Source organism: Cololabis saira, chromosome 2, assembly GCF_033807715.1.
Source record: "Cololabis saira isolate AMF1-May2022 chromosome 2, fColSai1.1, whole genome shotgun sequence".
In the NCBI taxonomy this organism is placed as follows: Eukaryota; Metazoa; Chordata; class Actinopteri; order Beloniformes; family Belonidae; genus Cololabis; species Cololabis saira.
Genome location: NC_084588.1, coordinates 7,992,008 through 8,043,504, shown reverse-complemented (window position 1 = coordinate 8,043,504; position 51,497 = coordinate 7,992,008). Strand labels below are relative to the sequence as shown.

Here is a 51,497-nt window from a genome sequence, read left to right as displayed (position 1 = left end):
ATATATATATATATATATATATATATATATATATATATATATATATATATGTATATATGTATATATATATATATATATATATATATATATATATATATATATATATATATATATATATATATATATAAAATTTTGAGGGCCCCCCCCGGCCATTTCGCACAGGGCCTCGCAAATCTCCCAGACGGCTCTGATGTGAGTGCCCTCGCCCACTTCTGCTGCATCAACAAGATGCTGCCCACTGAGTCTCCAGTTAAACATCCAATTTGCTTGCTGTTTCACAAGCCCCATCCAGGCTCTCGGGTGCAGATCACAGGGACAGCGTTTTTTAGCGTCAATGCACTCGTACACCCAAAATAGTAAGTGTGCAAGTATGATCTTTGTCTCAAGCTGCAGCTATCTAAACCATAACTCCAGATGTTATTCCTGAAAGCGCCACAAATCATCCCTGCACATGTGGGCGTGACCTTTGATAGTGGGGGAGTAAAAACCGTAAACATATGAGCACATGAGGCTGCGCGAGGTGTGTATTTCTCTAGAAATGCTGCTCCGATTTTGTGTGGGGGACGAGACGCTGACGTCACACACCTACTGCCCGGATCCTGAAAGCATCCAGTTGGACAAGACACTGATGTCGTGCCATTGCTCTCGTGTTTGGTTGATTTTGTTTCATATGTGTCATATGCAGAGGTGGGTAGTAACGAGTTACATTTACTCCGTTACATTTACTTGAGTAAGTTTTGGGAAATTTTTCTACTTTTAGGAGTAGTTTTGAATCACTATACTTTTTACTTTTACTTGAGTAGATTTGTGAAGGAGAAACTGTTCCTCTTACTCTGCTACATTAGGCTACGTTGAGCTGTTACTTTTCTTTTATCCCTTTTATCCACGTACGCGTCAATCTCATGACATCACTGGGTGATTCTTTGGGAAAATTGTTTGTTTTTGCATGTTTTGTCACATTTACACAGACTCAAACACACACACAGTTTCTATGAGTTCATGGGCTTGTTCTAGTTCTGCCTGGTTAAAAAAGAAAAGTACAAAGGCTTGAAATTTTGTGCTACTTGTGCTTAATTTATTTTTTTATTCTGTTATTTTATTTATTTTATTATTTATTAAAGTACTTGAATTTACTTTAAGCTTATTTTAATTTAAGCTAAATTTTTATTTTTTATTAATTTTAATTTATTTTATAATTTTATTGATTTAATTTGCCTGAAGATGATTATTTTGTACTTTTGTCTGTTTGAATGGTTGTGTTAAAAAAATAAATCAGACTTTACTCAACAGTTACTTAGTACTTGAGTAGTTTTTTCACCAAGTACTTTTTTACTTTTACTCAAGTAATTATTTGGATAACTACTTTTTACTTCTACTTGAGTCATATTATTCTGAAGTAACAGTACTTTTACTTGAGTATAACTTTTGGCTACTCTTCCCACCTCTGGTCATATGAATAGTCTTTCTGTAGAAGTCTTATTCTTTCATTTTCTCCTTCTCTTTTTCTCCCCAAGAACAAATAACGAGCCACTCTCCGTCTCTTTTGCTTTCAGTTGCTCTCTCCTGTCGAAATAACCATGATAAAGAAGCATTCTTCAGATACGGCAACACCTTCCCACATGCAACTCCTCGCTCTCTGTAGAGAAACAGAAAGTGATGTCACATGACCCCTGCAGCCATCTCTGGACGGTCCGGTGAGGAGCTTCCACAGCAAGTTACGCAACAAAATACTGCACAGCTTTTCACTGTTCAGACATGGAAAAGCCACAGAGGAAGTGCTTCTGGGAAGCCAGAACGATTATCTGTGGTTGTTTTCCAGCGTCAACAATCTCACTTCCAGACTGAGGCACATACAAAAAAAAGAAGTTGAAAAGTTGCAGTTCATCGACGGACCACTGGGGGCGGGCGTTAAAGGTTTTTCCGTCTGCACACTAACAGGATTAAGTAGTTGGAATCATTTCACTTTTTCAGTAATAAGCATTGGAAACGTGAAGGTTAATGAAAGTGATGGGGGGACACCTTACCTCAGCAGCTATGACTGGGTTCCCACAGCTTCCTGGTTTGTGGATTTGCACCCAGCAACAGTTTCCAGTGACGACAGTTTTGCACTGCGTAGCCACTGACACCACAAACTAGATCACTTCACTGTGACTTGGTATTTGAGGGGCTTTTCTCCGTCCAGCAGCAGCAGGTCGGGACTGAAGTTGTTGAACTCAATTTGAATGTTTTAGTGTAACTCCTGTCAGAGTCTCCTTCCTGTCGTTTTCTCCTTCTCCACCTCTCCCCAAGAAACGCCTCAGTAGTAAAAATCAAACAAAAAACAAGCTGCGTGCCCCCTCTCTCTCATACGGTCGCTATGGAAACCACCATGGCAACCAGGGGCGTAGCACCAAATTCTGGGCCCTGTCGGTGTGAGTGGGCCCCCATCCATGCTAGTGCACAGGGCGCGGGAGCAAAAACAAATAAGAGAAAAGAAAAAAGGGGGTGTTTATCTTTCTTACAAAAAGGATAAACAGATCAGAGCATTGATGATGGTTCCTTCATTCACCACCTGAATTGATCCCTAGCATCCTAAAGCTAATAAATGACTTTAATGCTCAATCAAAATATTGCTAGTGGGCACTTGAGCCTACATTGATATCGGTAAGCTATTTACATGTTGATATGCAGCAGAAATATTAATAGGTGGATCATTTATTAACCCTTTAAAGCAGCACAATGTAACTTTTCCACCTTAATATAATATTTCCAGAGTCATTGTGATGGTACATCAACTTCCAACAGGTTTAATGAACCTCTGTCATGGTCTGAGGGGTCTGTATCGCCTTCACTGGCACTATGTAACTTTGAGGTGCATGGTAGGAACCCTTCCACACTACTGGTAAAGCACTATCGCTTTTGTCCAAAGGAGCCGCCAAACTCAACAAAAGCTGCAAGCTACATTGCACTGCTTTAAAAAACAGTCCTATTTTCTGAGGCTTTTGAGTCGTGTTTGGAGCATGTAGATATGACTTATATAGCACTGTAGCCCGGGTGCTGATGGGTAATTTGATGTGTCGCATCACTTTATTGTTTCAGACTTAAGCCCCACAGACAGCGGTGTTGATCACCGTCGGCCCCCAACCGGGGGCCTCTCGGGCGCTCAGCGCTGCTGTGTTAGCAGACGATAGCACACACTCTGAACCAAGGGGCTAACTTACTTTCAACTTATGGTAAACAACTGGCATTTAAGCAGCAATTCAATTGTCTGGTCGTGGACTAAATTATCTTGCTCCTCAAAGAGGGGGCTGCCCGAATGTCCAATATGTTGGGAGCACTGTGACATAAAGTTCATTCTCTACAAAGCTAGGCCAGCTACTGTACAGGCGTGGTCAGGTTTAGCTGATACCATAAGGGATTTCCTCAAAAAAAGGGCTCTCTCTTCTCCTACACTTCCCTGTGTCTGATAGCACACAACCTGAAACATTCCAGCTTTGACAGTATGAGCGAACAGGAGTCGTTAGTCAGATATGATACAGTTTGTCTAGGTATCTAACTTTCTTTCTTTCCTAGTCCACTACTGTTTTTTTTTGTTTTTTCTTCGAGAACATGTCCTTTATCTTATTGCTTATTACTGATTACTGACATGATTATTGAAGAATCCACATTGATATCCACGTTGTTATCCAAGTTGTTATCCTGTTTTATCTTTTATTTCTTATTTTTTGTCTCTGGCCTCACTGTTAACGAGCTGCGATGTTGTTGTTATTATTGTTGTCTGAATTGTCTGTTTTTGAAAATAAAAAATCTTGATCACAAAAAAAAGGTCATTCTCTCAGTTGATGTTATCAATATATTTTAAATAAATGATGACACCAATTGATTGGAGGCCCAATTCATTCGTAATAAAAAGATTACCCCCCACCCACTTCACGCCCATGATGGCCTGCCTGCACGATGACATTAAGACATATTGACATCATTAACTCATAAGCCTTTATGGGATCCTGTGGGGGGTAGACAGTTCTCTATGATTTAGAGAACTGACACATTTTCCAGATTTTTATGATAAATAAATAAATGATAATCATCAGTGACACAACATGACACCAACTTTGTTGATTGAGAGGAGAGGTGTCCCTTGTCCAGTAGCAACTATCGAGTTGTACCCATCTGTATTCCCTGAAAAGGAAACAACAAATAAAAAACTTCATGAATTTGGAAATTATGAAATGGGATTTTTATAAATTCCAAAATTAAATATTTTTTCTTTTTTTTTAAACTAGAGGTGGGACAAGCATCAAGGCAAGGTAAGTTTATTTGTATAGCACAATTCAACACAAGGTAATTCAAAGTGCTTTACATAAACATTAAAAGCGGCAAGACACAATTAAACACTAAATAACAAATAAAATGATAAAAAAGATTAAAAAAAATAAATAAATAAAATAAAATAAAATGATAAGAAAAGGGAAAATAAGGGAAAATAATAAAAAGCACAAGTTGTTAAAAAGTAAGGGCAGTAGAGTACAGCAGGTAAGTATTTAAGAAAACAGTAATGTTTTTATCCTGATTTAAAGGATCTACAGTTGGAGCAGACCTCAGGTCTACAGGAAGTTTGTTCCACCGGTGAGGAGCAGAATAACTGAACGCTGCCTCACCTTGCTTGGTTCTGATTTCCCTCTTCCACAAAAGACGCAATTTCTTCCAAGTCTGTGTTTCCTTCTTTGAAATAGGGTCCTTTGCAAAATCGTTCTAAAGTCCTTGTACTGATAATAATTTGATGCTGATATGCCAAAAGATTGAGTATTTCCTTATTTGTGAAACGGTACCAACATATAACTTCACAAGATGCTCAATATTCCTCATTTTAACACAGGGAGAAGACTTTATTCTCATAATATTAGGACTTTATTCTCATAATATTAGGACTTTATTCTCATAATATTACAACTTTATTCTCATAATATTACGACTTTATTCTCGTAATTTTACGACTTTATTCTCATATTATTATGACTTTATTCTCATAAAATTATGACTTTATTCTCATAATATTACGACTTTATTCTCATAATAGAATAGAATAGAATAGAATAGAATAGAATAGAATAGAAAGCCTTTATTATCAGTATAATGGTACAATGACATTAGGCAGCAGCTCCATAAAAGTGCACACATGTAAAGACTATGTAAACAAAGACTATGTAAACAACAGAATAAGAAACAGGAAACATAAATAAATATACAATATATACACTATGAAAATGAATGAATGAGAGAATATTGCACATGAATAAGTGAAAGAATATTGCACTTGAAAGGATGAAAGAAAATTGCACAGTAATATTACGACTTTATTCTCATAATATTACGACTTTATTCTCCCAACATTATGACTTCATTCTCGTAATTTTACGACTTTATTCTCATATTATTATGACTTTATTCTCGTAATTTCCTTTTTTTTTTTTGTCTTAGTTTGGCCCTAATACTCCGTCGTAGCAAATAATCAAATAAAAGATTAAAAAAAAACAGAACCAGCCCCACAATAGGGGGGGGTTCTGTGATCCCGGTTGCCTTGACAGCAGGTGGATGTGTCGGACCCCCCCCACCACACACACACACACACACACACACACACACACACACACACACACACACACACACACACACACACACACACACACACACACACACACACACACACACACACACACACACACACACACACACACACACACTGGTCCGGAGGTCCCGCCTCCAGAGGTTCTGCAGGATCTCCATTTTACGCAGCGCTCAGCGCAGGACCGTCCTCTCCTCCTCTCCTCCGGAGGTTTAAGGGTTTTTTTTTAGGGTTTTTTCAGGGGTTTTAGGGAGGAGATGAACGTGGCCATGGCCGAGGGCTGCTTCCTGTCCGCCCTGCAGCCCAACTCGTCCCGCACCGTCTACGGGCTCCCCGCGGACGGGCCGTGCGCCGACGCGGCGGCGCGAGAGCGCAGGGTCCGGGAGCAGGTCCGGATGCGCCTGGCGGAGAGACGGTCCCCCTCCTCCCTGCCCAGGACCGACCAGCAGCACCTCTGGGGGAACACAGCAGGTGAGTCCCGGCCCGAACCTGGAACCTGAGAAAGTCCATCAGGATTAGACCGAGATATACTTGCAGTCTTGCAAGTATATCTCTGGTCTAATTCTGGGTTTACTTCTACATCACCTGTTTCTGGTCCAGCATGCTCTTATGATCACTGTTCAGCTAAAGTGGTGTAAAGTTGGAGTCATGGATGGCAGCAGCCTATTTATATCTTATTATCTGGCATGACAGCCTGAGGCAAACATCTGCCCTTGGGCTACTGTGTGGGGCAGGAGCAGTATAGTATAGTATAGTATAGTATAGTATAGTATAGTATAGTATAGTATAGTATAGTATAGTATAGTATAGTATAGTATAGTATAGTATAGTATAGTAGTGGTGACTGCAAGGCTAGCGGTGGTCACATCCATTCAAAGAGGTTTTGTTGTTTCTCAGGAAACAATGAGGACGATCAGAAAGATTTTCCTCTTCCACAAAAGACGCACTTTCTTCTAAGTCTGTGTGGTTCCTTCTTCTAAATAGACGCAGTCTTTTGCACAATCGTTTTAAAGTCCTTATACTGATAATGATTCAATGCTGATGTGCCAAAAGATTAAGTATTTCCTTATTTGTGAAACCGATACCAAAATATAACTTCACAAGATGTTCAATATTCCCAATTTAACACAGGGAGAGAATGCTCTTCCTGTTAGAGATCTCATAAATTATTACTTTATTTTCATAATATTACGACTTATTATCTTATTATCTGCTGAGTGCCAGCCTGAAGCAAACATCTGCCCCGGAGCAAGGCAGCAGCAGCTGCTGGGTCTGATCCACCGGGGGCTCGGCCTCAGGGACACGGGGATGACTGGAGAGGAACCAGACCTGGTCCCCGAGCTCGTCTCTGACTCTGTTACAAGCTGGACGTGTTCATACCGTCAAGGACGCCCCATCAGAATCCCTACAGAACAATACATCACTGTCCTGTGGATCCAGGAGAAGTTATCAGCCAGGAACTGATAGTGGGAATTCCCAGAATTCCTCCTTTTGTTTTCAGAAAGTCCTCAGAAGTAGTAAAGTATGGGGGGTGGGGGTGGGGGGTTCAGGGGGAACCTTGCAGGGGCAAAGCCCCGCTCAGACCAAACCGGTCAGCCAGAATATCCTCACCCTCCCTGACGGAGCTTGATTTTATTCCTGATTCCTGGGTTAGTATTTCACGTCCTGATCAAAAACCTCCGGGAGCAGCAGTGGGCTTGAACCCAGAAAACTCCCCAGACCTGGTCGAGCTCCAGCATGGATACGCAGGGATACGCAGGGATACGCAGGCCGCGCCTGCACGACCTGTGTATGTGTTATTTCCTGGCCCTTTCCTGTTTTTTGTCTCTCCGTGGAAACTCGGCTGGTGACGTCACAGCTGTGTGGCCTGAGTGTTCCAGCTGATGGACGTGCACGCGCCCGGCACCGGTACGAGGGTGAGGGGGTCTGTGCACCGGTACGAGGGTGAGGGGTCCGTGCACCGGTACGAGGGTGAGGGGTCCGTGCACCGGTACGAGGGTGAGGGGGTCCGTGCACCGGTACGAGGGTGAGGGGGTCCGTGCACCGGTACGAGGGAGAGGGGTCCGTGCACCGGTACGAGGGTGAGGGGTCCGTGCACCGGTACGAGGGTGAGGGGTCCGTGCACCGGTACGAGGGTGAGGGGGTCCGTGCACCGGTACGAGGGTGAGGGGGTCCGTGCACCGGTACGAGGGTGAGGGGGTCTGTGCACCGGTACGAGGGTGAGGGGTCCGTGCACCGGTACGAGGGTGAGGGGTCCGTGCACCGGTACGAGGGTGAGGGGGTCCGTGCACCGGTACGAGGGTGAGGGGGTCCGTGCACCGGTACGAGGGAGAGGGGTCCGTGCACCGGTACGAGGGTGAGGGGTCCGTGCACCGGTACGAGGGTGAGGGGTCCGTGCACCGGTACGAGGGTGAGGGGGTCCGTGCACCGGTACGAGGGTGAGGGGGTCCGTGCACCGGTACGAGGGAGAGGGGTCCGTGCACCGGTACGAGGGTGAGGGGGTCTGTGCACCGGTACGAGGGTGAGGGGGTCCGTGCACCGGTACGAGGGAGAGGGGTCCGTGCACCGGTACGAGGGTGAGGGGGTCTGTGCACCGGTACGAGGGTGAGGGGGTCTGTGCACCGGTACGAGGGTGAGGGGGTCTGTGCACCGGTACGAGGGAGAGGGGTACGTGCACCGGTACGAGGGTGAGGGGTCCGTGCACCGGTATCAGGGTGAGAGGTCCGTGGGAGGGTCACTGCTGAGACCAGAGAAACCCCTCCCATCAGACGCCGGGGTCTCACCCTGACCCACAGAGGGGCGAGGGGGGTTGCAAGTGGTCGTCTTCCATCACTACCAGTTGTGTTTGTTTTCTTCCGAGGATCGGTGGTGAAAAAGCCCTCACACATGCAGAACAGGGAAGACTTGGCGGCATAACAGAAGCTCATGGGACTTAATCCCCACCAAAAAAGTCATGAGGGACATTTTTTAAAGCAAGATTCACTGGGACTGAAGCCATGCACGCTAAGCGCTGATGGGAAGGAAGAGGAGCTCTCCGTTCCTGTCTGCGGTGTCCCGTCCCCCCCCGGACAAAAACCTGAGCAGTAAACACAGCCTGAGATGGGATTTCTGTCTGATCCTTTTAAAAAGGGTTTGTCTGTCTGTGAGGCTCGTTTGCACGTCCCAAGAAAACTGATTGATTGCTTTGGCAGATCAATCAGCAGATCAATCAGCGGTGAAAGGATGTTTTGTCCTTGAGAGGACGTCCCGTGATCTTCTCATCCATCTCACGGGACGGACTTAATCAGAGGACATTAGGGTGCTTTCAGACCTGTGGCCCGTTTGTTTTGTTCGATTCAGGGGCTAAATCGATACAGTTGTTTCGTTTTTCGTTTGTGGGGTTTGTGTTCACAAGGCAACCGTCTGTAGCGGTTCAAAGCTGTTAACAAATGCCATGAACCAACTCTTCTCTCATTGTTCAGAAATGAACACGGAAGGAGTTTCCTCTTCCGTACCCCGGGAAAAACAACAACTATGGAGCATCGTAAGTGAGTGTGGCTAGTTTGTTATGAGTGAGTTGTGTCGGTTTCTGTGTGGATTCTGTTCTCACTGCAAACGAACCGCTCCAGGTCTGGAATGGCAGCGAGCCGAGACCACCTCTCCTAGGAGATCTCGGCTCGCTTGTTTTGTCCCGCATCCGAGCACGATTGCTGTGTTCACATGTACCAAACTAACCGATCTTTAGGGGGAAACGCTCCCTGTTTCGGAACAACTGCTGCAAACGGGACAGGTGTGAAAGCACCCTAAGAGACTGTTGCCAGATAGGACCGTATCCCTCATCCATCCATCCATCCATCCATCATCCACCCATCCATCTATTCATTCATCCACCCATCCATCCATCCATCCATCCATCCATCCATCCATCCATCCATCCATCCATCCATCCATCCATCCATCCATCCATCCATCATCCATCCATCATCCATCATCCATCCATCCATCCATCCATCATCCATCATCCATCCATCCATCCATCCATCATTCATTCATCCATCCATCCATCCATCCATCCATCCATCATCCATCCATCCATCATCCATCCATCCATCCATCATTCATCCATCCATCCATCCATCCACCCATCCATCCATCCATCCATCATTCATCCATCCATCCATCCATCCATCCATCCATCCACCCACCCACCCATCCATCCATCAGTCCGTCCGTCCGTCCGTCCGTCCGTCCGTCCGTCCGTCCATCCATCCATCCATCCATCCATCCATCCATCCATCCATCTAACCATAAAACTGAAGTCTCTCTGGACCTCCAACACTGCGTCGCTTGTGCTGGTTCCTTGGCAGCTGGCGTAGAAACGCGAGACTGATTTAAAGCCACTGTGATACTGAAAATGGAAAAGTCTCTTAACTCTAACGGAGTTGGCGGGATGTCAGGAGAGTGTGAAGATGGTTTCAGATCAGGACGGACATCAGTAAAGGAAGGAGACAGCATGTGGGGGAGGTGGGAGATGAAGGGATTTAGAGGAGGAGGGTGAACTCCACGCCCAGATGTTTCTGATCTGAGGATGTTGTTTCAGTTGGTTCTGGAGAGTGCAGGTGCCCAGACTCTCTGGCTCAGGCCAGACCATCCTGATGCCTGATTGGGTCTTAGTTTCACCTCGACTCCTTTGGCTGAGCCTTGATTTGATACAGAAAATTTGTATTTATTGTTTGGACACTCTTGAACACTTTTGAATTTGGACGAAACTTTATTCTGATCTTAATATGAGTTTTTGGGTCGACCAAACTGAAAGGACACAAAGAGTCCGGTCCTTGGACCGTAAATGGAAAAATCCCCACTTCCACTGCGTGGCTCGGGAGCCGTCTTGTGGGTGTCACATTCCTTTCCAATCACCTCCTCACAACATGCTGTCAGTGTCTATTTTCAACTGGTCTATCGTGCAGCCTGCAGCGCGCCGTTCTCAGCCTGCCTCCGCCCAAACGGCCCGCTGCTCCTGCAGGATTATCTTTACCTGTTAGATCCATCGCTGCCGCGTCATCGCTGGCACAGGGACTGGTTGATGTCACACACGTTGGTGATTTTCCAGGCTGCTCCAGGAGCATGTTGGATGTTTATTTAGTAAAGTAGCTGTATTAGGTTTAGTCCGCTGGTGTAGTGAGTCACAGCTCTCTCAGGTCACCAGTTATTTACCAGTTACCTCATCCTGGTGACCACGTATGAGAGTCCGTAGGCAGCGCTGCACGTATGAGGACTACTGTTGTTTTTGTCAGCCTTTTTCAATTTTAGTTTTAGTTTTTAATAGTTTTAGTCACGTTCATTCTCCTTTTAGTCGTGCCGAGTTTCAGTCAACTAAAAGTCTGAGCATTTTAGTCTTATTTTAGTCAGAATTGTCCAGGATCATGTTTGAGTCAAAGATTGTATTTAGCCAAATTCAAACAAGGTTATCTTATTATTAGGGCCTGAGCGCTTACAGTGCGAAGGCCCTATTGTATCTGTAGGAATTTCTTTTTTCTCCCCCCTAAACGTGCCCCAAAAGTGGCCAAATTTTGCACGCAAGCCAGGCCTGGCGAAAAATTTGATATTTTTTTTGGGCTCTAGTGGCCCTTTATTGAGATGCAGACTGGAAAGGGGTAGAGAGAGAACGGGGAAGACATGCAGCAAAGGTGCGCGGGCTGGATTCGAACCCGCGACCGCTGCAGGAGGACTGTAGCCTCAGTATATGAGCCGCCGCTTAACCCACTGCGCCACCGAGCGGCCCAAAAAATGTGATATTTAATGGTTTGCATGAATGGGCGTGGCCTAATGGCTCAACAGCGCCCCCTAGAAAACTTTGTGCCTCAAGCCCAACAATACGATTTGACGTACATACACGAAAATCGGTACACACCTGTATCATGTCGCAACTTAAAGAAAAGTCTCTTGGCGCCATGGCCGAAACCGAACAGGAAGTCGGCCATTTTGAAATAATTGTGTAATTTTGGCGCAATTTATGCCATTTCTTCGGCCGTTAATGCGGCCCGAACCGTAACGTGCACCCAGGTGTGTTATACATCAAAATGTGTGTCTAGATCCTGCGACAAACGCGCATTACTTTTCTCAGTCAAAAGCGTTACCATGGCGATGCTAGACGCCAAAAAGCGCGCCCCCCTTCCTCTGATCACTTTTGAATGGTGTGATATAAAGAGTCATGGGTGGTGTCATCTGACTCGGTATTGAGTACTTGACCTTCAATGGTCCATTGTGATGGACTGGTGACCTGTCCAGGGTGTAACCCCTGCCTCTCACCTGAAATGAGCTGGTATAGGCTCCAGCAGACCCCCGTGACCCTGCAAGGGATAAAGCGGGTATAGATAATGGATGGATGGATGGATGGATGTAGGGCTGAAACGATTCCTCGAATAATTCGAGTAATTCGATTACAAAAAATGATCGAGGAATTTTCTCTGCCTCGAGGAATCGTTTAATTTATTTATTTATTTATTTTTTTTCGTTCACCAGCTCAAAGCCTTGTATTACGCCCGGACCACATTTAATGCGACACAACACGCTGACGCTTCTCCGTACATCCATGCGCTGCGCACGTTAAAGGGGGAAGAAAGAGGTTTGGTTTGCCATGCTCAGGCAGTCTGCAATGGCCCAGACGGGAGACTAATGTAGTTCAGTGCTTAACTTTTATTTTTAATCCACGCTATATTCTTCTGGTCCGTTCTCCTATGTTCCCCCTCTAAAGCCAAAATTATTGTTCCGCGTTAAATCGACGCCTACGGCGCTCTCCGGCGAGGGCGGAGAGCGCCGGTCCGGCTGGCGGTGCTGCGCTGACATGCAGGCTCTCCACGGCTACGCCGTAGCATACGGCATGGGTACGCAGCGACGCGCACCATTCTGCGTTGTTGTAACGCGGAACCATAAATCAGCCTTTACCCGGTACATAAACCTCTGTTCCCGCTACAGTTTTAACTAAAAGAAAAGGCAGGAAATGTCAGAAAAATAAAAACGTAATAAAGCTAACTGGGTAGTTTTCATTTCATTTTATCTCTGTAGTCATTCATGGAGAAAACAAGCAGCACTGGTGCCAGCAGGGCTCAGAAGTTTATTTTAAACACTGCCAAAACTCAAAATCTTATACTTTAACTTAAAACTTAACTAGAACTTAAAATTTGCTTGACAAAAATGAAAGTTCAATTGAAACACGTGGGAAAACACCTAACATTTTAAGTTATGTCTGATATCAGGTGTAATGGCATTTTTAGGTTAGAAATAAGAACATTTCTTGGTAAAATCCTTAGTTTTTTGAGTGAAGGCAGTGAATTTGGTCAACTGGTGTAAGTTCAGGGTTTTTAAATGAACAGCCATGAACCTACTGGATTATATAATTTAGTCTTGATGTCAATTAACATCTAACATCTTATGTATATTTATAATGGCTCTTTAACTAAACAAATATATGTTTTATCCGATTACTCGATTAATCGATGGAATTTTCAGTAGAATACTCGATTACTAAAATATTCGATAGCTGCAGCCCTAGATGGATGGTATGACATACAGAGTCGTGGGTGGTGTCATGAGTGCGAGGGCCTGTTCATCGCTGCTTGCAGCTTTAATTATATTATTGTTATCTTATAGACCCAAGAATACATTCATTCCAGATACAGAAGACTCTAATTTGAGTTTACAACATATTTATTTTTCCGCATTTTTCCCCATCTTTTTCTTTTTCGACGACACATTGGGTTTTCTTTTCCACGTCTATGTAGGAAAGTGTATCCAAAGATAGTTCTTCTTCTTCTCCAGCCCCAGAGCAGATCCCCGCGTTTCTCTATGTAACTTTGTTTTTAATGGACGTGAACCTAGAGCTCTGCGTTAACGGCATCAGCCTCTAACTCTGCAGCTGCATCTTCTGGATCTGATTCCTGCTGCAGCGACTGGGATTGAGGACTAACGTCACCCAGCAGAACTAAACCAGAGAAACTACTGGAAACGTGGACATTAAACCAGAGAAACTACTGAAAACATGGACATTAAGTTTTTATTTTGTAATTACATTTTAGTCTCCTTTTTATTCCTCTACAATATTGCATTATATTTTTAATTATCCTCACATGACCAGCATTTTTGTTGCGTCTCGTCTCGTTTTCCTCAGGTGATAAAGGTTCGTTGACGAAAGCAGCTTTAGTTTGGACGCCAGAAACCCCCAGAATCAGGCTGCTTCTGCATCCTCCATCTCCACCCTCCACCCTCTCAGTGAGCGTGGGCGTCCGTCACGTGTTCAGCTCGGTTGTTTAGTCTCCGTTTAGCTTTCCCACTGAAGCTGAGCATTTTTTGGGTCAGGGCTGCGTTGGTCCGGGTTCTGGCGGCGCTGGTGTCGGAGCGCACCTTCCCTGACCCCTGATGTGGTGATGCTAATGTTCAGGCATGCGGCCCAGGGCCCCTCCCAGGAGCATTTCCTCCCTCCTTCCTTCCCCGCTGCCAGACTGCATTGTGTGTGTGTGAGAAGTGAAATAGATGAAGTTGTCTGTCCTGCTCTTGACGCAGCTCCCCCTCACTACCGTTATCTCGCTGCACGTAGAGGCTCTGTGGACGTTAAAGTGTCTGGTCCGTCTGCTGCTCCACCACCCGGACCCCCCAGTGGATCTGAGGCACAAACCCCCCCTCTCTCCTCCACCCCCACCACACCCCGCCCTCTTTCTTTGTTTGAAACCTTCCAAACTTTCAGACAACAAGTCGCAGCGTTACAACAGCCCCGACCTCAGCAATCCTGCTTCCTACAACCAAAGCTGAGAGACTTGGGCTGACAGAGGCTGTAAGTCCACGCGACTGTTGGTGGGACCACGCAAACCGCTTCAACAATACGTGAAAGGTTGTCACAAAAGACATATTTTCAGCTTTTCTTGGTGCCAACGACAGTCAGTCCGGAAAAGGGCGTGGCAGGATGAGACCCCCAGTGAAGGAGACTAGACTAGAGACTAGAGGGCCGATCACTTATCACCAAAATCAGTATCTGCCGATCATCGATCACAGCGTGAAATCCATAAATTCTTCAATATTGTTGTCACATGTACACAACACTGACATCGTTATATGACAGGTATAAAAATTAGAAGATGAGAAAGTATGATGAATTGACAGTTTTATTGCAGGCTGAGGCAATGAGCAGTATTTCCCTCTAGAGACGACTTGGACTCGCTTACAAAGAGTAAGTGTAGTTTATCAGTTTAAGCTTTCCTGTGGTAATAATTATGTGAACAACACAACATGTGCACCAACACAGACAACAGCAGATATTTCACTCTCTTAGAGTTGATACAAGTTATAAACTATAAACCTTAGTTTTCCTGTGGAAAAAGGAATAAATCTTAAAATGAAAAATGTATTATGTATTATTAAGCTTTGTGAAAGCTTTAGCGGTAGCAGCCGCCACGTGTGAGGAAACTCTTGTGAGTGAAGCAAAACTCTTCACACTAGAGCTCCAAATGTCACCCGTAAAGCCGACTGACATGACTGTCGTCCTGCATAAGGGTTTGGATGTGACTGTATATAGTCTGGTAAAACTCCAGCGGGCACTCATCAGTGAAATATTTACGACTCGGCAGCACAAATCGGGGTCCAAGCTGCTAACGACGCGTTTAAACCCGATGTCTTCTACAACAGAAAGCAGCTGATGATCAAGGCTTATGAATCCATTATCTTAGGATGTAGTTCTTTATTTTTCTTGCTGTCGTTTATAGGTCTCTGTTACGTTCAGCTGAGTTAGTGGTGTTGCTCCTGTTCTTTTCCTGCCTTAGCTGCAGCCGACTTTGGCAACTCAATATACTCCTTGATGTGAGAAACCTTCAAATGCTGCTTTGTTTTTTCTTCTTTAATGAACAAAATTGTCTGTACTTAAACACAATAGATGTGTAAACATGCTTCCACAGATCTCCAGCACCGTGCATCATAAGTCCACGAGTCCCTCCACTCCTCCCGCCTGCACCGCACACGCCTGCCTTCATTTTAGTCGGCGTTGGGAAACGATCCGCGGTTAGCGTTGGGAAATATCTGGAATGTGCTGATTATCTTGCAGATGATAGTGCAATAAATCCAGGAACTGGTTCATCACGTCACTTCAGTATGAAATTAAACCCGATTTGCTGCTGAAGGCTGATTAAGGCCTTCCTGCTGCCTGATTAAAACGTTCGCTCTGAACTGACACGTTGTACATGTTCACTAAATCAAAGACCACCCAGAAAATTGCAAACTAAATATTTGTTCCCTACTTGACCATAAAAAAGCACTTCTATTGAGATATCTGTACGTCAAACCTCAATCAACTCTTCAAATGTCCTTCTGAATGTAGTTTTTCTGCAGCAGGTTTCAGGTGTGCGTTCCCCTGTCCCTCGTAGCCTGCACAAACAAAGCAAAACAAACCTAAACTCAAACCATCTGGTTTCTATCTGCGGGGAAAAGGCCTCAGCTGCCCTTCGGTCTCGCGTCACATGACTGCAGCGTGTCCAGGGGTTTATCAGCTCCAGCAGTGATGTCAGCGTGACACCAGGGTGGATTCTGCTGTCCACTCAAGCTGCCGCAGGGTAGATGCAGAAGTAGTTGGAACCCTTTTGATTCATTAGCATGTTCAGTCTAAACATACATATACACAGTACAGTATGTAGGTGGAGACTTGGTCAGTCACACCCCCTCCTCCTCCTCCTCCTCATCCTCAGAGACACCATCAGTAGTAGCACTAACTGTTTCAAATTTCTTGTCCATTAAATCTGTGTTTACAATAAATAACTGGGTGAGCAACAATATTGCTGGAGACAATGTGGGCAATAGAGGGAATGCGCATGACGTCACAGATGCAACTCCACAGCGAAAACATCTAAAATGGGAAAGAGCTGTTGTGTGATCGACTGTACTCATAGATTTAGCAGGAAATCTGAGTTATCGTTTTACAGACTGATGAAAAATAAGCTTAAGAGAGACAAATGGATCACTGCAATTCACAGAAACAACTGGATTCCAGGCACCGAAACTTGGATTTGCGGTTCCCATTTTGTATCAGGTAATGTTGGATTTTTGGGTAGCTAAGGTTAAACGGTCAAATCATAAAGTTCGGTGTCTTCGTTACTTTAATTTCGCCAACAAATCCTGCCTTGATGTCGGACCAAGCCTCAAGACCTTTGTATGCCTTCAAGCTTTGCTTCGTGTATTTCCCCGGCGTAGAAAATAAGTACATATAAATATCAGGAAACTGGATTCAAGGCCAAATATTAATATCCATGGACCACTGGTTCTTGGTAACTGTACTAAATATTAATGTCCATGGACCACTGGTTCTTGGTAACTGTACCAAATATTAATGTCCATGGACCACTGGTTCTTGGTAACTGTACCAAATATTAATGTCCATGGACCACTGGTTCTTGGTAACTGTACTAAATATTAATGTCCATGGACCACTGGTTCTTGGTAACTGTACCAAATATTAATGTCCATGGACCACTGGTTCTTGGTAACTGTACCAAATATTAATGTCCATGGACCACTGGTTCTTGGTAACTGTACTAAATATTAATGTCCATGGACCACTGGTTCTTGGTAACTGTACCAAATATTAATGTCCATGGACCACTGGTTTTTGGTAACTGTACCAAATATTAATGTCCATGGACCACTGGTTCTTGGTAACTGTACCAAATATTAATGTCCATGGACCACTGGTTCTTGGGGTAACTGTACCAAATATTAATGTCCATGGACCACTGGTTCTTGGTAACTGTACCAAATATTAATGTCCATGGACCACTGGTTCTTGGGGTAACTGTACCAAATATTAATGTCCATGGACCACTGGTTCTTGGGGTAACTGTACGGGTCACTGTCAAGTCCAACTGCCTTTAATTAAAGCCGATAATCGGCTGTTATCCCGTCTTCTCCACTAGTTGCAGCCATTTTTGCAACTCAATGTGAGTAAGGGGGCGTAGTCCAGTGAGAAAGTGACGTCAATGCATACCCTCTATTGAGCGCCAACCACTCTCACATTTTCTGTTCGTGTAAGAAAATACAAGCATTTTGGGATGGAATATAAGAGCCGTGGAGAAAGTTTTGAGATCTGGGATTCCTAAAGATCCCCAAGTTATTTACTTAGGACTGATACCAGAGGATGTAATAAATAAAGAGGACATATACATTTTTAAAATTCTATCTCTTGCGGCCCAGAAAGCCATTACCAGAAAAAAGCAGAAGATGGACTCACCTGGACTGAGCCAATGGTTGGACATTGTAGAAGAAATACGATCAATGGAACAAATTACTTACAGCCTACGACTTAAAACAGAGATGTACTTAGCAAGACTCTCTTCATCATGATCACATTAATTGTTTCAACTCATACTGTGACCTCCACAAATGTACATGCCTGTCTTCTAACGTAGGATTCTGGAGGACTAAAGGCGTGAGATCAGCACCATAATGTGCACGGCAGATGTTGGCAGGACGGGTTCAGATGTTCACATTCAGCCCGAGTTGAAACCTCCAAACTGATGTGACCGAGCTGAGTAATCATGAACACAAACATTTTCTTCTCCCCCCTCTATTTCCAGATTACAGCCCTCCAGAGGTTAAGAGCTACGGCCACACACATGGTTTCAGTTCCAGGTCCATGATCAGCGCGCCCACTCGCGTCATGGCGGTGAGTACGCTGCCGTTCACACCACAACTCCAGAAGCGGCTGTTTGTTTTTAACCGGGATGAATCTGGAGTGTGTTTGACTCGGCCGGGTCTGTGAGCTCAGCTGTAATGTTTGGAGCGGCTCCACCGAGCCTGTGTTTGCCGGGCTGACTGGAGTGAGTCGTTACCGCCAGTAAAACGGTCCAGTACTACGACCCTGCAGTACTTAGCCTCCAACACAAGTATGCTGGGTGTGAACTTCCTTAAACCAGACGCGCCACCTCTTCCCTGAACGCAGCTGTAATCATCAGAGACCTGAGAAGGCTGACTGCAGAATGTGGAAAACATTTAATTCAACTGCAGGGCGTCAATGCAGTTTACATCACTGAAATATTTCTCTTACGCAATATCAACGTTACATTTGTGCCTCTGCTCTCTCTGCTTTTCATCCTCTCTTTCCTATCTCCCTCTTCTTGTCTTCTCTACCCTCTCTACTCCTCTTCATGGTCCAGGTTCTGCTGGGGGGTTTATGCCCTCCTCAAGGGGTTTTCTTTCTTGCCACTGTTTGGCTTAAAGGTTTTTCTCCCACTGGGGGAGTTTTTAGGGCCCGAGCACTGACAGTGCGAAGGTCCTATTGTATCTGTAGGAATTTTTCTTATTTTTATCGTTTTTCTTGTTTTTATTTTTCTGACGAAATGAGGGCCTTTTTGCCCCCCTAAACGTACTCCAAAAGTCACCAAATTTTGTACGCAAGGCAGGCCTGGCGAAAAATGTGATATTTAATGGTTTACATTAATGGGCGTGGCAAAATAGCTCAACAGCGCCCCCTAGAAAACTTCGTGCCTCAAGCCCCACAATACGGTTTGACATACATGCACGAAAATCGGAACACACCTGTATCATGTCTCTTGGTGCCATGGCCGAAACTGAACAGGAAGTCGGCCATTTTGAATTAATCGTGTAATTTTGGCGAAATGTATGCCTTTTCTTCGCCCGAACCGTAACGTGCACCCAGATGTGTTATACATCAAAATGTGCGTCTCCATCCTGCGATGATGCACATTACTTTTCTCAGTGTAAAGTGTTACCGTGGTGACGATAGACCAAAAAGCGCGCCCCCCCTTCATCTGATTGGTCCATATTTGATAGTTCCCACTTTCTGCCATAACTTTTGAATGGTTTGATATAAAGAGTCGTGGGTGGTTTCATCAGACTTAGTTTTGAGTCCTTGACCTTAATTGGTGAAAATTGCAGGCGCGAGGGCCCGTTCATCACTGCTTGCAGCTTTAATTTTTAACTTGCCATTGTTTCGGAAATATAATTCAGGGTCTTTGAAAAAGCTCCTACAGACCATTTGTAGATAGATGCTATATAAATTAAATTGAATTGAATTGAAGTGAATATTTCATGAAACCCTGCAGTTTGCTCTGAACCCGACAGAGTCACCACAGGGTTGAAAGTGCATTAAACGTCCCAAATAAACGCCTCTGGAGCACTAACGGTTGCTTTGAAACAGTCTGCAGTGAAAGGCTCGCAACATTCATCACAGGCTTCTTGTATTTTCCTGTGTAACGTCTCTGTAGGGTTGCTGATTGGGACGGTGTGTGAAATATGAATCTTCAACGATAGTTATAGCGTGTGAAATGTGCCGGTTTGGTGATTTGTGATCTGTGATCTGGTGTTCACAATCATCTGATTCTGAGATCAACATCCTTTCCAGCTTAAACAAAACTGTGCAGCTTCATCTGCCTCTGCTACTGTAAGAGTGAGTGAAGGAGCAAACAAGGCCACTGTGGGCTGTTTTGCTGGGCTCCGTCTCCAAACCAAATATGTTGGGTGAGACAAAGTATGGGGATGAAACACTTAAGACGGGAAGCCACAGCTGTGAGTGTTTTCTGACGAACCCAGAACTGGTAACAGCAGTTTGCTTGTATAGTTAACAAGACAACGAGCCATCTTATCTTCAAAATAAGAGACTGTGCTCTGCAAAGTCTTTACTGACAGGTTAGAAGTCGTCTCACCAAAGGTGCTGAGTGGCTGAAGCAACAGCTAACTGTTTGACACCTTAGACTTAGGCGTTGTACTAAATTATGCACTTCTTATACTTTATTACTACTTTATTATTATTTTGACTGCCACAAGTGTGTACACATTGACAACCCTATCTTCATTAAGATCACTGCAAGTACCTGGATGGTACACTCAAAACGGTCAGAACTTGAGTGCGGTTACCTGCACATCTAATTCAAGCTATTGGCAACAATCTAACTAAGGATTAAACTGGAGTTTCTGAGAAATCCATGTGCGCAGGAAGAGAATCAAATTATTGAGTGAAGTGCGTTTGAGTCCGCGATGCTAGGTGGCGCCACACGCACTTTTGTGTCGCCGTTCTTCCGGTTCCTTCTTTGCTGTTCGTGGTCTTCTCCTACTGTGTTGATATTATGGATTTCACGTGTCGTCACTTCTGGAAGGGGAGTCCCGGGGCAGTCACTAGCTCGGCTAAGCGTTGGTTGCGTATACATGCCGGATTAAGACACATTATCTGGCACTAAAAGCTCAATCTTAATGGCTTCAATTCGACCCGGCTAAGGTGTATACATCTCCTTTAAAATTTCGAAATCAGTCGGATTAAAGCAACAATTCAACTTTCTGTTAGTGCATGTAAATGTATTGACTGTGGAGCGTTGAATACTTCATACAATCAATGGTCACCATTGTGTTTGTTTGCGTACCAGAAGTGTCGGGACAGTAACTGCCTTATTTTCGGTCAGTAAGAAGACGGAGGGTCGTCTTCTGTGTGAACGACGGTGCAGATTTAAACTCTCATAGCAGAGCTGATGGATGAGACACGACAACAGTGTTTGTTGTATTTGGAAATGACAGTCAATGAAAAACCAACTCTTCATGGTATCATGACTAAAGCTACACTACACATACAGCTACACTGTGTTGAGTGTACTCACAAAAGTATGTCATTTGGAATATAGTCTCAAAGCCATCATCCCTAATTATGCATAAATTAGTAGCTTTATATCATTTTACTTGATCAGGTATATAAAAATTCACCCCCAATAAAGTTGTCATAAATATGAAATCTAGCAATGGAAAACCAAATTTACCCTTGGGCCCTTGGGAGTTTCCCATAATACATACTTTGAGGTGTATTCAGGAACATTAGCTGCTTTGAATTGTTCACACATTCTCTTGAAAAAATAGTCTTGACATGGAAGAAGCGTCAATTTATCATTTTAATGGATTCAAGTAATTTATCTTGGATTTTAGTAATTTATTATTTTATTACATTATTTTATTTATATTTAGTAGTATATGTAGTAGTATATGAAGTAGCAGTATGTAGTCAAATATGTACAGAAAAGTAAGTATAAAAAGAGCTACAAAGCACAAAAAAGTATGTAAAATTAATTGCCAAATATAGCAATAAATAAAATACTTTTAAATGAATATGTTTTAAGCTTAACCTGGACAGCAGTCAAAATACCTGTTTAATGTCTCCAAGTTTCAAGCTGGTTCCATAAGAAAGGCGTCTTCTTGCCAGTGTAGACCTGGAAACTAGATATCATCAATCACTGGCATTCTGAGAGTAGAGGCTTCTTGATAAGAAACAATAAGATCTGAGGATGAAAGGAGCAACACGAGCTGATGGAATTACGCCCTTAAATGCTTTGTATGCCATTTGAAGAAATGTCTGTTATTTTACAGGAAGCCAGGGTAAAGAAGCTAATACAAGTGAATTGTGGTTTCTGCTGTATTTTTGATGAGCTGAAGGATTTTCAAAGAATTATTTCAATATCCAGTAGAATGGTATTACGGTTGTCAAATTGAGATCATTAACTAGTTTTTCAGTGTCGCTATCAGAAAGTCTGCCCGGGATGTGAATTTGAAAAAGGTTTTTGACCTGTCTCTCCATTACCAGGTCCAGCCCTGCAAAAGAGGCCTTTGAAAACCTTTATGGGGAAAATAAACACTCCTTTAGTGGTAGGGATGTCCCGATCAGGTTTTTTTGCCCCCGAGTCCGAGTCCGAGTCCTTTGATTTTGAGGACTTGCCGATACCGAGTCCCGATCCGATACTTTTATAAAACAATAAAAAATGAAGAAGAGAAAAGAAAATTATACAGGATGACCCTTTTATTATATTTTAACATGTGTACTGTAAACTGAGCACATAGGAGGTAGGCAGCTTGAACATTCTTAAGTCAGTATAAAAAAATGTTATTTTCTTTTTCTTTCTTTTTTTTTTTTTTTTAAGCATAGGGCTGCTTCAGCTTCAAAACAAACAGGCGTGCTCTGCGCGCATGCGGTGTATGGCTGCTGCTCCGAGCCCACTACTCCACGTGTGCGTTGATTTATGGTCCCGCGTCACACCAACGCAGAGCCTTCCGCGACGCGGAACCATAATGTCGGCGCCGCAGCTCCGCTTCAGTCCATGGATGTATTATGCTTCAGTCCTGGGGCCTCATCTATAAAGCTTGCTTGCGCAGAAAAAGCGCCTGAAAGTTGCGGAAGCCTCGGATCTAAAAAGAAAAAACTAACCGATGGCTGCCGCTCCAAGCCCACTACTCCACGCCGAAGAGGAAAAAAAAAAGTGTTCTGATTAAAATAAGGAAAGTTGGACTACCGTATATAACAATTGCGTTCATAAGGATAAAGTTTTTAAAAAAAATAAAATTTAAAGAAATTGTCTCTTCTCCCCGTGTGTGTCTGCCTGTCATGCACGGGTACTTGGGCGCATGTTGTTTACTTTTAAGCCGGAATTATGGTTCTGCGTCACACCAACGCAGAGCCTACGCCGTAGGGTCGGGCGTAGGGTGCGCGTCGCAGCGAACCCTACGCTGTACACTCTGCGTCGGTGCGACGCGGAACCATAAATCAACGCACACGTGGATGTCGGCGCCAGTGAGTATTTTCACCGGACATTTTGACCGGAGAGATTATAAAATACCGGACTTCGGCATATTTTACCGGACAAAGTCCGGCAATTACCGGACAACGGAAACCCTGATATATATATATCCGATTCCTGATCGGCTCATAACGTCCGAGTCCGGATCGAGTCTGCAATCACGTGATCGGCCCCGATTTCCGATCACGTGATCGGATCGGGACAACTCTATTTAGTGGGTCAGCTACTCAGCTCAGCCCAGAGGGAATACCTGGGGGGGGGTCTCTGCTGATCAGCTATTTGTGATTACGTTCAGCCCTCTCACAAACAATTTCCACCAGAGATATTTTGCTCTTAGTACATTTGATGAAGATGGAGATTACAAGAAGAAAATTAAAGCTGCAAGCAGCGATGAACGGGCCCTCGCGCGTGCAATTTTCACCAATGAAGGTCAAGGACTCAAAACTAAGTCCGATGACACCACCCATGACTCTTTATGTCAAACCATTCAAAAGTTATTGCAGAAAATAGGAACTATCACATATCGACCAATCAGAAGAAGGGGCGGGGCTAATTTGCACCAATTATGGTCAAGGACTTAAAACCGAGTCCAATGACACCACCCACGAGTCTTTATGTCAAACCATTCAAAAGTTATGGCAGAAAATAGGAACTATCAAATATGGACCAATCAGATAAAGGGGGGCGCGCTTTTTGGCATCTAGCGTCGCCACGGTAACGCTTTTGACTGAGAAAAGTAATGCGCATCGTCGCAGGATGGAGACACACATTTTGATGTATAACACACCTGGGTGCACGTTACGGTTCGGGCTCTGAAGCGGCTGAAGAAATGGCATAAATTGCGCCAAAATTACACGATTCATTAAAAAAGGCCGACTTCCTGTTCGGTTTCGGCCATGGCGCCAAGAGACCTAAGTTGCGACATGATACAGGTGTGTACCGATTTTCGTGCATGTACGTCAAACCGTATTGTGGGGCTTGAGGCACGAAGTTTTCTAGGGGGCGCTGTTGAGCTGTTAGGCCACGGCCATTAATGTAAACCATTAAATATCAAATTCTTTGCCAGGCCTGGCTTGCGTGCAAAATTTGGTGGCTTTTGGGGCACGTTTAGGGGGGCAAAAAGGCCCTCATTTCGTCGGAAGAAAAACGAAGATAAAAACTCCTACAGATACAATAGGGCCTTCGCACTGTCACGCACTGTTCGCAGTGCTCGGGCCCTAATGACGGATGGGCCTTAATGTCTCCAAGACCTTTAGGAAGTACTTCTTTTCTTTTCCTCAGCCATCATACATGAATAGAGCTGGGTGTCATCTGCATAGCAAATGAATACCATGTTTTGTGATTATATTGTCCAAAGGAAGTAGAGTATGTTTAAAAAAAAATAGGCTTGGTCTCGAATGAGAACCCTGTGGAACTCCATAATTACTAATTTAATACTAATTCAGGACCAACACAGAGCAGTGAGTGACCTCAGGGTTCGGTGAAACAGGGCAGGTAATCTGCTGTGGCAGACGTGGGGCATTCGGACATCCTCTGTGATTATTACAAAGTAACGCAGGTCCTGTGGGAATGGGGCATTGACGGTGGTGAGACCAGCTTTGTTATGTTCCTTAGATGGACTGGAGGCTAGGGCTGGGTGATATGACCTCAATCAATATCACGATAAATTGGGCAGTTTTACCTCGATAACAATAAATGTGTGATAACCCTTAGCCAGCAACAAACAACTCTATTTTTAGATTGGCTGATTGGTCGTAATTCCAGACAGCTGCTCTGAGTTGAGAACTCAGCGCTGACTAGTGTGCCGTGACTTGTTTGTAGGCTGTTGTTGTTGTTTGTAGTTACTGTGCGCTGGAGTTAATTTCTCAGCATTAAAATGGCCATGTGTGGTCTGAGAGCGTGTGAAGTTGTTGAAATGCGCCAGCCCTATTATGTCAGTCAGCCGCTTCTGCGTTTGAACCATCAGCCCTTTTCTTGGGTTCCCCTTCTCGTTCCGACTGGATGAGTGGAGTGAAGTGATTACACACACGCCGTCATAAAGGGGAATGAAACTAGCCTATCAGCACACACAGTCAAAACAGACAAAAGGACGTTTATTTACTTTTTTTAATCAATTCAATTCAATTCAATTCAATTTTATTTATATAGCGTCTAATACAACAGATGTCTCTAGACGCTTTCCAGAGATCCAGAACATGAACATAAACATAAACCCCATAATCAAAACAAAGAATTTACCGACATGGGTAAATTGACGTCGGTCATCACAGTGAATGTCGGTAATGGTAAATTTGCGGTTTATTGCCCAGGCCTACAGGAGGCAGAGCTGAAGATGCTCAGCTTCTCTTGAGGAGAGGGATGGACAGGATTAGGAATAAGCACATCAGAAGGAAAGCTCAGGTTGGCTGTTATAGAGACAGAGTTAGAAAGGCCAGATTAAGTTGGTTTGGACAATGGGACAATGGACATATTGGTAAAAGGATCATGACCAAGCAGCTACCAGACAGGTGGCAAGAAGGAAAACTAAAGAGGATGTTTATGGTTGTGGCAAAAGACGGACATGCAGCTGGTTGGTGTCAGAGTGGAAAAGTTAGTGGACAGGAAAAGCTGTGTCAATCCCATGCACGCACGCACGCACGCACGCACGCACGCACGCACGCACGCACACACACACACACACACACACACACACACACACACACACACACACACACACGCACACACACCCACGCACATTTATGAAAACAATGAGCAAGTATTGTGTAGGGTTAATGTTTCCTGTCTGCTGCTGTTGGTTCTGTGTCAAAGGGAAGAGCCTCGGCTGCAGTTGTGAACAATGTGAAAACTTTGTCTAATATAAACAGTGTTTGTCGGTTGCTTTTAACCTGCTACTTTAAGAGTACAGAGAAAATGTTGAGCTTTCTCCAGGTTATAGAAACCAGCCTTGTGAACATTTTTGTTGTTGTTTCTTTCGATAACCATTAAAATTGGATTATTTATCCGCTGACCTTGTGTTTTTCCCCATTTCATCCACTTCCCAGGTGTCTACAGTTCCCCCTCGCACTTCCGGGTTCTCCTCTCACTCCACTGTGGAAACCGGCTCCAAATTGACCCATAAATCAAGCATGGTCCAGAACAGCTACCAGACCTCACAGAGCAGAAGCAGACGCTCTAAGTCACTGTGCCAGGAAGACCCGCCGGCATTATCGATCGTGGGTTCGATGCATCCTGAGAACCCCTCTGTCCCAGTCACCGCGCCCCCGTCCGGCAGTCTCCGGCGCAGCCTCAGTGGAACGTTGGCCCAGGACAGGGGCTACTGGCAGGAGGAGGAGCTGCCCTATCAGTTCACCTACAGGGGCCCGTCCCACCGTACCATCAGCCGGATCACCAACAGGCAGCAGCAGCAGCAGCACTACCAGCAGCAGGGCTCCAGCCACGGCCAGGAGGGCTGGGTGGGGAACGGCCGGGGCTTCTCCGGCCACGGGGACAGCTGGGGAACGCAGTGGCAGCAGCATGTGTCCAGGGCCAATCAGGCCTCGGGGCAGTACACGCCTCTGCACCGGGCCGCCTCTCTCCGCTCTCTGAGGAGTGTCGGGAAAGGAGTGGACGTCATGGACGTGGCATCGATACACAGCAATGATCCGCTGGGAGAGTGAGACATATTATTCTTTCCTTCAAAGGTTGTGTTGCTGCACGCCCGTAAAAGATGAAGCATGAGCTTGATAGTGTGTGAAAGCAGTTTAAAGCACAAAAGATTTTTACATTTCTGTGAAACAAAATATGAAGTGAAATACTAGACGTAAACTCTTTCATTAAAACAGTTTGCTGTGTGTGCAGATTGAAGAGCCTGGACATGCCTACAGCTGTCAGATATCTCTCTGAGTCCGACTCTGCCCTCAACATTTTGGGAGCTGCCTACATACAGCATCAGTGTTACCATAGCAACGATGCTAAGAACCAGGTATGTGGGTTTACGTGGTTACATTTAACACCTCTAATTCAACCAGAATCATTGCACAATCCTCAATAAATGTAGGCTTCTGAGCTGGAACAATCTTGTAATTTTCGAAAACTGCTGCCTCATATACAAAATCTGTCACAGCTTAGCTTAGTTTAGCTCCTCCGCCGCCGCTCTGTAGCCTTATAAAATTCAGATCACCTGCAACAAGTGTCACTAGAGGGGCTGTTAGAGGTGATTGTGAGATCCCATTCAGGAAAAACTGTATTTGGTCCATCAGTACATTAATGTACATTAATGTACATTAATTTACATTAATTAGACCCTCCAGAAAAACGCGGGCAAAAATCCTTTATTCCGCGGGCAGAAATCCTTTATTCCGCGGGCAAAAATCCTTTATTCCGCGGGCTAAAATCCTTGATTTTGCGGGCTAAAATCATTGATTATGCGATTAAATGTGCAGGTTTTTTATGTGCTTTTATGCGGTGAAATTGCGGAATATGCTGGAAGTTGCGGATTCGGCGCTGAGCTCTTCCCTCTTAAATTCAGCGGGCTGTCTCGTCTGATCTGAGGTCGTAGAGAAAAAAAAAGGAGAGCGCAGGTGGAGAGGAGAGGGGCGGTCTCTCTCCCTCCAGCCCGCGGCTCAGTGCTCGGGTGATTGCCGGGCGCACCGGCGCGACGAGGGGGACGAGACAGAGCTCCGTCACCCATGGATGTATAACGCCGTCACCCCACGCGTCCGCCGCCAAGATCCCCCAGTGGATGGGAGCTCCGCCTCCGCCGGCCCTCGCAGGCGCAGTGGTACGCGGTCAGCGCGGAGACCTGAGTCCACCGGCAGCCGAGCCCACCGCGCAAGCGGCACTCTCTTTACCTCTCACCCCCGCGGGTGAGAGCTGCTGTTTGGGGGGTGGCGGTGAGGGGTGCGGAGGTCCCCGGGCGGGTCCCGCACGTCGCGACCGGGCGTCACGACCTGTCACTCACAACACTCCCCCCTTTTTCCAAACTTTATGCGGCGATGATGCGGTGAAATCAAGCGAGCCCCGCATAATTCGCATATTCAGCGCGGACATATGCAATATTAACCCCAGTAAAAGTGATTTTTCTGCACCAGACATTGAAATCCACGGAAGGTCTGTAAATGCGCGGACAGCCGTGAAATCCGCGAAAAATTCCGCGATCACGGAATCGCGGATTCCTGGAGGGTCTAATTAATGTACATTAATGTCCCTCTATAACAAATAAATGCAAAAGAAAAAAAAGAAAAGAAAGTATGCAGATATTCAGTTAAAGCTCCGCTCTCCTGCAGGTCCGCCTTCTGCACGGAGTTCCAGCTCTGGTGGGCCTCTTCTCCAGCGACAACGTGGAGGTGCAGCGTTACGCCACCGCCGCCACACGAAACCTCATCTATGAAAGCACCGACAACAAGACGGCCCTCATAGACGCTGGTGGGTTGGTGCCGCTGGTAAACATTCTCAACGAGCCTGACGAAGAGCTTCAAAAGACGATAACAGGTAAGACTGATGATGAGCTTCCACACTAGTTTTAACTTTGCTGTGAAGGTAAGGGCCGGGGCATGCCAGCGGTCCGAAACACTGGTTTGCACGGATAGAAGAGTAAAACGCTGCGTTGGCTGGTTGCAGGTGTCCTGTGGAATCTGTCCTCCAGGGACAACCTGAAGGAGAGGCTGTCCATCGAGGCTTTGCCTCTGCTCACGGAGAAGGTGCTCGTTCCTCTGTGCAAGAGCTTCCCGTTAAACCCAGCCGAGAGAGAGATTTTCAACAATGCCACCGGCTGTCTCAGGTGACCCCATCACCCTGAATATTTATTTATTTATGATGACACTCATGATGCTTGAAAAGCTTTGTTTGTTTTCATGTGTTTGAGAAAAGAGACAACCAGGGGTGGGTGTTGCCAAGAACCTCACAATACCATACACATCACAATACTTGAGTCACAATACGATATTGCGATATCCAGATTTTGCGATGTTATACATAGTTTGCTGAACACTGTTAAAGATATTATGCATCTTAAAATCTGAGTTACACTTACATCAGATTATGGTGATAATTCATGGGACAAACTGAGTCAGAACAATGTCATTCAAATTATCCGTGCCATTTTATTGTAACTATACTACCCAGTTACAACATATTTGCATATGTTTTTCATATTATTTACAAAATATGAAATTAACATTAACAATATTATTTAAGCCCATGTGCACAATAAAGTGGTACTGGATTTAGACCCATCTCAAACATGACTTATTTGGGGGGAAAAAAAGAATCGATGTTCAAATTTTGAATATCGATATTGAATCGGCCAGGAAAGTATCACGATATATTGCCATATCGATATTTTTGCCCAGCCCTAAACTGACCTGACTGATTGAGATCAAATGTACCATCAGATTCACACCATCGTGAATGTGAACACAGCTGGGGTGTCAGTGACCACGGCGTTTGTAAAAGCTCCCTTATAAGTTCTTCCATCTGGGATGAGCAAAGTTATGGACCCATGGAGCTGCTGTGGAGCACAAAACAGCAGAATAGTTTACTTTTTATTCAGTAGAATATAGCTATATTAACCTATATCAGTATCTATTCCACCTTAATTCATTCGATTTACATTAACGTCAGTACTTTAATTAGACATGTTATTTGTCTTTGGGAAGTAATGAACATGTAACTGGTGTGCCAGCCAGCGTAGCTGGTGTATTTCATTAACTGGTGTGCCAGCCAGCGTAGCTGGTGTATTTCATGCACCACAACCTGGTGTGCCGTTACACGTCTGTCTTTGTGCTGCGTTTTCAGAAACCTGAGCTCGGTGAACGAGAGAACGAGGCGAAAGATGAGAGGCACGCAAGGCCTGGTGGACTCTCTGGTGTGCTACATCCAGCAGGAAGAAGGGGGGGACGACAAGGTAACCCTGACCTGCACCCGCAGCCCGTGAATAATGGAGCACCTCCGTGTGATTCTGTCGTCACTTCTGTCGTCATGGTTACAGCTTATAAACGTTAGTGGCCGTGACCATGCGTGTCAGTGGTTTTTTGACTGAAGCAAATCACACATATTTCTTTAATAGTTTAGCAAATTGCGTTAACTAGACACAATGAAGGCGACGCCTCTCTGTTTCAGCCAGGCCAGCTGCTTTTGTTGTGGCAACAGTGTTCAGCTGGGTCTTCTGAGGAGGTGGTGTTTGTAAAAATGCCTCTCCGCCGGGTCCAGTCGGGAGCTCCTCCACGCTGGAAGGAATCCTTTATCTGCCGGGGATAAAGCTCCTGTCCTAGCTGTCTCTGGATGGCTGGTTCCACACAGCACCTGCAACCAGCCGAGACAGCTTTCTGCTCTGTTATCTGAATAAATGGAGCCTGAATCGGCCCGGCGTGCTGTAGTGACTCAGCTGCTCTCACTGCCTGTGTGTGCTGCTGAAACTCTGTTGATCTTGGTCCACATCGTGATCGCCTCCGGATCAACTGGAGAAGTGCAGAACAACACCAATAGCTCATGTGTGCAATACCACTACAATAATACATCTGAGCTAAAAATATAAGACACTGGAACGGCCTCCTCTGGTGATTGATCTAATCCTCCTCAACTTGAATAACACGGGCCGAGCAGAACCGCGTGGGTGGAGGCTTCATTTGTTTCTTCATTTGTCAGGGCCTGGATGCAGGAGGGAAGTGCAGTCAGCCTGATTTATCCATGATGAGAGGAGACCAGCAGAAGACAGTAATGAGCTTGTTAGGGCCTGGATCAATAGGCTGTTCAAATGCAATCAGACGGTGCTAGATTGCATTAAACACGTCAGCCCCAATGTTCTCATCCAAACTTTACGTGAGGGGATGTAGTTTCAGGGCTCAGACAGAGACTGCAGTTGTCCTGCTGGAGTCTGGGGGGGTTTGGAAATTAGGTTAAAAAAGTGCACAAATTTCGTTTTTCTATCCCTAAAAATAGTAACAGCCCAATTACATTGGTATATAACTCTGGGGGTGATACATGACAACATTCCGACTCAAGTGTTTACTAGTATAATTTGTGACTACTACTGGAATAGCTAATTATTGATCTAAGAAATAATTATTAATCTCTAGATAACCCATTTCGGGTTCGTTCTCATTTATTTTCTTATTTAAGTTTTCATTCATTGCACTACTACTACTTTACTACTACTACTTAATGTTATGTCACTATATTAGTATCTTTTAATTTTTATTTATTTACTATTTTTTTTAAATTTTTATTATTATTTTTTTTTTGTGTTTTGTTTTATTTTTTATTTTAATTTTATTTTTTTGCTATTCCCAAAGGAAAATTAATTAATAAAGGTATGTTCATCTGTTTTGCTCTGTACTGTGGAAACAATCTACCAATAAAAACATATATAAAAAATAAAAAATAAAAAATGCACAAATTTGCTTTTAAATCTGATTGTTTTAAGCCAGATTATGGTGGAAGGTTCACTTGCTGTCTTGGAGCATTTATCGTTCAGTCTCATCAGTTTCTTTATGTTCCTGTCAGCTAATACTTTAATCCCGCTACATCAGTGAATTTCTATGAAGCGTTTCCAACGATTCCCTGAATTTCCACGCCAGACGCTCATCTTCTGAGCTGGTTCAAACACTAATGAGGAAAGGAGTCGGCCGGCCTCTCACTTGCAGTGGCATTCTTGCATTTTTATAACGACTACAACCAGATCAGCTTTGAGGAGCTGGAAATAGCATGTAGGTAAATACTTGATGAGCCCAGCAGGACTTACTGGCAGCAGCTCGCTGGTCCAACTATGCAAATACCAGAGGATTGATAAACACGGCTCTTCTGTCAAACATTAATCCTCTTTGCCACAGCACCGAAGAAGACCTTATAATGGACTCCTATAAGATGAAGATTGACGGGGAATATTGTAGAAATAGGAAAGCTTTGCTTTATGAAAGAGGATGACTGCGTCACCACGAACCATGTGATCTTAATAACACTGCAGGACACCCACATCCTCTCTGTTTCTAGATCTAGCTCTACTTCATCTTTTATTGCTGAATAAAGGAGTCACATGGTCCTTCAGTGTCACACAGTAACACTTCCTATTGTTCTCAGCATTAACAGCATTACGCTACAGTTTCTTTGTCTGTTAATCAATTAGTTCTAAGAACCTCAGACCCTTCAACCTGAGGGTAATCAGGCCTGAACTTGGGAGGTCAGATACATGAGTGTGCTGCTGTTGTTTCCAACCCACGGCCCGGCAGTATTTGTTCAGGAATCTGAACAAACATTTATTGTTCCCAAAGCTGTTTGTGCTGCAAAACGATGTCAGCTTCACTTATCTGGGTTCAAAGGTGGGCAGAGGTTCTCTGGAGTAACGGGAGGGTAGAGAAGTATTAGAGAAGCTGAGTATTTGTGTGTCTGAGTTCAAAACCTCTAACACAGCCCGTCTGTGGTCTTGTGAAGCATCCAGAACCTCTCTGCAAGTCCACCCAGCTTTACCTCCTACTTGCTTTGCACTGTCTTGGACATTGATTTCACAAAGCTGCAACAACAATGTCACTGCATATGGTGCTGCTGAGCTGTCCAGGGGGCGCTGCTGCGTCTCACGCAGGACCAGCTGCTAACAGACTCCAGCAGAGGCCTGAGGCCTGAACGGGAATAACCAGCTGTAGGTTTAAGATTCATAGAAAACAAGAGCCTTTGGAGCCCATAATTGTTCAGTTACTGAACAATTATGGGCTCCACTTTGTGTCATTAAATAGGTCATGCTGCTGCTGTCAAACCTTTATTAACAAATGCGTCGGAGCAGTGATACGGAGCAGTGATACGGAGCAGTGATACGGAGCAGTGCTCCGTATCACCTTGTACCACTGATACCAGCTGTCCTCGGCAGTCCCTGTCTCCCAACAAGCAGCTGGAGCTGGATTTGACTTCATTTGAGCAGTTCTGTATGTGAGGCCGTCTATAAAAAGGCAAACCAACGTCTACACTGCTTAAGGAAGCTGTCATCTTTTCATATTGATAAAAAGCTGCTCACCATGTTCTATAGATGTTTTATTGAATCTATAATCTCTTTTAGCTTCGTGTCTTGGTTTGGCAACTTACACCTAAAAAATAAAAACCTGTTTAATCAGATTGTGAGGTGGCCAGTAGCTAATTGGAGAGACACAACTCAACTTCTCTCCTCTTTACTGGGCAGCTACAGGGACTAGCTGATCCATCTCAGATGATACTGTACATCTCATCCACTACACGGCCAATTCCAGTATCTCCTTCTGGCCATAAGTTTAAAATGCCTTTGTGCAAAACTAAAAGGTATAAATGTAGTTATGTCCCCTCAGCTATTAATGCCCTAAATAGGACATGATTTCCCATCCTCCACCTAGGTCAATTTATCTATGTATGTATCTATTGTATTGCTTATTCAATCTGGAGCATTTTTTCGTTTGTCTGTCAATGTTTTGTTTTGTTATTCTCCTGTTTGTCTTGTGTCACTGTCACCGTACTGTATGGTGTTGTTGTAAGTTTCTACTTTTTACCTGCAAACAAACCTTATATTTTCTTCTGCGTTGATATAAATTGTCTGAATTAAAGAGGAACCCGGCGGCTGAAGGTCCTCCAGCGCTGCTGTAATGGAGTCCTCATCCCCGTGTCGTCTCTCTGATCGTGTCCTCCCTGTGTGTTGTTCTGCATGTCCAGGGTTTGGAGAATTCTCTGTGTGTGATGAGGAACCTGTCGTACCAGCTGTACGCGGAGCTTCCTCCCTCGGTCCGCCTGCACCTGGAGGGCCCGTCCAGAGCCTCCTCCTCCAGAGACAACGAAGTCATCGGCTGCTTCACTGTGCACAGCAAGAAGAGCACAGAGGTGAGAACAACCGCCTCAGAGACCGAGCTAGAGACGGAGTGGGAGCTCTTATCTGCTCAGGCTGATGGGCTGAGTCACCACATATAGTAGCACCTAGAGGGCTGCATTTCAGATCTGGCGGGAGCGGGCGGTTTGAACTTTGCTGCGGGCGGCTAAAAAAAACACTGCGGGATCGGGATGTAGTCTAGTGACAAGATGGAAATCAATGACGTGGAAAAGAACCTCAAACAAGGTCTTTACTAAACAAAGACAAAGCAAGGCCAGTCAGATATTTGGAGAAACTGTGTTTAGTGTCTGTAGCATCTTGGAAGAGAAGCAGGGATTGGAACCAGCAGTCGGTCAGCAGCATTCTCTTCCTCCACAGATATGTAATGGCTGAGTGATTCATTTGTTAAATTAATTTGTTTCATTCGTTAACTTTGTCTATTTTATGTTATTTATTAGTATTATTTGAGCCGCTCACAGCTACTCTTGTTGCTATAACCTCAATCACATAATTGATGCGTGCGTGAAAGGCATGTATACATGGTGATTAATCATTTGGGATATCTGGATCAAACCAGCGACGCACGGAGAACATCATGACGCAATTACCGTCATTTCCGCTTCTTCTTCCTGTATCCAAATTCAAAACAACAACAATAACAGCAGCACGGTGGATAATGAACAGCCCAGTAGAAGTGGTTTTGTTTCTTGTTCCTGTAGTTCTCCTTTTCCAGCGTCTTCCAGCGGAGCTTGATCTGGTCTGGCGTTCCTACAAATGCTGCTTCGCGCAACTTTTCGCTCACCTTCTTGTAAATCTTCTATCCCGGTACTTTCTACCGTCTACAAATGCAGAAATGTTCATATCCTTCATTACATTTATGAAGTGATTAGTCTCCTCCTGGTCTTGTGTTTCTCCGTGATCAGAAGAACTTCCTGGACTCAAAAGAGAAAGATTCCTTGAGAAAAGAGCATGTGCAGAAAACAAATTCCTGTTCCTTCTGATGGGAAAATCCTGTTTGGTGTTTACATGACCCAATATTCAGTTAGAAAAGGAGTAACCCAGGGCTCATATTCAGGTTTAAAAAAAACGGAATATGAGCAAATTCGGGTTATTCAAAGGGGTTATTGGTGTTTACATGGCCGTGCAAAACCGGGTTATTGCTAATATTCCGGTTAAAAAAGGGTTATTGACTGCATAGAAACGTAGTCAGTGATGGATTTGCATCTAACTTGCTGTCAGGTGGCCTATGAACTCTCAATTATCCATCAAGATCCCCAATGATCATGTTAACAGTAAATCAGATAGATTTCTCCAGGACTTTTCTCTTGCGGGACGGGAGAAGACACAAAGTCAATGCATCTCTATAATTGTGCGGATGAGGAAAACAGTCCCGCGCAGGGCTCTAGTAGCCCCCCCTGTAACGGCCTCTCTCTCTCTCTCTACTCCCCGTCCTCCGCAGCAGCAGCGGTACCAGAACGTGCCCACCCTTTCCCAGCCCAAGGGTGCTGAGTGGCTGTGGCACCCGAAGGTGGTGTCTCTGTACAAGCTGGTGCTCCAGAGCAGCAGCAGCAGCTCCATGAGCCGGGAGGCGGCGGTGGGAGCGCTGCAGAACATCACCGCGGGAGAGGGCAGGGTAGGAAGACGGATCATTGCTGTGCTCTCCTGTTTTCACTGCTCTAGAGTTGTTGGATTTCTGAAGTTGACTTGTGAACATAAACAGAAGTAGTGATGCACCAAAATCTAAATTTGTGGCTGAAACCGAAACCGAAAATAATAATAAACATTTGGCCGAATAACATACCGAACATGGTTCTTCGCAGTTTTAATTTATTTTGACAATTTTTTCACCATTGCATGAATCAAATAAATGTGCTGTAGGCATGCTTTTCAAAGAAAAAAATATTTTACAAAATTACAAGGTAGAAATATTTATTGAACATGACCTACCGAATATTTTTAATTTCCCAGCATTTTTTTAATATTCCAGCAGACATTATACCAACAAAGCACAATAAAGCCACTTTTGCACTAGTATCGGCTGAGCCCGGCTCGGCTCGGCGTGGTACGGCACGGTTCCACACGTGTGTTTTTCCACAGCCAGGGGAGAAGTGGGCAGGTGAAGCTGCTGTGACGTACTCGATTGCGCAACCGCTTTGTTCATGTCGGCGCTGATGAGAAATCAGCTGGAGCCGCGAGCGGCTGAGAAAAAACAGCCCGTCTACATCGCTTTTTAAATTTTTTCTCGACAGCCACCAGGTTTATGAACATCTGCACCTCAGAGTTGGATCACCAAACAGACGTTTTGCGCTTTATAATAAAATCGCTGCGAGCCGCGAGTCCCCTCGCGCTGACTCCCGCTTCCTGATTCAAACGTCTGCCGGCCCCGCCCCCCGACCAATCGGTGGCGAGGAGGTGGTGACGTCAGAAAAAGTCCCTGCTCAGCCCGCTTTCAGAACCTCACTGAAATGGTTACAGAAAAAAGTATCGACTTGGAGCGGCTTTACCCGTCTCAGCCCTAGTGCAAAAGCGCAAAACGGGTAGAACCGAGCTAAGGTGGTACTAATGCAAAAGCGCCATAACTTAAAATAAATAATTTAGCTAATTTAATACATTTTTGGGCCATCTTTTAGTTTACATAACTGATTGCTGAAAAATTGTAACATAGGCCTTAAAACAAAAAAAAGCTCCCCTATCTCCCCTGCATCCCGTGACCGTCTCCATCACCAAGTGGTTTCACAAATCCAGCTTCAAAAAGCCATTCTTTTATCCTTCTCAGCTACTTTGAAATACTGCATTTACCACTGCTCCCCCCTCACTTCACGCTGTTCGCTGATTGATTGCGTCATCTAAACACGCCGTTATTAATTGTTCGTTTTTTTCCCCACTTATTCCACCGAACACCGAAAGTGTTTTTTTTGCTATTTTCGGTTACCGAACATTGGGTGCATCACTAACCAGAACAGCAGCACGTAGTTGACGGGGGGTAACAGACTCAGATCTCACCTCTCCTGCCAGTGGGCCTCGGTGCTGTGTGGCGTCGTGACGGAGAAGGAGAGGATGCTGCCCATCCTGCTGGACCTGTTTGACACCTGCACCGACATGCAGATGAAGCCTCTGAGCGGCCTGCTCAGGAACCTGGCCCACCACGCCACCGACAAGCAGCTCATGGGTGGGTAGAGAAGCTCCTCTTCCTCTTCCTCTTCCTCTTCCTCTTCCTCTTCCTCTTCCTCTTCCTCTTCCTCTTCCTCTTCCTCTTCCTCTTCCTCTTCCTCTTCCTCTTCCCAGTCAGACTGGTGTTCTGTCTGTTCTGATGGACCCACATAAAACCTGCACCGTGTGGTTGTCATGGTCCAGTTTAGTAGGGGACACCATGAACAGACAGAACACATGAGTTGTAAAGGTTTTAATATCACTGATTCATGTCTCTAAGTTCTACAAAGAGCTTTATGGTGTAATTACAACAATATACAGACTGTATTTGAACATCTGAACCCGTCCTGCCAACATCTGCCCTGCACATTCTGGTGCTGATCTCATGGTTCTAGTCCTCCAGAATCCTGCCGCTACGTTAGAAGACAGGCGTGTACATTTGTGGAGGTCACAGTTTGAGTTGAAACAATACATGTGATCATTTATTTATTTATTTATTTATTACGGATCCCCATTAATCCTCACTGCAGTGAAGACTATTCTTCCTGGGGTCCAACATTGTACACATAAACAATAAAATACAATCCTTACAGTTAAAACATAACTAAATCTAAACAAAAATGATCTGAGATGTGATGGAATTCAACCCTTAAATTGTTGAAACCAGCCAGAACCAGAACCAAACAACAAAACATATTCCATTTTACACACTCAAATTTCAGAATAAACCAAGAATTACAGAATAAACCAACTACCTAAAACTGACTTCCTTGCTAAGTACTGCTTTTCTTAATGTATTTTTGAATCTAGCTTTATTGTGTATCATGGTTAAATGTGGTGGAAGTTTATTCCAATATGTTACTGCTCTAAACATGGTAGCCTCTTCAGTGCGTTGGTTCCTGGTAGAGGAAGAGGAAAGTGAACACCAGAAGCAGATCTGGTTGCAGAGCCACATCAGGGGGACAGTGGACATGAGGGAGGGTGGGGATCGAACCACGGACCCTCGCTGGGAGACTCAGCGGCGTATTCGGTCGAAATTAGAAAAGTTACAGTTGATAGATTAGGTTATCGTAAGTTAAACTAACACTGAGAGCCTGGTAAACCTGTACCAACGACCCACGATACCAACAGCAGGAAGGAGGATCTTCTCCTGTAATCCACAGCTGGGATGCTCCTCCACACCTTCACAGGGAACATTATGGACGTAATTACAATCATGGCCATGCACCTGACTAAGGCTCGGCCCGTTTTTAAACGCTACGTACTTCACTACGAGTATGAACCGATTTGGCCAGAATGAAGTGTCCAGGATTTGAGCAAGTGCAGACTCAGTATAGAGGGAATGCACATGATGTCACAGATGCAACTTCACAGCAAATTTCCCCCACTGAGTGTCAGAAAGACTTTCAGTTTGAGCAACTGAAAACATCTAAAATGGGAAAGATCAGAGAGATCAGTGTGCTTCTTGCAGTAACACTTCCAGAGTGTACCTCTCATACTGTATCCCATAATGCAATACATCAGTACAGTGTGGGTTTCTTCAGCAGTGGGGTGACCCGAGCTGGTTTGAAGGCAGAGGGAAAGACGCCATATGTAAGAGAGGAGTTGATAATGTGGTTATTGCAGGGGTTGACGGTAGGTAAAATGTTCTGCAGGATGTCTGTAGGGACAGGATCATCATCAGGATCATGAGGACAGGTCACAAGTTTAGAGACTTCATTCTCATTTAGAGACCAGAAGGAGCAGAGAGAGGCACCATTAATAGTAACATTGATAGTAGCAACCTTTTCAGTAAAGAAGGAAGCAAACGTTTCTGCAGAAAACCCAGTGGGAGGTTGAGCAGGTGGTGGAGAGAGAAGAGAATTAAACGCCATGAACAGTTGTCAGGTATTAGGAGCATTTTGGATGTTGTTCTGGTAGAAGTCTATCTTGATAGCCTTTAAGCTGGATGTGAAAAATGACAGTTTTGTTGGTACTCAGACAAGTCAGTGTGCTGGATTTGTGCCACTTTCTCCCAGCTGCCCTGAGTCCAGCTCTGTGGTTCCTCAGAACTTCTCTGAATCATGGACTGGGAGGTTTCTGTCCAGCTGGTTTGGACACCAGGACAGAGTTTATCCAGAGAGGAGGCGAGTTTGGAGCAGAGTTTCTGCAGCCTCATTAACTGATAGTGAGGGAAGGGAGGGCAGAGCTCAGCAGACGGCTGTGTGGGGCTGAGAGAGCTACGTTTGTGTGGTAGGTCACTCTCTTTGGAAGGGAAATGGAAAACCTAAAGGTTTGAAAACCGGAGACTGAATCAGATTAAATCATGTAAGTCATTTATAAGATATTCAGCTTTAAATTATAAGAAACTAAATTGTGTTTTAGAGCCGTCTAACACCCGCTCACTGAAGAAAAGAGTGTTTGAATTAATTGCTATCGCTGTTAAGAAAATTGGAGGTAATATAGTAAAACATCTCCTACCCAACGTTTAACCTTGTTACAGTACAAGAGACAAAGCTCCATCTTCTCTCAATGATCTGATAAAACTTGCCTCCAGAATTTAAACATTAACAGGTTTTTAGATACAGGAGGAGGAAATTGGTGAAACGGAGATTATTCAGTCTTGTTCAAATGTTGCATGTCGGTGATGCCATTAATCATCATTGTGGTTTGGCGTGATGATGAAATATGAATGAATATTTGGGGTTTTGTGCTTTGAGGAAGTTGATGATCAGTAATGGAGTATGCCACGTTAATCCCTCCTCTTTGTCCCAGCAGCTAAGACCACGGTGAGCATCCTGGTGTCCAAGCTGCCCAGCGACGGCCTTCAGACCACCCCGTCCACCGAGGTGGTGGTCAACATCTGCGGAGCCCTCAACCACCTGGTGACCTGCAGCTCGGCGGCGGCCCGCGACGTCGCCCACTACAACGGCCTGCCAAAGCTGGTGGGCATCAAGAACTCCCACGATACCAGGTAAAACCGGCTGCTGCTCCGGCCCTTCCCAGATCCAGCTGTTCCAGCGGAGCAAAGGTCCTCCTAACCCTAGAGTCACACCGAAAGCGTCAGAAATCACCTGTGGAGGCTCAGGACGTCTGGAGGGAACAAAGTGCATAGTTTACATATATCTATATATAGTTGCACATCTTCAGTTTCCTATTTCACCATGGATCACACTTTGGGAAGCCTTCATTATATTTCAGCGTTATTTCTGCATAGATAAGAGTGAGTTTGATGCTCCTTGACCAGGTTGGTCCTGGATCAACATCAACCATCATCGTTGGTCCCGGTGAAGCTGCAGTCTGTCTGCGGTGAACACTGACACACCGGGTCAGAGCGGATTTGGTCATATTTTTTAAACTGTGTTTTGTGATTAATAAGCACGTTTTTTTTTATTATTTTGCGTTGGATCAATGTAGCAAATAAAATCGTTGGGACCATCCAGCTCCTCAACCATCAGTTACGTGTTTCACATGAGCAGTTCAGGTAAAAATGGCAGTTAAATCAGCAAAAATGTCAGTTTGCTGGATGAAATATATTAATTCCTGATAAAATAAGTGTGTTAGTGCACAGCTATGCTCATGTACGCATGTGAATGAGTGTACGTTTGTGTGTACATGAAAGTACAATCTGCATTGAGGGTTCTTGCTTCAGGAATCCCGGTCTGTGATTGGACGCTGCCCCGGCGTCGCCGCTGCTCATTTGCATAAAGTTGAGATTTTTCAACTTCAAATTGACGCTCTGGATGCCTCCAACGCCTCTGTGGCCTCCGACGCCTCCCGCAGCGCGCTTTCATAGAAAATGAATGACGCTTTTGCTGTGAATCCCGGGTAAAGCTCCCACATGCTCCTGCAGCGCTCCAAGGGTTGGACACTGACTTGGCTTCTCTGCTTGATTGATAGGACTAGGGATCAAAATTGCATAATATGGGTCTTTTAAAGTGGTTGATCTTTTTAAGATCTTCAATATTCTGGCTATAGCAAAGCTGTGACCTCCCAGTGATGTCTGTTTTAAATTGATGAGTTGTTAAAACTCCCACGGTCATTGGCCTCGCGAAAAAACTAGAAACTTTCCTCATTTTGAGGGTTTATCAGTGACTTTGTCCGTTCTGTCTGCTCTGGTATTTCCTCCTTGTTAGCGCCCCTCGTCTTCTTTTTTTCCACCTCTAACTGTGTGTGGGTGTGTGTTGCAGCGCCGGGAGTCTGAAGGCCGCCAGAGCCGCGTCTACTGTCCTCTGCAACATGTTCCAGTACAGCAAGCTGCACCGGGACTACAAACTGGTGAGATTTCACTTTCAAACTGAGGAAAAAAGTTTAGAAATGACTTCATAACTTGTTAACTTACCTTTTATTTGCTGAATCTTAATTTTCAGTATTTGTTGTTTAAGAATCATGTAGATGAGGGTCACTGACCTTCTTGAAACTGAGGATACTGAACAACAGGAAGGGCTGCTTCACTTTCACTTCACTCAACATTTCCTCACAATCATTATCAAATCTATTATAGTAAGAAACACTCATTAAAATCTTCAAATCAAATCCCCTTTTCACTCAATTAAAACACTTTTTGTATAAAATGGAAAAAAGTCACTATGAAAATGTGAAAATGTACGTTTTGGGGCTAAAAAACTGCACTTAGCTCTCCATCGTAGCTGCGCTCGCGAGCATGTCCATGCAATGAGTGAGAGAGGCGGAGCTTATGGCTCTTTTCCACTAGTACATACTCGACTTGGCTCAGCTCGGCTCGGTTTGGTTCTTTCCCACTAGGGGTCTAATGTGCTGAGTAGATACTTTTCTGTATCTATTCTGCCGAGGTTCTAAGCTGCTGAGTCGGCTGTATCTGACATCATCACACTACAGGCCACCGATTGGTCGGGGGGTTGGAGTCAGACATCTGAGTCAGGAGGAGGAAATCAGAGAAATAGACTCTGACGGCTTCTTGTTCATTTTATTCGAGGCAATGGCAGCAGAAGTCTGTTTCATGATCCAACTCTGAGGGTCAGATGTTCATAAACCTGGTGCTGAGGAGAGAATTAAAAAGGGATCTAGACGGAGATAAGGAACGACCAGATCTACCAGGAACTCTGTCTCTTCATAGCTGCTCACGGCTCCAGCTGACTTTTCAGCAGCGCAGAGACAAACTAAAAAAGAAAGTAAAAGCCTCACAGCTTTCTCTTACTCTAATTTTTTAACTTGATATCAAACACAAGTCACAGACCCAGCAGCACATCTATCATCTCCTCCAGGTTCTACATCTTTAGTGTTGTTGTCTTCTTCATTTAGATCACACAATCAAATACGTCACAGCAGCTTCTCCAACCTCCTACTTCTGCTGCAGGTGCTGAATTGTTATGGAAAAGAAACTTGGCCGAGTTGAGATGAGTAGAGCCGAGTAGGTGCTAGCAGGTGCTAGTGGAAAAGTGCCATTAGTTTTGCGCACAGTTTTGACATTTGACCTGAACAGATTCATTAGTTCATATATAGGCCTACAGTATAACAGGCCTACATAGAATTGAAATTCCTCATCTTGTTATTTACTCTCTTTATTCAATGCTGGTATCGTCAAGTCTACATAAAAGGAACAGCAATACATTTTAGACATTGATGACTGCTGCTTTTAAAGAAACGAGTGCCTGCAGTCAGGAACCCGTCAGAGCTGGGTTTGTTATTCACTGAGGGTCTTCTTCTCCATTGTTTTACTGTTGCATCAAACAGACACGTGTCATTACTCTTTAGAAGTAGTGCAGATTTCTTATAAACTACTGAACCAAAAGTAAAACTGTCTACGAGTTGAAGTTGATCTTAAATCATGGGTGAGAACGTGCACCGATCATCTTTGTATTTGACCTTTGTACATGTTTGTAGTGAGACGCGTGTTTCCAGCAGATGGTTTCCTGCTCCAGATCTGCAGCATCTGCTTTTCATCCAGCGTGACCTGTGCATCCCCTCGGCCGTCTTTATCCCCCCCTCACGCTGCTGTCCCGGACCGGAGCGGGTTTAGCCTCCAGACAGGCTCCTCTAGTGTGATACATGGATCCTGCTGCAGCTTCAGAGCAGCTCAGTCAGATCACTGACTTATTAAACTCTAGAGTTACGAAACTCCAGTTTAATTGGCTGCAGTTTGCAAAAAGAGCAAACTGAAAGCATTTCCGGTCTCATGACCGCTGGTGTGTGGATTCGGACTCTGCAGTGAATAATGAAACTGGAAGTGGGAGGCAGGACGACGGCGAGCTACAGTTCTGCTGGGCTCTGGTTGGGGAGGAACTATATATCGATACAAAAACGTCACGATACGTGTCGTGGAGGTGACAAGCTGTAGCGCGATTTTGGGTTATTAATATTAATATATTATGTTTACTAGTAACGCGCATCACGTGCCGACCGCGCCTCGACCCGCGGACCAAAATCTTACTCCGCTCAGAAGAAACTAGTACCGTTTTGTGGTCCCCATCATGGGACTCTTGGGGGTTTTGCGCTCCGAACTTTGACTTCTAAGGTGAGCATGAATCAATCTTTTTTCTGATGTAAAGATTGTGTCGTCCCCAAAGGTGGGAGGATGAAACGATACCGGGGTTCAACTTACGGCCTCAGGCTGGAGCAGGTGAAGCTCTTAGCTCTGGCACAAGATCAATAGTCATGTTGCATTCTGAGTTTGGGACTTTTCATAGTTTATTTATTTAATTTTAGTTGTTAAATTTCTGGAAAAGAAAAAAGTCAAACCATACATGAGAGAAACTATTCAGTTTGTGGCTAAATATTTGTACTTGTATGAAACTGAAGATGCATAATGCAAACCTGACATTTACTTTTAGTTCAGTTTGTGGAAAATGGTTGGCCTGGCTTTCTCTTTAAAACTTAAACAGTTATAAAGCATTACAAACTGTAATAATAGGGCAAACTTTTTCCAGTCATATGTTCCTCATTCAAGGTTTTAATATCGTATCGTTATCGTGACCTCAATGGTAAATGGCTTACACTTATATAGCGCTTTCCAGCTGTACTCCTACAGCCCCAAAGCGCTTTACACTGTAGACGTTCACCCACACACGCACACATTCACACATTCACACAGTGGTTGTCACCTTCCCCCCTCAATATCGTGTAACGTACCGTATCGTGAGATTAGTGTATCGTTACACCCCTAGTCTCTGGTTAGCAGTGTTGTGCATGAACACGTTCAAATGAACGCGTTCATTGAACACGTTCATTTCTGTGAGAACGTTGAACTGAACTGCAACGTATTTGCAAATAAAGAACTAGAACGTGAACTTGTTATTTCTGCAAATCACGAACTGGAATTCGGATTATGTGAGTTTCAGCTTCACTGTTTAGGTCCAATTATTACGGAATAATCCTCCTTCTCATTTCACCAGCGGGCGGCGCACACATTTAAAATGCTCGACGAGACGACGACTTCACACTACATTACCCACAATGCAGTGCACACTAGCATAACAACGGGCACCAGCTCCATAGCAACGGCGGCCTGAGCCCGGTGCATCTTTACATGACCAGTGAAGAGAGAGACGTTGCAGACGCAGCGTCAGCGAGCCGTCAGATGATGATCCTTATCATTATCTGCAGGAATTTTACACATTGTCTCCCAAAGAGTCCGACGGTAAAAATCTAACCTTTCTAAGCAAATTATGTCCATCTGCGCTGAGAAAACAACTCTGAAAGTCTGCCTCGTCCGTCTGCCTGCTAAATTTGAAACATCATGTGGAGTTAAAGCATCTGTCCAGTGTGATAAATATCTGCAAGTCCTTGACAACCAAAAAAAAGTCATCAGGAAAGACCAAGAAGACCCAAACGCCCCAAACGACCCCAGTCACTGCTGCTCCTTCAGGGGGAGGATTTAGCTGCAACAGGGAGAAACACTGATAATGGACTACATTTCAACTAAAGTTGAAAAGCCACTAGGACAATACATGATAGTTTACAGCAGGGTCTCCAACCCTGGTCCTCCCCTGTCCTGCATGTTTTACATGTTTCCTTGCATCATCACACCTGATTCTGATTAATGGTCGTCATCAGCTTGTCATCCAGGTCTGCACAAGTCTGTTAATGATGGTCATTTTTATCAGGGTGCTGAAGCAGGAAACATCTAAAACATGCAGGACAGGAGTCCTGAGGACCAGGGTTGGAGACCACTACAACAGTTTTAGGATAGGGGGGCGTTTCATTCGTACTTCTCACCTAAAAATATTGAAATGAACTGAATTTGAACTAGTTCAAAATGAAAATGGTGAACTATGAAGTGAACTGTTCATTTTTAAACTATGTGAACTGAACTTTGAACTAGTTCATGAGAAGTATGAACTTGCACAACAGTGCTGGTTAGGTGGACTTGGCCGGTTCTGCTGGTTCTGGTTGGGCTGTAGAATCCCCCACCACACCAGTTACACAAACACTGCCAAGTAAAACCTGACACGTCATTGTTGACTGTTTTTCTTCTCCTCTCTCTCCTCCTCCACCCCCACCAGCGTTTCTCTGGTTTCCCTCTGAACAAAGACGCTGGTGATCTGCCCTGCCAGGGGAACGCTGGTGTCAGCGTGGTGCGCGTGTGGGATTCTTCATATTTCACATTTTCTCATCGTCTTCATTAACACAAATTCGTCGTGGCGCTTCGGTCCTTCCAAAAGACAAAGAAATGGGGCGATAACATTTTTATAACTTTGTTTCTCCTCTCACAGAACTCAGAAATCCCTGAGACCTTGAAGACACAAAGCGATGAAGTGATTTATTGTTATTTTGTCCCATTCTTCCAGTAAACATGTCAGAATGTGGTCGTCACTGCATTTCTCTCCCGGGTCGGGACCGGTCCAGCACCGTACTCTCAGGGTCATCCGTCGATATTATGGTTGCTATGGCAACTCACTTCTGAGAAAGTATAAAAAACACCTTTTTAAGGAAGTTAGAGGACTATTTCAGACCATTTTGCTAGTTTTAGGAAGGAAATGTGTCTTCCCCCATTGACAGAGATTTTTTTTTGCATAAAAAAATGATCATTTTGACTAGATTTAGGAATATAAGGCTTATTTCTGGAGGCGCTGTTTTTGTACATGGAGCACAGGATGATTATATCCTCCAAATAAAGGTCAGCGATGCGGCCAGGAAACCCCTCCTCCGAGCCCGGAGGCCTCGCCGCTCCAGACGAGGTTAACTAAGACTTGTTTTTTGTACAGTCAAGTATTCTCTATACTACTACTCTCTATTAATTGTGCAGTGTCATCTGAGGAATAGGAAACCCCAGTATAGCATCATTTCCTGGCTCCTTTCCCCTTTCTGCACTAAAAACTCCTCCAGGTTCCCTGAATTGTTTAATATTATACCCTGCAGGAGGAAAAGCATGCACATTCTTTCAGATCTCTATTAGTGGAACACAATTTGTCTTTTTTATCTGTGGTGACTCTCTCAGGAATATGTGACGAAGGGCAGATCCTCTTTTGCATCAAATCTTTAACTTCCTTCATAGCAGTAAACTTTATTTGGGATGTGTAGCGGCCCTAAAATGCCAAAAATAATACTTGTTAACATATGAGGTGAGGCTGATGAGGGAAACCATGAAATATATTTTCTGCATTACAAAAAAATACAATAAAATGTAAGAATTGCTGCACTTTTTAACATTTTTTGTATTTTCCATAAATTCCCAGTGCTTTCTCAATTAGGGTTTACCACCTTTCTGGCCAAAAGATGCAGTTTTTTATTTTTATTTTTACCTGATCAAAGCATAAAACGACCTGAGTAACAACTATAATGCAGGTTTGTGGTGCTCAAGTCCAGGACTGGGACTTAGCTCCAACTCCAGCCTCAGCTTCAAGGACTTGACTGAGACTTGTGCGTCCACACTCTAAACCAGAGGCCGGTCCTTTTTAGCATATTATTAACATGAAGTTCAACATTCACGTGTGAAGGGTGCGGAGTTCCTGCCAGACGTGGGTCGTGTGCAGGAACTGAAGAGTGATGTTTGCTTGTTCCTTTTATAGAGAAAACATAAACCGTTCTTCTGTTTGAGAAGCGGACGGATGCGTAGAAGGATTTGACTCAACTCCGATGTGACTTTTCTCCAAAGCTGCTGTCAGGACACCTGAAACGTTCTAAATGCACGACTGCTTGGATATTTGACTGTTTGTTTGTTTGGATATTTTAGCCGGATTACTTAACTTGAGGAAATTAAAGCAACATATACAACACCGTATACAAACAACGTTAAAACATAATTGGAATAAATATGCTCGATAAAGGAACCCCCTGAGCTTAGATGGCGGTCTTCATCCTTTACCTTGTGCAGGCCTCACTGAACTCCTCATGGGAAACACTGAATCTACTCAAACACGGCAAGATTTAAACCAGAGACAAGCACGATGGATGATTACCTCAGAATCAGAATCAGAATCATGTTTATTGGCCAAGTCAGGTCAAACAAGACAGGGGAATTGACTCAGTTATTTCTGCTCTCTGTGCAGTAAATAGGCAAATGACAGCTCTTATTAACATATATATGTATATATATATATATATATATATATATATATATATATATATATATATATATATATATATATATTATATATGTATATATATACAATTTTAAAATCTTACCTGAAAGATAGAAGAAATACTGCAGATTTCACATCCAAATCTCAAGTCTGCAGCTCCCTCCGCCGCTAAAACGCCGCTCCGCTATTCAAGTCGGTTTAGTTTGTTCTTTATGATTAATTCTCTGCGACGGCTGTCATCTGTCTTATTGACAGTTATGAAACACGCCCCCCAGCAGTGATGGGGGGGCTGCACGGGGAGCAGTGCAAACGTAGACTGCATGACGAGCTGCAGGGCCCAAAGGAACAGGTTTGTTTATGTAATATTATCAGAAAATAGTGGTCACAGGGGGCACGGTGGTACAGCAGGTAGTGCAGCCGTCTCACAGCTAGAAGGTCCTGGGTTCGATTCCCGCCGGGGACGCTGTGGGCGCTGAAGTGCGTGTTAGTTCCCCCATGACTTCAGCACCACACCATGGGTGGGGTTGGCGAAAGGATCTTTCTGTTTGGAGTTTGCATGTTCTCCCCGTGTTCCCTTGGTAGTTAATGTGAGCTACCCTCACAAAAACATGCACACAGTCCTGGGCTACACATGCCATCTCTGGCCAACCGGGGCGCCAGATGGGGTGGGGAGGATCCGGCCAGAATAACGTGATCCTTCCACGCGCTACGTCCGGCCGGAGAAGCCCCACCCTGTCTGGTGAAAAGATGCGGCCTGCTCACTCCTCAGGTTAAGGAGGAGACCTGAGCTCAGTGCAGGGCCCTCCCGGGGTTGGTAGAGGATGGCAATGTCCAGGACTGTCACTTAGGTAGGAGCACGGGGTGGTAAAAATGGGAAAAAACCGGGATAAAAATATTTTTTAAAAAAAAGAAAATAGTGGTCATGTAGGCAGAAAAAATGCTTGCTCTTCGATGGAAATCACCACACAATCTACCAACAGATTGAAAAGGTTTCATCTGTTTATGGACATATGGAACTTTCAGTGGCAAGAATTCATGGTGCGGGACATTAAAAATATGGACACATGCCATTGAAAAACTGAAAGAACTGAATATTGACTGAACATTCGTCTATTTTTTTCTTCTTTTTTTTGTCTTTCTTGTCTTGCTTGTTTTGTCCTGTTGTTGTGTCATTGTTGTCTTGTTGGATCGCTACAGGGTGGGTGGGGCGACGGGTGATTTAAAGGTTTTTGCTGTACAATTGCGTGCATAATTTTTCGATTTAATTGTATGCATCAAAATACAAAATAATAAAAAACACTTGATCACAAAAAAAAAGAAAATAGTGGTCACCTGGGCAAATTTACGGAAGCATATTGCATTCACTTGAGAAAAAAAAATCTGCTTTGTTTTTCTGAATTAACAAGGATCTCAGAATCCGAGAAAAGTGTTCATGAAAAAAAAAAAACGCTTTCCGTCTGAACAACCGCAAAGTCCTGAGGTGCCTTTGCAAAGTCGACAAACTTACATCAATACCATCTATATAACTAGAGTATCTCCCAATGTTTCAAACCAAAAGCAAAATTAAACTGGATTAAACTGGACAGGAACATGTTTGCTTCCATGAAATCCAGCTCTCAAGTGAATGACAGCTTCTTGCAAGTTGTGAGGTATCTCGTTAATTTAGAAAAACAGAGCAGATTTTCTTTTTTTTATTAAAACCTTTCTCGGAATTCTGAGATAATTTACTCGTTAATTCAGAAAAACAAAGCAGAATTATGTTTTTTCCATTTAAACTTTTCTCAGAACTCTGAGATAATTAACTCGTTAATTCAGAAAAACAGAATAGATTATTTTTTTTCTCAAGGTAATGCAATAGGCTTCTGTACAAATGTGACCAAAGTAAACTCCTGACTTGGACTGGACTCCAGCGCGGCTGCGTGGACACGTGTGTGCAGCAAGAGGCTGAAGGTCGGCTGTTCTCACATCTCGTGTCTTGTGTTTTTCAGAGAGGATTCACCCGAAAAGACTTTGCAGACCCGTCCTTCTAGGCCGCGGCGTCCCCACCCCCTCGCCGTCGGCCTTCAGTACACCAGATGGAAAAGAATGATGCCGTGGAGCCGATGACGCAGGCCGTGTTTGTGGTTAACTCGTGTGTAACACTTTGATTTGTCTGTGGTTGATTTTGACATTAATGTAGACTGATGCTGATGTGTAGACGGGTGCTGCCGAGCCGTGCCAATGCTGACCTTCCTAGTCCTTCTGCTGCGTAAGAGTGCCTTCCTAACAGCCGGCCTGCTACTCACCGTTGTACAAACTCAGAGAGGACTCTGGCTGCTCCTCCCTTTCACCTGGAATCTCCTTTTCTCCGCCCCTGAGGAATTATGTGAAACATCAAGCGTTAACCGGAGCTGAAAGCTGAATGTTGGGGGGGTTTAGCCCCCTGGTCCGCAGCGTCTCCACAATGGAGCCATTCACCCACAGAAGACACCAGCATGGAAATAACCGGAATTACAGAAGTGCCTCGGAGAACTGATGCGACTGGGAATGTTTGAAATCAGCTTAGAAGAAGCAAACTGTAGTTAGTGTAGACGCCTGTCGCCGTGGCGACGCTGCTCCAGCTTCAGCCCCATTAACACTTCCTGTTGAGAATATGCACTAACTACCTTCAGAGACGTCTGTCAGCTGCAGGATCCACCTTTATGTCTTTGTAATAGATAATAAAAACATAGTTTTGTCACCAAATCATGTGTCTACCTGGTTTTGTTTGCAGTCATATGAGAGCTCTCGTGCTTCACCTGGAGAACACTCGGCCTGGACGCCTCGGGACAGATAAACAATCACTAGAAACACCTTTGCACAGGATATAAAAAAAAAAAATCACAAAAAAAAAACAAGAAATATGTGTGAGGAGTGGTTAGAAGCACAAACATTTCCTGTAAAGGAAAAAGTGAAAAAAAAAATAGAGGGTCCTATTATTCTAAATCAAATGTATTAGAGAGCATTCTTAAGTTTCTTTTTGTACATGGACAGTGACAAAGATAAATCAATTAAAGGAGCATGAGGCTCCTTTTAAGAAATGAGACTCTAGCGCCACCCTTCACCACGACGGCCGTCGGGGGTACTGTAGCCAACAGTGAAGCCGGCACGGGAGAACGGGGAGAACGCACATGCAGCGTCATGTGACGTCACATCCGCAGCCCAGCGCGGGAAATTCGGGACTGAATTGCAGCACATTTTGCAGCACACAGCCTGTTCAAGGCAACGGAGAGATACGGTAGAGGGCTCATTATTTTTGGTTTGGAACGCTTCATCTGACATTATTACTAGAAAACTTAAAATGTATACGAATTTTTTTCATAAATCCTGCCTCAATCCTGCCTCATGCTCCTTTAAATGTACATAATTGTTCCACATGGTAACTGCACGGTATTTAATAGAAAACTGACCACGGGATGTTTTATACAACGGGAGATGAAGTTTCTTAACCTGTCGGGTTGAATAACTATGAACTTGAAAGTTATTTACAAAATAATATCTAAAACCATGGGGTAAATCATCAGTCTTATGATTCACTTTAAAGACAAATGTACAGATTTGGAGAATGTTGATGTCATGGATAGTCAATAATTGCAATTTAAAGAAGAGAGGTGCACTTGAAACATCAGCTTTGGAAAAAGTTGCTAATCGAACAAAACGTTTCTACAACAATGATTTCTGATCCCAGCCCACGTTTGTGGGACCTTTTAAAACCTGTGCGTCAGTTTTCTGGGTAATCCTGCGTGACAGATGGGAGGTGGGCTGGTGTGGACAGGAAGTGAGAGCTCTGTCCCCTCCAGACCCCAGAGTTTATCTGAGTTTATCTGCAGGACTCCCAGAGCAGATGGAGCCCCGCGGCGCTGACCCCGCCTCACGCTGCT

General features: G+C 44.4%; 1 protein-coding gene across 2 annotated transcripts; it reads left to right on the top strand.

Annotated features, from left to right (window-relative positions):
* Window positions 1-5,763: 5,763 nt before the first annotated feature.
* pkp3b (plakophilin 3b) lies at window positions 5,764-50,322 on the top strand. Of its 2 annotated transcripts, none has more exons than XM_061737073.1 (13): window positions 5,764-6,076; window positions 18,190-18,278; window positions 26,220-26,830; window positions 27,016-27,139; window positions 28,443-28,647; window positions 28,777-28,936; window positions 29,953-30,061; window positions 33,820-33,984; window positions 35,433-35,603; window positions 36,986-37,139; window positions 39,878-40,073; window positions 41,290-41,377; window positions 49,587-50,322. In XM_061737073.1, the coding sequence occupies exons 1-13, from the start codon at window positions 5,863-5,865 to the stop codon at window positions 49,626-49,628; spliced, it is 2,328 nt and encodes a 775-aa protein (XP_061593057.1). In that variant the 5' UTR covers window positions 5,764-5,862; the 3' UTR covers window positions 49,629-50,322. The 2 variants fall into 2 exon arrangements, with proteins under 2 accessions (XP_061593057.1, XP_061593048.1); XM_061737064.1 differs by having other exon boundaries at window positions 35,430-35,603.
* The last annotated feature ends 1,175 nt before the right edge of the window (window positions 50,323-51,497 follow it).

Coding starts and splice junctions, on each gene's coding strand:
- pkp3b (XM_061737064.1), top strand. CDS start 5,863: ATGAACGTGGCCATGGCCGAGGGCTGCTTCCTGTCCGCCCTGCAGCCC. Junction 35,604..36,985: donor TCACCGCGGGAGAGGGCAGG/GTAGGAAGACGG, acceptor CTCTCCTGCCAG/TGGGCCTCGGTGCTGTGTGG. Junction 41,378..49,586: donor TGCACCGGGACTACAAACTG/GTGAGATTTCAC, acceptor TGTGTTTTTCAG/AGAGGATTCACCCGAAAAGA.